Source organism: Heterodontus francisci, chromosome 2 (genome assembly GCF_036365525.1).
Source record: "Heterodontus francisci isolate sHetFra1 chromosome 2, sHetFra1.hap1, whole genome shotgun sequence".
Lineage (NCBI taxonomy): Eukaryota > Metazoa > Chordata > Chondrichthyes > Heterodontiformes > Heterodontidae > Heterodontus > Heterodontus francisci.
In genome coordinates, this window is record NC_090372.1 from 185,505,331 (window position 1) to 185,577,419 (window position 72,089).

Sequence of the window (72,089 nt, forward strand, 5' to 3'; positions counted from 1 at the left end):
CTATTTAAAGAGTGTCTCTATGCACTATGCTAAGCCTGCTATACTCTCAGCACTCTACGAACTGCTTTGCCTGTGCTGGGATGAGGGAGCAGTACCACAGGACATGCGCGATGCCAATATCATCACCCTCTATAAAAACAAAGGTGACCGCGGTGACTGCAACAACTAGCGTGGAATCTCCCTGCTCAGCATAGTGGGGAAAGTCTTCGCTCGAGTCGCTTTGAACAGGCTCCAGAAGCTGGCTGAGCATGTCTACCCTGAGGCACAGTGTGTCTTTCGAGCAGAGAGATCGACCATTGACATGCTGTTCTCCCTTCGTCAGCTACAGGAGAAATGCCGCGAACATCAGATGCCCCTCTACGTTGCTTTCGTTGATCTCACCAAAGCGTTTGACCTCGTCAGCTGACGTGGTCTCTTCAGACTACTAGAAAAGATCGGATGTCCACCAAATTTACTAAGTATCATCACCTCATTCCATGACAATATGAAAGGCACAATTCAGCATAGAAGCGCGTCACCAGACCCCTTTCCTATCCTGAGTGGCGTGAAACAGGGCTGTGTTCTTGCACCTATACTGTTTGGGATCTTCTTCTCCCTGCTGCTCTCACATGCGTTCAAGTCTTCAGAAGAAGGAATTTTCCTCCACACAAGATCAGGTGGCAGGTTGTTCAACCTTGCCCGTCTAAGAGTGAAGACCAAAGTACGGAAAGTCCTCATCAGGGAACTTCTCTTTGCTGACGATGCTGCATTAACATCTCACACTGAAGAGTGTCTGCAGAATCTCATCGACAGGTTTGCGGCTGCCTGCAACGAATTTGGCCTAACCATCACCCTCAAGAAAACGAACATCATGGGACAGGACGTCAGAAATGCTCCATCCATCAATATCGGTGACCACGCTCTGGAAGTGGTTCAAGAGTTCACCTACCTAGGCTCAACTATCACCAGTAACCTGTCTCTCGATGCAGAAATCAACAAGCGCATGGGAAAGGCTTCCACTGCTATGTCCAGACTGGCCAAGAGAGTGTGGGAAAATGGCGCACTGACACGGAACACAAAAGTCTGCGTGTATCAAGCCTGTGTCCTCAGTACCTTGCGCTATGGCAGCGAGGCCTGGACAACGTATGTCAGCCAAGAGCGACGCCTCAATTCATTCCATCTTCGCTGCCTCCGGGGAATCCTTGGCATCAGGTGGCAGGACCGTATCTCCAACACAGAAGTCCTCGAGGCGGCCAACATCCCCAGTTTATACACATTATTGAGTCAGCGGCGCTTGAGATGGCTTGGCCATGTGAGCTGCATGGAAGATGGCAGGATCCCCAAGGACACAATGTACAGCGAGCTCGCCACCAGTATCAGACCCACCGGCCGTCCATGTCTCCGCTTTAAAGACGTCTGCAAAAGCGACATGAAGTCCTGTGACATCGATCACAAGTCGTGGGAGTCAGTTGCCAGCGAGCGCCAGAGCTGGCCGGCAGCCATAAAGGCGGGGCTAAAGTGTGGCGAGTCGAAGAGACTTAGCAGTTGGCAGGAAAAAGGACAGAAGCACAAGGGGAGAGCCAACTGCGAAACAGCCCTGACAACCAATTTTACCTGCAGCACCTGTGGAAGAGCCTGTCACTCTAGAATTGGCCTTTATAGCCACTCCAGGCGCTGCTCCACAAACCACTGACCACCTCCTGGCGCTTACCCATTGTCTCCCAAGACAAGGAGGTCAAAGAAGAAGAAGAATGCACTATAGCAAACTGGTCTATTTAAACAAACTATAGCAAACAGAACTCATGGCTGAAACTGTAGTAAAATCTTCTGATAAAAGCGGGTTTATTTTTCCAGCAGAAGGCAGTGAGTGGAGGATAGTTACATAATACAAATGATGTGCATAAAATCAATCTCAATCACTCCAGGCATGAATGGCAGAGGAATTATCCAATCATCTCCATTCTGGCCTGGACTTTCGGTATCACTATATGCAGCCTTAAATAAAACATAAGCTGAGGCACTAGAATTGAATAGTGTGGTTACATCATTCTGAATGAATATTTACTAATCTGGGAACTTCTTACAAGGTACAGAAGACAAAGGCATTGCACTATGCAGACCTTCTTCACACTTCAGATTTAATGAAGATATATTTTAAACAGGTTTTATCAGTTTACACTGACCAGTGTCTTGTCTTTATGATGTCTCCCCTTAAGTAGGAGGGCAACTGTTTGAATTTGCTGCTAGGACTAAGATTTTTCCATTCCTGTTATATAAATTAGATCAGATGCTAGAAAAGCATGAAGACAGTAAAGCCCCTTTAAAGCATGGGCAGAGTCAGGAGCAAACACAATCTGCCATATCTTGCCAAATATCATGCTTCCTCCCACCCAGTGTCCTAGACGAGATCCTTTATTTGATACTGGCTTACTAACCCTGCTGATGTGAGCCTTTGACTTGCCCCATTCAGAAATCTTGGCTCAGCCATTTGTTCAGAGTCAAACCACAGAAACTTGGCCCCTAAAACAATAGCCGCATTTACAGAGAGCTGTTAATTTAGATTCAGTCAGATATAAACAATGCGGAACATCATCATCTGGAATCAACACCACTTTACCCTCGTCTGAAATCCAAGTTGAAAAGCTCAGAGATCCAAACTCTTTGTTTTCTTGACTATCAAAAGAGGTACATTTGAAGATGCTGTCATAAGTTTAAATTCCAATGGCTTTTCACTTCTGTCTTTACAATGCAATACAAAATACTGTCAAATGCATTAACCACAGAAATTGGCAAAGCGGCTATATAGAATAACACATATCCAGGATTTGTGTTATTCTATGAAGCCACAAATAAGAACAAAATGCATTCTGGAAAGATTACAATGCGATAACATAGAAACAGGAGTAGTCTATTCAGCCACTCGAGCCTGACCCATCATTTTATTACACCATGGCCGTTCTGTATACCTCATCTTTATTTACATGCCTTTGGTCCATATCCCTTAATACGTTTACCAAATAAAAAAAATGTCTTATTGATTTCTGTTTGGAAAATTTCAATTGATCTAGTATTCCTGACTTTTTGGAGTGAGAGTTCTGGATTTCCATTACCACTTGTTTAATTTCACTAGCTCTAATTTTAATTTCGTCACTCTTTTTCTGGATTGCCTCACCAGAGGAATTAATTTCTCTGTATCTACCCTGTCAAATGTCTTTCTTATTTTAAACACCATGAATAGATCACGCCTCAACCTTCTAACCTCAAGAGAATGCAAGCAAAGTTTAGGCAATATACCCTCATAATTTAACCCTTTTAGCTCTGGTATCATTTTGGTGAATCTGCAATGTAGCCACTCCAAGACGAACTTATCTTTCCAGCAATAGTACTGAAGACTTGTTCTTCAGAACTAGCTGCGCCCCTAGCCAAGCTGTTCCAATACAACTACAACACTGGCATCTACCTGGAAAGGTGGAAAATTGCCCAGGTCTGTCCTATGCACAAAAAGCAGGATAAATCCAACCCAGCCAATTATCACCCTATTAATCTACTCCCGAACATCAGCAAAGTGTTGGCAGTGGTCGTTAACAGTGCTATCGAGTGGCACTTGCTCAGAAATAACCTGTTCACTGACAGTCAGTTTAGGTTCTGCCAGGACCACTCAGCTCCTGACCTCATTACAGCCTTGGTCCAAACATAGACAAAAGAGCTGAACTCCAGAGGTGAAGTGAGGTGAGAGTGACTGCTCTGGACATCAAGGCAGCTTTGACCAAATATGGCATCAAGGAACCCTAGCAAAACTCGAGTCAATGGGATAAAAACAAGAAATGCTGGAACCACTCAGCAGGTCTGGCAGCATCTGTGGAAAGAGAAGCAGAGTTAACGTTTCGGGTCAGTGACCCTTCTTCGGAACTGACAAATATTAGAAATGTCACAGGTTATAAGCAAGTGAGGTGGGGCGAGCGATAACAAAGGAGAAGGTGTAGATTGGACAAGGCCACATAGCTGACCAAAAGGTCATGGAGCAAAGGCAAACAATGTGCTAATGGTGTGTTGAAAGACAAAGCATTAGTACAGATACGGTGTTAACGGACTGAAGATTGAACAGCAGCAGGTACAAACATGAAAAAAACAGTTACATCAACGCAAGCTCGAGGAACAGCATCTCATTTACCGATTAGGCACACTACAGCCTGCCGGACTGAACACTGAGTTCAATAATTTCAGAGCATGACGGGCCCCCCATTTTACTTTTATTTTTAGTTATTTTTTCTTTTTTTCTTTTTTACATTTTTTACAAATTTTTAAAAAAAGTTTATTTCATTTCATCTTAGTTTGTTCAGTTTGCTTACCCACTGTTTTGTTTCATGTTTGTACTTGCTGCAGTTCAATCCTCAGTCCGTTAACACCTGATCTGTACTAATGCTTTGTCTTTCAACACACCATTAACACATTGTTTGCCTTTGCTCCATGACCTTTTGGTCAGCTATGTGGCCTTGTCCAATCTACGCCATCTCCTTTGTTATCTCTCGCCCTACCCCCGCCTCACTTGTTTATAACCTGTGACATTTCTAATATTTGTCAGTTCCGAAGAAGGGTCACTGACCCGAAACGTTAACTCTGCTTCTCTTTCCACAGATGCTGCCAGACCTGCTGAGTGGTTCCAGCATTTCTTGTTTTTATTTCAGATTTCCAGCATCCGCAGTATTTTGCTTTTATTTGAGTCAATGGGAATCGGGGGAAAACTCTCCATTGGTTGCAGTCATACCTAGCACAAAGGAAGATGATTGTGGTTGTTGGATGTCAATCATCTCAGTCCCTGGACATCACTGCAGGAGTTCCTCAGGGTAGTGTCTGAGGCCAACCATCTTCAGCTGCTTCATCAATGACCTTCCCTCCATCATAAGGTCAGAAGTGGGGATGTTCGCTGATGATTGCAGAATGTTCAGTACCATTCGCAATTCCTCAAATACTGAAGCAGCTCGTGTCCATATGCAGTAAGACCTAGACAACATCCAGGCTTGACCTGATAAGTGGCAAGTAACATTCATGCCACACAAGTGCCAGTCAATGACCATCTCAAACAAGCAATGCACCAAGGCTTCTTAGACAGCACCTGCCAAACCCACAACCTCTAACACCTAGAAGGGCAAGGGCAGCAGATGCATGGGAATACCACCACCTGCAAGTCCCCCTCCAAGCCACACACCATCCTGACTTGGAACTATATCGCAGTTGCTTCACTGTCACTGTGTCAAAATCCTGGAACTCGCTTCCTAACAGCACCTACCCCACATGGACTGCAGCGATTCAAGAAGGCAGCTCACAACTGCCTTCTCAAAGGCAATTAGGGATTGGCAATAAATGCTGGCCCAGCCAGCGATGCCTACATCCTGGGAACAAAAAAAAAAAGAGACACTCTAACCATCTCCCCTTCACTGGTTGGAGCCATACGTAGCACAAAGGAAGATGGTTGTTGGAGGCCAATCCATACAGCCCCAGCACATTGTTGTAGTTCCTGAGAGTAGAGACCAAGGCCCAACCATCTTCAGCTGCTTCATCAATGACCTTCCCTCCATCATAGGGTCAGAAGAGGGGATTTTCGCTGATTACTGTACAATGTTCAGCACCATTCATGACGTCTCAGATACTGAAGTGGTCCATGTCCAGATGCAGCAAAACCTGGACAACATTCAGGCTTGGGCTGGTAAGTGGCAAGTAACATTTACGCCACACAAGTGGTAGGTGATGACAATCTCTTACAAGAGAGAATCTAACCATTTCCCCTTGATGTTCAACGACATTACCATCGCTGAATCCCCCACTATCAACATCCTGGGGGTTTCCTTGACCAGAAACTGAACTGGACCAGCCATATAATACTGTGACTACAAGAGCAGGCCAGAGCCTGGGAATTCTGTGGTGAGTAACCCACCTGCTGACTCCCCAATGCCTGTTGACCATCTACAAGGCACAAGTCAGGAGTGTGATGGAATACTTTCCACTTGCCTGGATGGGTGCAGCTCCAACAACACTCAAGAAGCTTGACTCCATCCAGGACAAAGCAGTCCGCTTTTACAGGCACCCCATCCACCACCTTCAACATTCACTCCCTTCACCACCGACGCACAGTGGCAGTAGTGTGTACCATCTACAAGATGCATTGCAGCAACTCACCAAGGCTGCTTCATCAGCACTTCCAAACCCGCGACCTGTACCACCTGGAAGGACAAGGGCAGCAGATGCATAGGAACACTACCACCTGCAAGTTCCCCTCCAAGCCATACACCATCCTGACTTGGAACTATATCGCCGTTCCTTCACTGTCACTGGGTCAAAATCCTGGAACTCCCTTCCTAACAGCACTGTGGGTGAACTTGAAGCCCAAAGATCACAGCAGTTCAAGAACGCAGTTCGCCTCCCCCTTCTCAAGGGCAATTAGTGATGGGCAATAAATGCTAGCCTAGGCAGCAACGCCAGAACGAATTTTAAAAAACAGGAAATGCTGGAAATACTCAGCATGTCTGTCAGCATCTGTGGAGAGAGAAACAGCCTTAATGGCTGGAATTTCTCAACTCCAGGATGATCTTGCCACAGGAAGCAGCTTACGAGCCCATGCGAATGGGCAGTGGGTCATTGGGCGGCATTTTATCAACAATGGCCAATTCAGACACCACCGCTGGGATTGTCATTCTATTGAGACAGCCTTGGCAGCTCCCCCAATGGAGATGACCACTGCTGAGGCTGCAGGAAAATGGAGAGGTACCTCCATGTTAAGGTGCCCTCGAAGGCCAGGTAAGTTTTTTTTATTTAAGGTGCTGGGACCAAGCAGGCAGGGTCCAGTGACTGGAAGTGTGAACCTTCCAGTGGCAACATCATAGCCCATGGGTTTTTTTATTCTTTCATAGGATGTGGGTATCACTGGCAAGGCCAGCATTTGTTGTCTATCCCTAACTGCCCTAGAGAAGGTGGTGGTGAGCTGCCTTCTTGAACTGCTGCAGTCCATCAAGTGTAGGTGCACTCACAGTGCTGTTAGGAAGGGAGTTCCACGTTTTTGATCCTGCAACAGTGAAGAAAAGGTGATGTAGTTCCAAGTCAGGATGGTGTGTGGCTTGAAGGGGAACTTGTTGGTCATGGTGTTCCCATGTGTCTGCAGCCCTCGTCATTTTAGGTGGTTGAGGTCATCAGTTTGGAAGGTGTTGTCGAAGGAATATTGTGTGCAGTAAAAACAAGAAATGCTGGAAATATTCAGCAGGTCTGGCAGCATTTGAGGAGAGAGAAGCAGAGTTAACGTTTCAGGTCAGTGACCCTTCATCAGAGTATTTCCAGCATTTCTTGTTTTTATTTCAGATTTCCAGCATCTGCAGTATTTTGCTTTTATTTTAGAGTATTGTGTGCAGTATTGGTCTCCTTACCTAAGAAAAGATATACTTGCCATAGAGGGAGTGCAATGAAGGTTCACCAGACTAATTCCTGGGATGGAGGGATTGTTCTATGAGGAAAGATTAAATAGACTGGTACTTTATTTTCTGGAGTTTAGAATAATGAGAAGTGATCTCATTCAAGCATACAAAATTCTTACAGGGCTCGACAGGGTTGATGCAGGAAGGATGTTTCCCCTGGCTGGAGAGTCCAGAACCAGGGGACACAGTCTCAGAATAAGGAGCAGGCCATTTAGGACTGAGATGAGGAGGAATTTCTTCACTCAGAGGGTGGTGAATCTTTGGAATTCTCTGCCCCTGTGGGCTGTGGAGGCTCAGTTGTTGAATATGTTCAAGACTGATATCAATAGATTTCAACATATTAAAAACCTCAAGGGATACAGGGATAGTGCAGGAAAATCGTGTTGAAGTAGAAGATCAGTCACTGAAGGGCAGAGCAGGCTCAAAGATCTGAATGGCCTACTCCTGCTCTTATTTCTTATGTTGTTATGTTAAGGAGGCTTGGTGAGTTGGTACACACTGCTGCCACTGTGTATCGGTGGTGGAGGAAGTGAATGTTTAAGGTGGTGGATAGGGTGCCAATCAAGTGGGCTGCTTTGTCCTGGATGGTGCCGAGCTTCTTGAGTGTTGTTGGAGCTGCACCCATCCAGGCAAGTGGAGAGTATTCCATACACCCCTGACTTGTGCCTTGTAGGTTGTAGACAGACTTTGAGTACTCAGGAGGTGAGTTACTCACTGCAGAATTTCCAACCTCTGACCTGCTCTTTTAGCCACAGTATTTCTATGGCTGGTCCAAATAAGTTTCTGGTCAATGTTAACCCCCAGGATGTTGATGGTGGGGGATTCAGCGATGGTAATGCCATTGAATGTCAAGTGAGGACAATTACATTCTCTCTTGTTGGTCATTGCCTGGCACTTATGTGGCAGGAATGTTCCCTGCCGCCTGTCAGCCCAAGCCTGAATGTCATCTAGGACTTGCTGCATGTGGGCACAGACTGCTTTAGTATCTGAGGAGTCACTAATGGTACTGAACACTGTACAATCATCAATGAACATCCCCACTTCTGACCTAATGTTGGAGGGAAGGTTATTGATGAAGCAGCTGAAGATGGTTGGACCTAGGACACTACCCTGAGGAACTCCTGCAGTAAGGTGCTGGGACTTACTTGTTTGGTGTCCAACAACCTCAACCATCTTCCTTTGAGCTAGGTACGACTCAAACCAGTGGAGAGCTTTCCCTCGATTCCCATTGATTTCAATTTTGCTAGGGCTCCTTGATGCCACACTCAGTCAAATGCTGCCTTGATATCAAGTGCAGTGACTCTCACCTGACCTCTTGAATTCAGCTCTTTTGTCTATGTTCGGACCAAGGCTGTAATGAGGTCTGGAGTCAAGGGGCCCTGGCGGAACCCAAAGATTTATGAGGGTCAGGAAGTGGTTTCCCTTGTGTTTTGGTTCAGATGGGTTGTGGACACTGTTGAAAAGCAATTGGTTTTGTAGCCTGTGAAAAAGAAACCCCAGTTCATCATTCCTGCACATCTCTAAGGGACCCTGAGAAATCTAGTGTGTCAGCTCCTCTTTCTCTACCTCTTTGAAAAATCCCTGTGAATCCAGAATGTGATAACTGAAACTCCTGATGCCACATTTCTCCTGGAGAGCCGGACAGATGATTTCTCAACATCTCCAGAATGAACTGCTTCTGAAAAGCTCCCAGTGACCTGTCTCCGTATACCCAGATGCCAGACCAAAATGGACAACTGACATCCTTCCATAGCCTCTCTTTTTTTCTTCAAGAATTAGCAAGTATTTGGCCAAAGTATTCCTTTTTTTGTCTTTTTTTTTGCAAAAGACCTCTGCTGAAAGAATTTCTTTTTTTTTTCCAGTGTGTGTGTGAGTCTGTGTGTGGGGTATTTCAAAAGGCAACATTCAAATTCAATCTGTGTGTTAATGCTTTGCTTCATTACTGGATGAGTCTTGTTTTATAATAAACTGATAATTTTGTTATTTATTAAAGCAACCTGATTGGTGTATTTTATTCTGGGATTAAGAGCAGAATATTTGATTGACTGTATCAGTAAACGGGTAAATATTTAAAGTATTTGTTGTGACCTGTGGAACTAGAAAATAAAGTGCACTCCTCCCCCCTCTTTCGTCACACTACCCCTAGTGCAATTTCATTCATGAGGGGGAAGGTAGCACAGTGGTAATGTTACTGGTACTCTTAATCCAGAGGCCCAGACTAATAGTCTGGAGACATGTGTTTAAATCCCATCATGGCAACTGGGGGAACTTAAATTTAATTCATTAATAAATCTGGAATAAAATGCTTGTCTCATTGATAGCGATCATGAAACTACCAGATTCTCATAAAAACCCCTCTAGTTCACTAACATCCTTCAGAGGAGGATATCCGCCATCCTTCCTCAGTCTGGCCTACATGTGACTCCAGATCCACAGCAATGTGGTTGAATCTTAACTGCCCTTTGAAATCTTCTACAGAAAAAAGCATTGTGGGTGTATCTACGCCATGTAGATTGCAGTAGTTCAAGAAGTGGGCTCACCACCACCTTCTCATGGGTAATTAGGATTTGCAATTAATGTTGGCCTTGACTGTGATGCTCACATCCCAGGAATGAATGAAAAAAAGAATAGAAAAGGATACCATTCGATGAATGTGTGTTAATGATCTACGGTGCAAGAGTGACGACACTGAGATCATGAACGGTGCTACATAAATACAATTTTTTAATAGGAACATGATTATACCTGTCAATGTTTGTTACCCTGGCAGTACCCATGAAATCGTGCCAACGTTATTTCAAGAGCCACGAAGACTAGGGATGACTATGGGGTGGAGGTGGTGTAGGGGAAACTAAGGATATACCCTGCAGTTTTCTTTTAGAGATACAGCACTGAAACAGGCCCTTCGGCCCACCGAGTCTGTGCTGACCATCAATCACCCATTTATACTAATCCTACACTAATTCCATATTCCTACCACATCCCCACCTGTCCCTATATTTCCCTACCACCTACCTATACTAGGGGCAATTTATAAAGGCCAATTTACCTATCAACCTGCAAGTCTTTGGCATGTGGGAGGAAACCGGAGCACCCGGAGGAAACCCACGCAGACACAGGGAGAACTTGCAAACTCTACACAGACAGGACCCAGAATTGAACCCGGGTCGCTGGAGCTGTGAGGCTGCGGTGCTAACCACTGCGCCACTGTGCCCCCCGATTTGTGGCTTGTAACATCATAGCATTAGACAGGTGAAGATCCCACAGCATTATCTAAAGAACAGCAGGGGAGATCTCCTGATGTTCTGGTCAACAGTTTTCCCCAACCAACACCTAAACCTGTCATTTATGTCATTGCTGTTTGTGGGGAGCTTGCTGTGAGCAAATTAATTGCTATGTTTCCTACATTATAACAGTTACTACACCTCAAAAGTAATTCATTGGCCATAAAGCGTTTTGGGACATGCTCAACTCATGAAAGGCACCAAATCAATGCAAGTCATTTTTTTATTAGCCATGGACAAGAACTGAGAAGAATTATTGTGTGGCAATGCATCCACCGAGGTGATAGTGGAACACACTGCCATCATTCTGAAACGTTGATCTAGATTTTGTTTCCAGCCTGATGTTGGGTTTCATAATGGGGGGTCTCGAGAATCAGAGTGGTAGCAGCCGGCATGGAACCCGATGCCGGGATGGCCAGTTCTGATTTTCCCGGCGGTACCGAGACTTCGTGGCAGCTCCTCCACCCCTCTGCGACGGGACCCTGCTTTCCATATGGTAGTTACCTCTTTGCATTCATTTAAATGTAATCCGCAGCAATCTTACCTTCAGTTCACAATCTTGAGCTCATCGTGCGGCACTCATGGGTCTTCGCTTTCCCGTCCAGGTGAAGCTGGCGCCATCGAGGTGAGGAAGGAATCAACTTTGCAAGATTTAGTGTATAACTAAACTCTGCATTATGTTGTACTTTGTGCAGGGCTGGCAGCCTTTTAAAAATGGCGCCAGCATCTGCCCCTTCATCAGGCGACACCATTAACGGCATCACCAATTCCACCCCTGCCACGTGATTGGGGCGGCTCGCTGCCGTCAATACGTTAAGTGATTACGGCACGGGTCCTGTGGGGGACGACCGCCATGTTCCGCTCCAATAACCACTCATGGCAGTGGGACTACAAAATCCAGCCTAATTACTCCATTGCTTGGGCCTATTAAGAAATGTACTGCAATATAACTGAGCCATGTCCTCCAACCTTTGCTGCCTTCTGTATCCCTCACAACTTCCAATACTTCCAAAGTATAAGAGTAATGTATCATGTGCCCAATCCTTTTTACCAGATAAAGCTTTCTCTCCAATGCATCCAGAAGTAGATTAAATACCCATGCATGGGTCTTCATGTCTTCCCAATAACTTGCTACTTTTATATATTTAATGGCTAATATAATTAAAACTTTGATATGGCAACAGTACACAATTGCATGGAAGATAAGAAGCATGTCTGCACATTTAAAGAAGAACATTTGCCACAGTTCACTGTATCTTCTCCCTCCAACAATTTATTCAGTTTATTTTAAAGAGTGATAAGTTTCACAACATAACCTATTAAGACATTGTCACATGCAATTACCTTGGCAACCTTGCCGAGGCCAAGAAATGTATTTTTGCCTTGCTCCCCAGTTTGGGTCATATTTCTGTATTCTGTATTGTTCACCTGGATTTTTTCTATGAGACAGCTCTCTCCTCCAAATAGGGCCACTCTGCACTTCAGGACTTCCACAGCAGGACATAGAAAGATTGTTCACTGAAGTGCTTATTCTGCAACCCCACCCACCCCCCCGCGCACTTTTCAGTAAAAGAAAGCACTGTTTTAGAGTCAACAGGGGTCATTTTGGCTTTTTGTGCAAAAACAAATGATACTGCATTGACAGCCCATTTTACATCTCTCCTGATTTTTATTTTTATTGAATGTCCTAAGTGCAGCTGTGCATTCCTTTAATAATGTACCAGCTGATGTTGTAGAGATCTTGGGCTCAAAGGGCTGGTGTTTGTCCTGTCTCGGTTCCTCAAATGGGGAATTGCCTGGACAGTACCCTGACACTTGGCTTCAGTTACCTTATTGCAACACTGTGCTGTGCTCCCACTGGTCATACTGAGAGAGTGTTCAGCAGTAGGGGCATGACAGGAGTAGGCATGGATGAAGGAACTGTCCCTCAATGCAACTTCATGCCAACAGGTTGCTTTATTCAAATGACCCTTGCAGGGCCAGAAATTTAGTAGAACCAGGCAGCCACTACAGTATCAGATGTGGTGCCAACAACTCAGCAAATGGTAGTAGAGGGACAATCTGAGGAAACACTTTGGGACATCCTTACTTCCTTCACCCATGAGGCTAGGACCTAGCTTATGTAGAACAAGAACAAGAACAAAAACTTACATTTCAACAGTGCCTTTAACATAGTAAAATGTTCCAAGGTGTTTCACAAGAGCATTATCGGACAAAAAAAATTATACTGAGCCAAAGGAGACAAAAAGACAGGTGACCAAAAGCTTGGTGAAAGTGGGCTTTAAGTTGGGTCTTAAAGGAACAGAGAAAAGTGGAGAGGCAGAGAAGTTTAGGGAGGGAATTCCAGAGCTTCGGGCTTAGACAGCTGAAGGCAAGAAACCAGATTTGGAAGAATGCAGAGTTATTGAACAGTCGTAGAGTTGGAGCAGGTTGCAGAGATAGAGAGAGGCTATGGAAGGATCAAATACAATGATGAGAATTTTAAAATCAAAAGCCGGAATTTAATGGTGAGGCAGCGGCCCCACCCACCGACTGGAAAGTCTCTGCTGGGCCAGAAAGCACGCTGCTATTTTGTGTGGCTCAGACTCTTAATTGGCTTCAGTTGGGACTTCCACCCCTCCGAGGCAGGAAGTGCTTGTTGTATGTTTGGCTAGTCTAACTAGGAGAGATTACTGAATCTTTGGTAGGTTTTAACAATAACTAGGTTATTACATATTAGAGAACGGTATACATCTTTATACAAGTATGTCTAACTTCACTGATGCCATTTTATTTCTCCTTCAAGACTCTCTCTCATGTGATCTCTTACATCATCATAGTGGGAGGTATTATTACATCTCCCCCCAAGTCTTTGTCCATATATATTTTTGTACATTCATTTTTATTTTTACGTACTACCCCATCTCCCCCCAAGTCTCTGACATCACAGATTCAATCTGTCAGGAGGCTTCACAACTCTCTGATTGTGTTGTTGTCAGACTCGGTGGATCAGTAGTCTTTCTCTGAACTCTTGTTTCTTGACTTGGATGGCCTTCATTGAGGTTTGTAGTATCCGGTGTTTTCTGAATTTCAGGTTCAACGTCTGTTTCATCCAAATGTATGACTGATTGATGTCTTGATGAATAGAAATAAGATTTCTCCTGTTTCTTGTTATAGTACCTTCTGAAGTATGTACTAAATAAGATCTCTGTTGATTATCATCTCTCTGGACAATTACTCCTTCTCTGCCTTGTTCTTGTACCCATACCTTTTCTCCTTCCATCAACTTGGGTAGGTTCCTGGTACGATATCTCCTGTTATAGTTATAAGCTTGTTGCTTTCGGTAAGACTTTCCTCTGTCTTGAACTCTCTGATAAACCTGGACTTCTAGCCCTAGAAGTATTTTTTTTGGGTAGGGTGGGAAGTTGTGTTCAGAGCTTCCTTCCAATCAACAGTTCTGATGGTGCTAATCCACATTGGATTTTCTTCATTAGTGGGTGTGATATCTTCCTAGGCATGGAAAGACGTACAGGTTTAGCATCATTTTGCAAAGTAATACTATATTTGGTCTTAAGTCTTCCTAGAGCAGTAAATAATTTTGGAAGGTTTTTTGGAAGTAACTTCTGGATTCTTGCTGCTTAACTTCTTCACTTTCCTGATAAGATTAAGGTCTATACAAGTTCTTCTACATAAGAGAGAAAATTCTTGATTCTGTAGAACATACAGTGTTTCCAATATCTGCTTTCCCTTGTACTGGAGTGTTATTGGAGCTTTCCCTTGACTTTCAGCTCAATCCCTCCTGGGCCATGTAACTGAGTTTCTCTTTGTTGCAGGCAATGCGTTGATAAGCATGGTTCATTGTCTGATAAAACTGTCACACTTGCTCCAGTATCTAGTTTAAAGTTGGTGCTATGTCCAAAGATGTATATATCTGCAGTTCAGAACACATGATTAGGGTCATTGATCTCACCAAGGAAGTTTTCTGTTTTCTATTCTGATGGAGATTGTTTTACTTCCTGAATAGGTCTATGCATGAAGAGTTTTCCTTTAGAATCTGTGAAAGTAGAGGTTTTACTTTGGCACATCGTTCCAAAGTGGCCAACTTTCTTGCAGTGAAAGCATCCTGCTTTGTTTGCAGGATACTGTTCATGCCTGTGGGTCTTTTTGGTGCCGCAGCGCTGGCAGGGTTTCATGGCGTTTTGCACTTTCCCTCCAAAGTGTCTCTTCTTTTCTGGCTTCTTTTACAGTCCTCTGCTTAAGGGACTGTATGGTCACTGGAGGTTTTTTGAACCAAGGTTTTTCTTCACCTGTCAGGATTACTCTGTTCGGTTTACAGACCTCTGCTTGTCTCACCAGCTGTATTGCTTTGTCTAGGATGAGATCTTCATTGGACTGCAATAAATCTGATAGAGATTTTTTAGCAATACCTACTACAATGTGGTCTCATATTAATTCTGCTTTTAGGTCTCCATATTCACATCCTTCAACTAGCCTGTAAAGGTCATTAATAAAAGCAATAACAAAAGCACCAGGTTCACCTGGTTTCTGGACCCTTCTGTTAAATTTGGCCCTTTCTTGAATCTTGTTGCTCTTCAGGTTGAAATAATTATCAGAAGTTTTTAAGTCTTCTTCACATTTATCTGATGTTCCATTAATGCCTTGTCTTGCAATAACATTATCTGACATTTCTTCAATGGAATAAAGGAATGTGTTGACTTGTTCTGCTTCAGACTTGCTGTCTAATTTTGAGGCAATTCTGTACGTCAAAAATCTTTTTCTCCAAAGTAACCAGATTTGAGTTTGATTGGGTCCTTCCATGTGTCCAAACATCTCTGGTAGTGTAAATTTAAGATCTATGGCTTTTCTAAACCTTTAAACTTAATCTCTAATTTGGTTAACGCCTACGGCTACACAAAACACCCACGCTAGCATGCACACGTGACGCACACATGCAAATAGGGACAGAAAAGAGCAGAAGAAAAATAAAGTGAAAAAGTTTGAGACAATCTCTGAAGGGGATTTGTTACTGTTCTTTGAGCTCGCTATAGAGTCCTTGGCTGTAGGTAGTCTTGCTTTTCATTGGGGCCCAGTATTCTTCTTAAACCTTGCTCACTGTAGGAGACTTTTTTCTCTTGGGGTTCATGTGTCTTCAATGGGTCTTCAGTTCCGTGAGAAAGAGATGGAAGCAGACAGGAGAGGCTGCACCGAGCCAGTCATGAGAGGTCTTTTTAGTTCAGGAGCAAACATCTTTCTGCGTTTTTAAAACTCTGTGGCAAGTTCAAATTCAAAAAATCTCCAACATCCAGTTAGTCATGTGACTAAACTGGTCTGTCCACATCTGTTTATGTATTTGGCCCTCTTAGCAGTCAACCTGGAATGCAGTCTCCTCCACCCTCAACGTCTGATAATCAAAAGTCCATTGTGGATTAAATTGGAGCAGGGAGTGGCCCCTTAGTCCTTTCCAAGTACTGTCTGTTACTATGCAAATATCTTTCCAGTCAGGGGCTTGGTAATCCCTTGTGATACGCATTCTTTTCTTCCCAGCAACAATTTTAAAATTTAATGTCCTTGTGACAAAATATATGTGCCTCATTCTTGGCAGGTGGGGTCCTGCCAAGTTTGACACCAGTTTATTACATATTAGAGAACTATATACAGCTTTATACAAGTATGTCTAATTCCACGGAAGCCATGCTTCTTCTCCTTCAAGTCTCTCTGTCTTGTGCTCTCTTACATCATCATAGTGGGAGGTATTACTCACACTGTCCCAAACATTAACCCTTTCAAACCCTTATACTAGAGGCTTGCCTCCAAATGCTGCCAGCCGATTAGAGGGCTGGCAGCTCTTCAGTCCCAGAATCACCAATGGGAGTGGTGGCCACTGCTGGGACTGCACCCAGCAAGAAGAGGATGTTGGACATTGACCTCGAAATAGGTAAGTGGGGACCGAGCCTTGCCGGGAACAGTTGGTGGGTCCCAGTGAGGGGAGTGGTTTGGAGTCTAGGGCAGGGGGTTTGTTCTGGCGGGGACTGCTTGTGCTGCTGAGAGGGCCCTCCGTGTGGCACATGGTGCCCGATCAGGAGGAGCCCCTCCAGCCTGCGAGGATGGGCACAGTATCACCCGTCTCCCACACACTTTTATGCTCTTCCTGTCTCCTGGCCCGCTTTGGTGTGGGGGGGGGGGGGTGGGGTGCGGGGGGGGTGGGGGGTGGTGGGTCGTGTTAAATTCTGGCTAAAGAATTTGGGGACTGGGAGCCAATATAGATCAGCAAGCAAGGGGCTTATGGGTGAACAGAATTTGATGCAAGTTAGGATGCGGGCACCAGAATTATAGATGAGTTTAAGCTTATGAAGGGTGGAAGTTAGGATGCCAGCTAGGAAAGCATTGGAATAGTCAAATCTGCAAGAGACACTCACCATCACAAAGAGGAAACACTGGATTTAAAATAAAAACACTGAATGCACTATTGGAGTAATAAATAATTGGAACTGGATTTCAACGTTGGACAGAAAATTATTTTGTATAACAGCACATTTCAGTCGCAGAAGATGAATGGATATGCTTGCATGATGGCTGAGGTCAAGCAAAGGGTAACAGTGTGTGTGGAGTTCAGTGCTCCAGTGAATTGGGAATATATATCCAGCAAGGCTTCTGCTGGGGTAACTTTAAAATTGTTGTCTAATAGATATAAAGGAGCTTGTGCCTCCACCTTGGGCTGATTAGCAGCATCTTCTTGACTCTAGTATTCATGCAGTATGGTGACTCCCCTTCTGAGAGGCTGATTATGTGGAATATTATGCACTACTATAATTTTGGATAACTTCTCAGGGCTGTAAAATAAAACACCATTAGAATCTTTGCTTCAGTATGCGTAGGTATAGAATGTAGCAGTGGCAGCTTTTGCTTAGTAGCAGCATTCCCGCCTCTGAGTCAGAAGTTTGGAAGTTCAAGCCCCACACCAAAGACTTGAGCACATGATCTAGGCTCACACATCAGTGCAACACTGAGGCAGTACTGCACTGTCAGAGGTGTTGCCTTTTGGATGAGACATGAAATTGAAGCCCCGCCTACATTCTCATGTGGTTGTATGTTATGATCCCCGTGGAGACCACCAATAAACCAAAAGAATTGAATCCATCGACTGACCCAAAATCTAGGAAACCAAACCAAATGAACAAGATTTCACTTTTATAAGTTTTTCTTTAACACTCAAACCAAAATCAACATAAATTAAATACGAAGCAACAGACAAGATCACGGTCAATATATATATATAAATTACGCCTTAACTATCAGATACAACAGAGATGGGTCTCATGGTTTCACTGGGCAGTCCACCTGGCATGTATGGCACCAAATTATAGTCACAGAGTTTTTCACAATTCTGAAGCTCCTCAGGTAGATTTTCAGCTCCTTTCTTCAAGGATTTAGCTGCTGTTCTTCTTCCGACAGCAGTTTCCTCTCAATTCAAACTCCACAGGGGTGCACTTCTCCAGAACCTCCCCATCTCTGCTCACAACAGTCTTGGTGGCATGAGTTTACCAGTTTTCCCTTTATCCCAGTCCTTTAGTGACAACATGTGCACTGGATGGCCAGGTCTAGTTAGTAACAGTAACTGCTACTTTAAGTAACAGAAACATCTCCTGGATTCAGTCTTCACTTTCTTCTGCTTGCCAGTGTTCCACCCCTGCCTGATCTGCATGATCTGCCTAGTCTGCCTGAGCTGGGGAAGACTTTGCCTCCTTTTATCTGGTTCTAACCAGTGTCAGTTTCCCCAGAAGCCTGAAGTTATTTATCCAGTTTCTGTTTCAGTTTTGGTTTCTGTTTCTGTTTCAGTTTTTAGGTTCCGGTTCAGTTTCAATTCTAGTTTCCCTCTCAGTTGTGGTTAAAAAAAAACCAAGCTTTGTAACCATGGATTCTATCACAGTAAAAGATCCAATGGTAAAATCAGAACAGAGTAGGGCAGCTCCCCCAGTGTCTTGACCAATATTTATCCCTCAACCAACATCACTAAAAAACAGGTTTATCTACTCATGCATCTCATTGCTGTTTATGTGAACTAGCTGTCTGCAAATTAGCTACTGCATATCTTACATATAACAGTGACTGCACTTCAAAAGTACATCATTAGCTGTAAATTCTGACATTCTGAGGTCGTGAAAAGTTCTATGTAAATGCAAGTTCTTCCCCTTTTAGGTAAGCTCTATTTGTATCCTTACGGAGGCATGTAATTCATCATGTTTTCTTTCATCCTTGGTTAGTGGATTTCAGGCGAGTGTCATGAACTATGGCTTGTGGGGGTATCTTTGCACTTCCTGGATATGTATGCCTAGTCTTTAAACTTAATTATACAACACAGCATAGTTAAATGCCATTGAACAAATGCATAGTGTAAACATCCAAGGTACCCAGCATCTGTCTGCATGATGTTGTGGTGACAGTCACACATAAACCTTGGTCTGAAATTACTTTCTTCCTGATTTTAACATCTACACTAAGGTATTTTAAATGTCTTAACCCTGCTCAATGCTGTTTCCTGGACCTTGCTGTGCACAAATTGGCTGCCGTGTTTCCCTCCATTACAACAGTGTCTGTGCTTCAAAAGTATTTCAGTGGCTGCAACAGCACTTTGTGATGTCTTGAGGTCATGAAACTTGTGATATAATTGCAAGGCTTTCTTTCTTTTCACTAAGTATTTATTTGCTAGCACCCCATGACTTCTATTCATGGCCTATGTAACTGCAGTGAGGAACTCAAATAGGCTGGTTTACAAATATTATCTGAGCCCTCTGATGGGATCAGTCTCAAGAATCTCTGTTCGCTATTTAACGCACATGATGCTGAATGCTGAACAATGTCTAACCAGTTTGTCAAGAAATGTTATGCTTGGATCACAGTGTCTACCAAAGATTAAAAATAATCAGTTTGCAGAACTTTTTACCACAACCCAATCAATCATTCATTAAACCCTTCAATGTGGAGAAAAACACAAAAAACACACTAAAGGGCCATTGTTTTCAGAGGTGGAAGAAGTTTTGAGACGACCTTTCTGTTTGTTTACGTGCTGATAATACACAGCAAAAAAGCATTGTTGTATTACTTTTGTGTGACGTAATCCCAATAAATAGAACACATGGCTCTCCTCACTCCCTGAACGGAAAGGCCCTCAATTCCCGTCCCACCCATCCCCCGAGTACTAAGGAGGTGGAATGTAGTAGGTGTGTGCACCACAGGACGCAATCTGAATTCACATGTGTTTCCAGGTTCAGGGCATGAACATTGCTCCTACCTGCCCTCCCCCCCCCAGTTCTGGCCTAACACTTGGTAGAGCCTGTGCCTGGAATCTAGGGCAGAAATACTTTTCAGACTGCCGAGACCTCCTATAGGCTGCTTCCTTTGGGGTTTTTTAGCTGCTCCCCTAAAACAACAGTCAGAAGGCCTCCAGGGCAAATATCTTAGGAAAAGGTGCGGAAAAATTATGCCTCCAAACGAACATATAGTTAGGAGCAGGAGTAGGCCACTTGGCTCCTCAAGCTTGCTCCAGCATTCAACAAAATTATGGCTGATCTGATTGTAACCTCAACTACACATTCCTGCCTAACCCTTTCACCCCCTTGCTCATCAAGAATCTATCTACCTCTCCCTTAAAAATATTCAAAGACTCTGCTTCCACCGCCTTTTAGGGAAGAGAGTTCCAAAGGCTCGTGACCATCAGAGAAAAAATTTCTCCTCATCTCTGCCTTAAATGGGTGACCCCTTATTTTTAAGGCTGCAGTTGCTGATAACACAACCACTAGGTGGCACAGTAGTAGCACATGTGCTGATGCAGCCTGTTCCACTGGAACGTCACTGTCTGCAACGTTCAGGCAGCTGCCAGGATTAAAAATGGCGCTGCACAATTTATCACAGAAAATGTAGCTGCTCATTTATCACAGATTTATCACCCCGCTCTCTCGCTCCCCCTGCTCTCCGGCCTCTCGCTCCCTGCCCGCTCTCTGGCTGCTCGGTCCTTGCTCCCCTATAGTTGCTAGTTCCAGGCTGTGCCACTTATCTCCTCTTGGCCACTTGTTTTCATGTTCGATCGTTCTTCACATGCTGCCCGAAGAAGCAAAGCGGGCCGGGACAGATGACGGGTCGACGTAGGAGCGAGCGGCTGATAGGAGGGAAGAGGGCCTAGAGCTAGCGGCTGGAGGAAAGCAGGGAGCGAGCAGCCGGAGAGCGGGGTTGGGGGGTTAGTGTGTGGGAAGCAAGGAAAAGGCGACAATCAGACGCTTTACCGCACATGCGTGAACACCAAGTGCATGTGCGGAGACCGAACTGGTGTGTTACGCGATGACGTTGGCACTGTGCGATGAGGTTTTCCTGCGCATGCGCCAATCAGTCCTGGCAAGATGGCAGGCCGTGCATGCGCAGAGAGCAAGAGCCCATTTGCGCATGTGCGCAGCTTGCAGCGCTCTGATGACAGTGGGCCACTGCGTTGTCATGAGTCACTTCGTATTTTTAAATAGTAACCCCTAGTTCTAGATTCTCCCACAAGAGGAAACATCCTTTCGACAACCACCCTGTCAAGACCCCTCAGGAACTTAGATGTTTCAATCAAGTCATCTTTTACTCTTCTAAACTGCAGTGGATACAAATCTAGCCTGTCTAACCATTCCTCATCACATAAACTGCCCATTCCAGGTATTAGTCTAGTAAACCTTCTCTGAACTGCTTCCAACCTTCCTTAAATAACGAGACCAGTATTGTAAACAGTACTCCAGATGTGGCCTCACCAATGACCTGTATAACTTTTTTATTTATTTAGAGATACAGCACTGAAACAGGCCCTTCAGCCCACTGAGTCTGTGCTGACCATCAACCACCCATTTATACTAATCCTACACTAATCCCATCTTCCTACCACAGCCCCACCTATTCCTATATTCTCCTACCTATACTAGGGGCAATTTACAATGGCCAATTTACCTATCACCTGCAAGTCTTTGGCTGTGGGAGGAAACCAGAGCACCCGACGAAAACCCACGTGGTCACAGGGAGAACTTGCAAACTCCGCACAGGCAGTACCCAGAATTGAACCCGGGTCGCTGGAGCTGTGAGGCTGCGGTGCTAACCACTGCACCACTGTGCCACCCCAAATACATAACTTCACTACTTTTGTATTCAAATCCCCTTGCAATAAACGATAACATTCTATTAGCCTTCCTAATTATTTGCTGTACCTGCATACTAACCTTTTGCAATTCATGCGCTAGGCCACCCAGATCCCTCTGCATCTCATAGCTCTGCAATCTCTCACCATTTAGATAAGATGCTTTTTTATTCTTCCTGCCAAAATGGACAAATTCACATTTTCCCACATTATACTCCATTTGCCAGATCTTTGCCCACTCACTTAACCTATCTATATCCCTTTGTAGCCTCCTTATGTCCTCTACACAACTTACTTTCCTACCTATCTTTGTGTCATCAGCAAACTTAGCAACCATACCTTTGGTCCCTTCATTCAAGTCATGTATATAAATTGCAAAAAGTTGAGGCCCAACACTGATCCCTGTGGTACACCACTCATTACATTTTGCCAACCAGAAAATAACACATTTATGCCTACTCTCTGTTTCCTGTTAGTTAGCCAATCTTCTATCCATGCCAATATGTTACCCCCTATGAGCTTTTATTTTCTGCAATAACCGTTGATGTGGCACCTTATCAAATGCCTCCTGGAAATCTAAGTACAGTAGATCCACTGGTACCACTTTATCCACAGCACATGTTACTTCTTCAAAGAACTCCAATAAGTTTGAACTCAGAGCATGGATCGGTAGATGGGATTGTGATATTATAGCTATTACGGAAATGTGGTTGAGGGATGGGCAGGACTGGCAGCTCAATGTCCAGGGTACTGATCTTTCCGGCGTGACAGAGGTGGAGGTAAGAGAGGAGGAGGAGTTGCACTATTGATTAGGGAGGACATCATGGCAGTACTTAGAGAGGATATCCCGGGGGAATGTCCAGCGAGGCCATATGGGTAGAACTTAGAAATAAGAAAGGGGTGATCACTTTGATGGGATTATACTGTAGGCCCCCCAATAGTCAGAGGGAGGTGGAGGAGCATATATGTAGGGAAATCACAGATAGGTCTAGGAATTATAGGGTTGTAATAGTAGGTGATTAAACTTCCCTAACATTGACTGGGACTGCCTTAGTGCTAAGGGATCTGATGGGGAAGAATTTGTTAAGAGTCTCCAGGATAGTTTTCTGAAGCATGGCCCGACTGGAGAAGGGGCTACACTCGACCTCCTCTTAGGAAATGAGGATGGGCAGGTGGTTGATGTGTCAGTGGGGGAGCACTTTGGGACCAGTTACCATAACTCTATTAGCTTCAAGATAGTTATGGAAAAGGATAGGACTGGTCCTCAGGTTGAAGTCTTAAATTGGGGGAAGGCTAATTTCGATGGCATCAGACAGGAACTCTCAAAAGTTGAATGGGGGAGGCTGTTTACAGGTAAAGGGACGTCTGGCAAGTGGGAGGCTCTTAAAAGTGAGATGGGCAGAGTTCAGGGCCGGCATGTTCCTGTTAGATGGAAGGGCAAGACTGGCAAGTTTAGGGAACCTTGGTTGACAAGGGATATTGAGAATCTGGTCAGGACAAAGAAGGAGGCATATGTCAGGTATAGGCAGCTGGGATCAAGTGAGTCCCTTGAGGAGTATAGGGGATGTAGGACTACACTTAAGAAGGAAATTAGGAGGGTGAAAAGGGGCCATGAGATTTCCCTGGCAGATAAGATAAAGGAGAATCCTGAAAGATTCTATAAGTATATTAAGAGTAAAAGGGTAGCTAGGGAGAGAGTAGGTCCCCTTAAGGATCAGTGTGGCAATCTATGTGTGGAACCACGGGAAATGAGCGAGGTCTTAAATGAATATTTCTCATCAGTATTTACCGTGGAGAAGGTCATGGAAGGTCGTGAGTTCAAGAAACGGAACAGCGACATCCTGGAGCATATCAACATTACAAAGGAGGAGGTGTTGGAGGTTTTGAAGCGCATTATGGTGGATAAATCTCCAGGGCCTGACCAGGTGTATCCTAGGATGCTATGGGAAGCAAGGGAGGAGATTGCTGGGGCCCTGGCAGAGATTTTTGTATCATCATTAGCCACAGGTGAGGTACCAGAATACTGGAGGATAGCTAATGTTGTGCCTTTATTTAAGAAGGGCAGCAGGGATAAACTAGGGAAATACAGGCCGGTGAGCCTTACATCAGTGGTGGGAAAGTTATTGGAAGGGATTCTGAGAGACAGGATTTATATGCATTTGGAAAGACATGGTCTGATTAGGGATAGTCAGCATGGCTTTGTGCATGGGACATCATGTCTCACGAATTTGATTGAGTTTTTCGAGGAGGTGACCAAGAGGATTGACGAGGGCAGGGCAATGGACGTTGTCTACATGGACTTTAGCAAGGCCTTTGACAAGATCCCACATGGTAGGCTGGTCCAGAAGGTCCGAAAGCATGGGATCCAGGCTGAGCTAGCCAATTGGATACAAAATTGGCTTGGTGATAGGAGGCAGGGGGTGGTAGTGGAGGGTTATTTTTCAGATTGGAGGCCGGTGACCAGTGGTGTGCTGCAGGGATCGGTGCTGGGCCCTCTGTTGTTTGTCATATATATTAATGATCTGGATGTGAATGTAGGGGGCATGATTAGTAAGTTTGCAGATGACACCAAAATTGGTGGGATAGTGAACAGTGAAGAAGGTTGTCTAAGGTTACAACAAGATATAGATCAACTGGGAAAGTGGGCAAGGGATTGGCAAATGGAATTTAACGCAGACAAGTGATGCATTTTGGGAAGTTAAACCAGGGCAGGACATATACAGTGAATGGCAGGGCCCTGGGGAGTGTTCTTGAGCAGAGAGACCTTGGGGTGCAAGTAGATAGTTCCCTGAAAGTGGCAACACAGGTACACAGGGTGGTGAAGAAGGCATATGGCATGCTTGCCTTCATCGGCCGAGGCATTGAGTACAAGAGTTGGGACGTCATGTTACAGTTGTACATAACTTTGGTTAGGCCGCATTTGGAGTACTGTGTGCAGTTCTGGTCGCCACACTACAGGAAAGATGTGATTAAGCTACAGAGGGTGCAGAAAAGATTCACAAGGATGTTGCCTGGTTTGGAGGGCTTGAGTTATAAAGAGAGGTTGGATAGGCTGGGTCTGTTTTCCCTGGAGCGAAGGAGGCTGAGAGGGGACATGATAGAGGTATATAAAATTATAAGATGCATAGATAGGGTAGATAGCCAGAGTCTGTTTCCCATGGTAGGGGTGACTAAAACTAAAGGGCATAGATTTAAGGTGGGAGGAGGAAGTTTCAAGGGGATCAAAGGGGTAAATTTTTCACACAAAGAATAGTGGGTATCTGGAATGAGCTGCCTGAGGAGGTGGTGGAGGAAGGAACAGTAGCAACATTTAAGAGGCATCTGGACAGGTACTTGAATGAGCAAGGCATAGAGGGATATGGAATTAATGCAGGCAGGTGGGATTAGTATAGATGGGCATTATTGTCGGCATGGATGCGGTGGGCCGAAGGGCTTGTTTCTATGCTGTATGACTCTTTGACTCTGAATTGGTTAAACATGATTTCCCTTTCATAAAACCATGTTGACTCTGCCTGATTACCTTGAATTTTTCAAGGTGCCCTGCTATAATGTCTTTAATAATAGCTTCTAACATTTTCCCTATGACTGATATTAAGCTAACTGGCCTGTAGTTTCCTGCTTTCTGTCTCCCTCCATTTTTTGAATAAAGGAGTTACATTGGCTATTTTCAATCTCAGGAATTTTGGAAAATTAAAACCAACACATCAACTATCTCACTAGCCACTTCGTTTAAGACCCTAGGATGAGGTCCACCAGGAGCTGGGGACTTGTCAACCCACAGCTCCAACAATATGTTCAGTACCACTTTTCTGGTGATTGTAATTTTCTTGAGTTCCTCCCTCCCTTCCATTTCCTGATTTAGAGATATTTCTGGGATGTTACTTGTATCCTCTATAGTGACGACCAATGCAAAACGGCACGGTGGCGCATTGGTTAGCAACGCAGCCTCACAGCTCCAGCGACCCGGCTTTAATTCTGGGTACTGTCTGTGTGGAGTTTGCAAGTTCTCCCTGTGTCTGCGTGGGTTTCCTCTGGGTGCTCTGGTTTCCTCCCACATGCCAAAGACTTGCAGGTTGATAGGTAAGTTGGCCATTATAAATTGTCCCTAGTATAGGTAGGTGGTAGGGAAATATAATTTAATATAATATAATTGTGCAATTATATACTTTTTCTTTAAGTTTGATACTATCTTTGACTTTTTTAGTTAACTACCCGATAACCTTTCACCCAAAAAGCTGTGGAAGCAGAGTCTTTGAATATTTTTAAGGCAGAGATAGATAGATTCTTGATGAGCAAGTCCTCCCCTTTGAATTTTTCTTTCTCGTTGGAATGTATCCACTCTGTGTATTCTGAAATATTCCCTTAAATGTCTGCCACTGCCTCGCTATTGACCTATCCCTTAACCTAATTTGCCAGTTCACTTTAGCTAGCTCTGCTTTCATGCCCTCATAATTGCCCTTATTTAAGTTTAAAATATTAGTCTTGGACCCATTCTTCTCTCAAACTGAATGTAAAATTCAATCATAATATGATCGCAGTATTCTGCTTTTATATTATGATCGCAGTATTTTGCTTTTATAGTATGATTGTTGCTGAAAAGGGGTGCTTTCACTATGAGGTCATTAATTAATCTTACCTTGTTGCCCAATATCAGGTCTAGCAGAGAGTGTTCTCTGGTTGGCTCCAGAACGTGCTGTTCTAAGAAACTATCCTGAAACATTTTAGGAACTCTTTCGGCTGGATTTTACGACGGGTGGACAGGAGCTGGCCACCGACATAAAAGTTGGTGACAAACCCACTTCCACCCGCCCCGTGCTTTAACTGTTTCGAGACAGGACTTCCACCCACTCGAGGGAGGAAGTCCCGCCTCATTAAGCAGCCTACCAATCATCGGCCAGCAGCTCTTAGTCCCAGCAACGCCACCAGAGCGGTGGCCACTGCTGGGACTGCAGCCCAGCCGAGGACATGGAGCCAGGAATCCAGGTAAGTAGGGGTTTGCCTCGCCGGGCTAATCGGTCATGAGCCGGCGAGGCAAGGGTGGTCGTGTGGGGGGAAGGGGGGGCATTTTGGGTCCCTGGGGTGGTTTTTTACTTTGTGGCCTTTCACATCTCCCATTCGCCTGCTTGCCACGGGTAAAATCCCCGTGGAAGCGGGCAAAGGCCCTTAAGTGGCCGTTAAGTGGCCACTTAAGGGTCTTGATTGGCCTGGGGCGGGCGGCCTGTTTCTCGCACCCCCCCCCTCCTCCTGGCCCACGTAAAGTGGGGCGGAGGCAGGAGTGGGCTGGGAAGGCAATCCCGGAGCCTCCCGCTCAATATTACACCACCCCCCCACCGCCACCACCCGCACCCCCCACCCCCCGCACCCGTCCCCCCCCGTCACCATCTGGCTCACTGAGGTGGCATAAAATTCCGGCCTTCATCTAGGCTACCTTTGCCCATCTGATTTTTCCAGTCTATATGTAGATTAAAATCCCCCATGATTATCGCCATACCTTTCTGACAAGCTCCCATTATTTCTTCCTTTATATCCCATCCTACCATGTGCTTACTGTTAGGGGCCTGTACCCTACTTCCACAAGTGACTTCTTGTCTTTATCATTTCCCATATCTACCCAAACATTTTCTACATCCGAGTTTCCTGAACTGAGGTCATCCCTCTCTATTGTGCTAATACCATCATTATTTAACAGAGCCACCCCTTCACCTTTTCCTCACTTCCTGTCATTCCTAAATGTCATGCACCCTTCAATATTCAGGTCCCAATCTATGCCATTCTGCAGCCATGTCTCTGTAATGGCTATTAGATCGTACTTATTTATTTCTATTTGTGCTATCTGTTCACCTATTTTGTTTCGAATACTATGTGCATTCAGTCTTTAGTTTTGTCCTTTTATTATTTTTGTAACCTCTAGCCTTATCTGCTGATTTTGTGCTGTCTGTCCCTTCCTGTCACCGTTTGTTTATCATTTCTTGTATTAATACCTTTCTGTCTTGCCTTGCCTCTACTCTTTGATTTATCACATCTTCCCAAATTTGATCCCTTGTCCCCACTATTTAGTTTAAAACCCTCCCTACTTCCCTCGTCATGCGGCTCGCTAGAGCACTGGTCCCAGCCCAGTTCAGGTGTAGACCGTTCCAATAATACAGACCCCACTTTCCCCAGTACTGGTGCCAGTACCCCACAAACTGGAACCGACTCCTACCACACCAATCTTTGAGCTATGCATTCATTTCTCTAATCTTATTTTCCCTATGCCAATGTGCATGTGGTTCAGGTAATAATCCAGAAATTATTACCTTTGAGCTTCTGCTTCTTAATTTGGTGCCTAGCTCCTCATACTGACTATGCAGAACCTATTTCCTTGTCCTGTCTGTGTCGTTGGTACCTACATGGACCACGACAACTGGATCCTCCCCCTCCCACTGTAAGTTTCTCTCCAGCCCTGAGCAGATGTCCCGAACCCTGGCAATGCAGCATTCTGGACTCTCGCTCTTTTCTGCAGAGAATATTGTCAATCCCCCTCATTATACTATCCCCTATTCCCACTACATTTCGTTTTGCTCCCCCCACTTGAATGGCTTCCTGTACCATGGTGCCATGGCCAGTCTGCTCATCCACCCTGCAGACCTCGTTTTCATTCCACACAGGTTGCAAGCACATCAAACCTGTTTGACAATTGCAAAGGCTGAGGCTCCTTCACTACTGTCTTTTTGGTCCCTTTACCTGCCTCATTTATGGTCACACCTTCCTGTCCCTCACCGCTGACCAAAACCGATGACCTTATTCTAAGGGGTGTGACCGTCTTCTGGTACGAAGTATCCATGTATCTCTCCCTGATGTTGCGCAGTGTCTGCAGTTCAGCTTCTAGATCAATTATCCTGATCCGGAATTCCTCTAGCTGCATACACTTTCTGCAGACGTGTTTGTCCTGGATCACGTTGGTGTCCAGGAGATCCCACATTCCACAGCTGTCCTGCCATTGTTACTTGTGTAATTTAGTTAATTTAATTTAATTGCTTTCTTAATTAACTTAGAATAATTCCTATGTAAACAACAATTTACTGTGCTTATTAAAAGCTAGTACCATCTGCAACTAAGAGTTATACATTTCTTAATTGTACAGCTATGTGTTTTAGGTATTTAATTTAAAGTCTCAGTTTTTTTTATTTATAGATCTTCCCAACCAACCAGCTCCTTCTGCTGCACCGAATTAAGAACCAAATACTGGAGGGTGGAAAAGTAGAAAAAAGAAGCACCTCCTCCCCCCTTCACTGAACACCCACTCACCAAACTCAAATCTTCACATTCTGCTTACAATCTGCACTCCATGGCTTTGCTGTCTACCCCTTTCTAATCTGATGAGGGCCAATACAAGATTTAATGTCTGCTTCTTTTTGATGCCTTTCCCAATGAATTTCAAAATGATCTACTTGCGATTAAGTGAGGCTTGTGCTCTGCTGCCTCAGTTACATAGCTGCCCTATGCTTGGTCCTGCTCCAGACACAAGGTCCTCAGGAAATCCCTAGGTAATGTAAAGGTGCGGAGACCTGGGTTTATGGATATCCACCCATCTTTTTGGTCTCCCTTGCACCTGGAAACAGAGTGCTCTTTAGGCACGATGGCAAGCAAAATTTTTGCCAAACAATTTTATAAAGAAATTATTTAGAGGTCAATTTTAACTTAACTCACCCTTTGAGAAACTAATGAGATCGATTGCAACATTGCTCTTACGTACCATCCGATTTTAATCTTCATTGAAGTCACCCAATCCCATGTATTTCGTGCCTGATGAGTTAGGTTAAAATTACTCCCATAGTTTTTTTGGTTTCTAAAATGTACGGTTGAATCTGGGTGAAACTTGCTATTGATTGAAAGCACACAGTCTGCTGAGCTTTAAAACTGGATAAGCATGGGACTTTTCAAACTTAGGTTAGGATTTAGTATTCAATTATTTCATATTTGGATTGTGAATTCTATACCTGCATCAAAGCATGACTGATTCAGGAATAAAATATTCTGGAGCTGGCTGTGTTGTATGCCTTGAATGAGGAATAAGCGCTGTGTTACCATCAGTTGCTCTGCTGCAAGCTGTCAGGTCTCTGCAATGTGCACAGTGCCTTATTACCGGGTTCATGTGATGTACAGGGAAGGTATTCCAACAGCTCTGCTGTCACCATCAAAGCATTACATTAGCTGTTGTTTATTGTAGGCTGCAATGATTGCAGTCCACCAATCATACATCGATTAAATTAGCAGGAATAAATGCAACAGTGGGAAGTAAGAATGTAATTTTCTATGTACTAGATTGGATATCTTGATAAATGCATTACCTGTTGAAGTACAGTTCTGATCTAACCATAGAATTGATGTGAACTTCCCTTGTATCGAATTTCTCATCCAAGCATAACACTTCTTGGCAAATTAAATATGCATTACTCATGATTAAACTGTATAAAGGATTCATTTAAATGGAACTAACTTTATTTATCAAAGGCCAGGGTTTCCTAATTAAGTTTTAAATGCAAATGCAAGATGTCTTGAGTATATCCAGGGGAGATGGCTGATTATTAATATGCTGCTCAGTTCAGCTTAACTGGTCCTCAGTGCTTGCTACACGAAGGAAGTTGATACCAGAAAGATAATTCCCACAGGGCAGAATTATTGTTTTACCATTCAATTAATATTGGAGTGCAGTCAGAGCCAGTGTAGATTTTTTTGGGTTATTATAACGCTTATATCAAACCTAATATTACTATATATTTTTTCTCATTCTACTATTCATCTAAACAAACCACTCCTGGGCTCGAATAAGACTACTATTAAAATAATGCATATAACCCATCTGGCATCAAATGTAAGCACCACTGTTTTTCCTCTTCTCTGCTTGACTTGCAATGGGAAGCTCAGTAAGGATGGGAACAGTCTCCAATAAATTCAACTACAGCAGCTGCAAACCCAACATATTGTAAGGAGCAAGGTTTTATAAGAAGTCCTTTGAAATAACGGTCCTGATATTTACTGGGAGGCAGGGAGGGTGTGGAGGAGAGTGGTACATTTCCATATGCCTACCTCAGCTCTTGAGGGCCTGCCATGATCTTCGGCGCGGCAGCTGGCACTCCTGCTCATTCAGATCCCCATCCAGAGAAACGAGGCAAAACACTTGTGGGGGAGGGGGGAGGGGGGAGGGGGGGGTGGAGGTAAGTTTGTCAGTGTGGGAGGTGGGGGTCAAATAAACGTGATGGGTGTCGGGGATGGTGGGAAGGGTTGTACTTTTAACTTTGTGCAGTTTGTGGGGGTGGGGGAAGGTCAGATGTTAAAGGTAAGTGGTTTGGGGAAAAGGGCAGATAGGTAATGTAATTGTTATTGGGAGTGGGGAAGGGGCAGTGGAACTTTATTTATTTAATTTTAGAGGGATATTTCTTTAAAAATTTAAATATCCCGACAGGGCTGGCAGGCTGCTTTGAGATCGCGGCAGCTCTTTTACGCACGGGCTCGCCACCATTTTTTTAGCTCCCCACCAAGATCAGCGGCAGGCTCATAAAATCCAGCCCTATGCCTTTGAGCAAATCTTCAGTCACCTGTTCTAAGATCTCCCTTTGTGGTTCGGTGCCAAATCTTATCTGATAATGCTGCTGAGAAGTGCCTTAGGATGTTTTACTATGTTACAGGCACTATATAAATGCAAGTTGTTGTAGTGTTCTTCACAATGGAAAGAATGCTTTTTGTCTCCCATCACACAAACCTCCCACATTCTTCTCCCTGTCCAAATTTACAGAGGCACCTTTCTCTTCTTTCCTCTGATCCAATTCACAGTGTTATGGCTGAAGTGGGAGGAGTGCACTGTCTTTTCTAGTTCTACTTCTCCACAGGTCACAACATATATTTAAATGTTCACCCAGTTACCGATGCGGTTAATCATATACTCTACTCTTTATCCCAACTACACCAACCAGGTTTCTTTAATAAACAACAAAAATATCAGTTTATTATAAAACAAGTCTTATCCAGTAACAAAGCAAAGCATTAACACACAGATTGAGATATGAAAGTTCCCTTTTAAAATCCCCCATACACAAACTCACACACACACTGGAAAAAAATACAGCAATTCTCTCTGCAGAGGTCTGTTACAAGAAAAAGACAAAATAATACTTTGGCCAAATACTTGCTAATTCTTGACGAAAAAAGAGAAGATATGGAAGGATGTCAGTTGCCCTTTTGGTCTGGTGTCCAGGTATACGGTGACTGATCTCTGGGATCTTTTCAGAAGTAGTTTGTTCTGGAGATATCGTGAAATCTTCTGGTAGGCTTTCCAAGAGAAATGTGGCATCAGAGGTTTCAGCCAGCACACATTTGAATTGCAGGGTTTTTCCAAAGACAGAGGAGCTGACACACTGGACTTCTCAGCGTTTCTTAGAGAGATGCAGGCAAAGTGAGCTGCGGGTTTCCTCTTTCTTGGCAGGCCAAACCAACAACTGTCTTCAAAACAGTTCTGGCTGAAGATGGATGAAAACGCTTCAGTCTTGTCTCTTGAACTGAGAACACTCCAAACGCCAAAACAGAAAATCAACCTCCTGACCTCCATAAACCTTGACATGTGGCTTGAGTGTTGTTGGAGCTGCACCCATCCAGGCAAGTGGAGATTATTCCATCACATGCCTGATTTGTGCCTTGTAGATGGTGGACAGGCATTGGGAGTAAGAAGATGAGTTACTCATCACAGAATTCCCAGCCCCTGACCTGCTATTGTAGTCACAGTATTTATGTGGCTGGTCCAGTTCAGTTTCTGATCAATGGTGACCCCCCAGGATGTTGATAGTGGGGGATTCAGCGATGGTAATGCCATTGAATGTCAAGGGGAGATGGTTAGATTCTTTCTTGTTTTAAGATGGTCATTGCCTGGCACCTGTGTGGTGCGAATGTTACTTGCCACTTATCAGCCCAAGCCTGGATGTTGTCCAGGTCTTGCTGCATGTGGACATGGGCTGTTTCAGTATCTGAGGAGTCGTGAATGGTGCTAAACATTGTGCAATCATCAGCGAACATCCCCACTTCTGACCTTATGATGGAGGGAAGGTCATTGATGAAGCAGCTGAAGATGGTTGGGCCTAGGACACTACCCTGAGGAACTCCTGCAGTGATGTCTTGGGACTGAGATGATTGGCCTCCAAGAACCACAACTATCTTCCTTTGTGCCAGGTATGACACCAACCAGCAGAGAGATTTCCCCCTGATACCCATTGACTCCAGTTTTGCTCCTTGATACCATACTTAGTCAAATGCTGCCTTGATGTCAAGGGCAGTCATTCTCACCTCACCTCTGGAGTTCAGCTCTTTTGTCCATGTTTGAACCAAGTCAGTAATGTGGTCAGGAGGTGAGTGACCTTGCTGAGCAAGTGCCGTTTGATAGCACTGTTGATGACCCCTTCCATCACTTTGCTGATGATCAGGAGCAGACTGATGGGGCAGTAATTGGCCGGGTTGGATTTCTCCTGCTTTTTGTGAACAGGACATACTTGGGCAATTTTCCACCTTGCCGGGTAGATGCCAGTGTTGTAGCTGTTCTGGAGCAGCTTGACTAGGGACGTGACTATTTCTGGAGCATAGGTCTTCAGTACAATTACCAGAATGTTGTCAGGAGCCATAGCTTTTGCAGTATCCAGTGCCTTTAGCCGTTTCTTGTTATCACGTGGAGTGAATTGGATTGGCTGAAGATTGGCATCTCTGATGCTGGGGACCTCGAGAGGTGGCCAAGATGGATCATCCATTTGGCATTTCTGGCTGAAGATGGATGAAAATGTTTCAGTCTTGACTTTTGCACTGATGTGCTGCGCTCCCCCATCGTTGAGGATGGGGATATTTGTGGAGCTTCCTCCTCCAGTTAGTTGATTAATTGTCCACCACCATTCAAGACTGGATGTGGCAGGACTGCAGAGCTTAGATCTGATCCGCTGGGTATGGGATCGCTTAGCCCTGTCTATCACGTGCTACTTCCGCTGTTTGGCATGCAAGTAGTCCTGTGTTGTAGCTTCACCAGGCTGACACCTCATTCTTAGGTATGCCTGATGCTGCTCCTGGCATGCCCTCCTGCACTCTTCATTGAACCAGGTTTGGTCCCCGGCTTGATGGTAATAGTTTAGTGGGGGATATGCTGGGCTATGAGGTTACAGATTGTGGTTGAGTACAATTCTGTTGCGCTGATGGCCTACATTGCCTCATGGATGCCCAGTTTTGGGTTACTAGATCTGTTTGAATTCTATCCTATTTAACACGGTGGTAATGCCACACAACATTATGGTGGGTATCCTCAATGTGAAGACTGGACTTTGTCTCCACAAGGACTGTGCGGTGGTCACTACTACCAATACTGTCATGGACAGATGCATCTGCATCACGTAGATTGGTGAGGACGAGGTCAAGTAGGTTTTTTCCCCTTGTTGGTTCCCTCCCACCTGCCACAGACCCAATCTAGCAGCTATGTCCTTTAGGACCCAGTCAGTAGTGGTGCTACTGAACCATTCTTGGTAATGGACATTGAAGTCCCCCACCCAGAGTACATTCTGTGCCCTTGCTACTCTCAGTGCTTCTTCCAATTGGTGTTCAACATGAAGAAGCACTGATTCATCAACCGAAGGGGGATGGTAGGTGGTAATCAGCAGGAGGTTTCCTTGCCCACATTTGACCTCATGCTGGAGCACACTGCCTGAAGGGGTGGTACAGGAAGGAACCATTAGAACAATTAAAAAGTATTTAGATGAGCACTTGAAACGCCATAACATACGAGGCTATGGACCAAGTGCTGGAAAATGGGATTAGTTTAGATAGGTGATTGATGGCTGTACGGACACAATGGGCCTGTTTCTGTGCTGTATAACTATGACTATATGGGATCTGGAGTCAATGTTGAGGACTCCCAGGGCAACTTCCTCCCAACTGTATACCACTGTGCCACCACCTCTGGTGGGTCTGTCCTGCCGGTGGGACAGGACATACCACAGGATGGTGATGTCAGGTATGATTCAGTGAGTATGACTGTTGTTGAGGGGGTCCATCTGGTTTCATTCCTTTTCTTAAACTTTGTCGCAGTTTAATACAACTGAGTGGCTTGCTAGGCCATTTCAGAGGGCATGTAAGAGCAGCCACATTGCTGTGGGTCTGGAGTCACATCTAGGCCAGACCAGTTAAGGATGGCAGATTTCTTTCTCTAAAGGTAATTAGTGAACCAGATAGGTTTTCAAGAACAATTGACAATGGTTTCATGGTCATCATTAGATTGGTTTTTAAATTCCAGACTTATCAATTGAATTCAAATTTCACCATTTGTCGTGGTGGGATTTGAACCCATATTCCTAGGCATCAAGATTACTAATGTAGTAACATTACCACTGCACCACCACCTCCCAATAAATTAGCTCAAATGTATGGCAGTAAATAAACAGTGGAAAACAATTAAAGAAACAATTCAAAATGTTCAACAAAAATACATTCCATTGAAAAACAAAAAACTCATCAAGAAAGATCCATCCGTAGTTTTGTAAGGAAGTTAAGGGTAGTATTAGATTAAAAGAAGAGGCTTCTGATGTAGCAAAGAATAATAGCCTGAGGATTAGGAGCATTTTATAAACCAGCAAAGAGCCACCAAAAAGATTGGGAAAAAAAGGGGAAAAAATAGAATGTGAGAGTAAACTAACCAGGAATATAAAAACACATGTAAGAGCTTTTGCAAGTATATAAAAGGGAGGCGAGTAGCTAAAGTAAATGTTGGCCGTTTAGAGGCAGGGACAGGAGAAATTATCATGGGCACTGAGGAAATGGCAGAGGCATTGAACAAATTACATACCTGAAATAGAAGGTAAGCTAGAGGCTTATAAAACTGATGAACTTAAGCTAATTAACATCAGCAGAGAAAAGGTTTTGAGAAACTTCAAGGACTAAAATCTGACAAATCCCCAGGACCTGATGTCCTACATCCTCAGGTTCTAAAAGAGGTAGCTGCAGAGATAGTGGATGCATTGGTTATTATTTTTTTAAAATCTCTAGATTCTTGAAAGGTCCCAGTGGATTGGAAGTTAGCAAATGTAGCACGACTATGCAAGAAATGAGGAAGAGAAAAAACAGGGAAATGCAGGCCAGTTAGCCTGACATCAGTCATTGGGAAAATGCTGGAATCTATTATTAAGGAAGTCTTAACAATGCACGTAGAAAATCATAGTATGATCAGACAAAGTTAACATGGTTTTTCAAATTTATTAGAATTTTTTGAGGAGGGTAGATAAAGGGGAACAAAGAGATATAGTATACTTGGCTTTCCAAAAGGCATTTGATAAGGTGCCACACAAGAGTTTAATACGGAAGATAAAGGCACATGGAGTTGGGGGTAATATATTAATATGGGTAGATGTTTGGTTAACAGACAGGAAGAATAGAGTAGGGATAAACAGAGCATTTTGAAGTTGGCAGGCTGTGACTAGTGGAGTGCAGCAAGGATCAATGCTAGGGCCTCAGCTATTTACAATCTATATTATTGACTTAGACTAAGAGGCAGAGTGTAATGTGTCTAAGTTGACTGACAATACAAAGCTATGTGGGAATATAAGCTGTGAGGAGGACACAAAAAGACTGCAAAGTGATATAGACAGGCTGACTGAGTGGGCAACAAGATGGCAGATGGAGTATAATGTGAGGAATTGTGAGGTTATTCACTTTGCTTGTAAGAATAGAAAATCAGAATACTTTTAAAAAGCATGAAACTTGTAAATGTTGACGTTCAGAGAGAATTGTACGCACTCATTCAAGGAATACAGAAAGTTAGCATGCACGTACTGGAAGGTGGGATTAGGTTGGGCAGCTAGTTTTTCCAGCTGGAGCAGACACAAGGGCTGAATGGCCTCTTTCTGTGCCATAATTTTTCTATGGTTCTATGGTTCTATTTTTCTATGGTTCTAGGAAGCAATTAGGAAGGCAAATGACACGTTGGCCTTTATTGCAAGGGGATTGGGCGACAAGAATAAGGAAGTGTTGCTACAATTGTACAGGGCTTTGGTGAGACCACAGCTAGAGCACTGTGTGCAGTTTTAGTCTCCATATTTAAGGAAGGATATATTCACATTCCTCAGGAAATGGAATCGAGGTGCTCCATGAAAAACTTTTCAAGGACCAGCGGAAGAAACAACTCTCCTTGGCTGACATAGAACAACGGACATGGGAGCAGGAAGCTGCTGACAGGAACAACTGGCGCTCAAAAATCAGGAATGCTACGCGCAGGTTTGAGTCCCTAAGTCACAAAGCTGTAGGAGAGAAATGTCAAAAATGGAAGGAAGCTGCTTCTGCCTGGTCTCCCCCAGGTCAAGAATTCCAGTGCCCCAAATGCTCCAGAGACTGTAGATCAAGAACTGGACTGTTTAGCCACCATCAAGCGTGCCAGCACCCGTAGAGACTAATTTTCGCTTGATTTTCATCTGTGAAGAACTAGCCATCAGCTTTTGCATTGGAGATGGTACAGCAAAGGTTCACTAGATTCCCCTGGGATGAAAGGGCTGTCCTCTGATGAGAGGCTGTGTAAATTGGGTCTATATTCTCTGGAGTTTAGAAGAATGAGAGATGAACACATTGAAACATGCAAGATTCTGAGGGGGCTTGACAGGGTAGACACTGAGAGATTATTTCTCCCCTGGCTGGGGAATCTGCAACACAGGGGCACAGACTCAGGATAAGGGGCTGATCATTTAGGACTGTGATGAGGAGAAATTTTTTCACTCAAAGGGTTGTGAATTTTTGGAATTCTCTACCACAGAGGGTTGTGGATACTCCAACGCTGAGTATAATTAAGGCTGAGATAGAGAAATATTTGGTCTGTCAGGTGTCATGCAGGCCCCCACCTGACAAGAATGAGGCACATTGGTTTTGCCATATGAACATTGATTTTTAACTGTTGCTGGAGCGAGGAATGACTTGTTGAACAGATCAGCCGTGGCTGAAAAAAACATTTACATACTAACAGACAGTGCTTGTGTAGACAAAGGACCATTCCCTGACACATTCAACTCACAATGGATGTTGATCACCGGACAATGAGGGGATGGGGAAGTGCATTCCAGGGCCTGCTGGGGTGATGCAATCCACAGGGGCCAGGACTGGTTGGACCAGCTGGTCACATGACTAACTGGCTGTTCCAGGCTTTTTTGAACTAGCCACAGAGATTGAACTGGAAAGACTGTTTGCTCCTGGACTGAGAAGATCTCGCCTGTCTGCTCCCATCTCTTTCTCACAAGCCTCTGAATCCACTGAAGACACATGAACCCCAAGAGAGAAAAGTCTCCTGCAGTGAACAAAGTTTATGATGAATACTAGGCCCTTACAAAAAGCAAGATAGACCTACAATCAAGGACTCTACAGTGAGCTCGAAGAACCATAACAAAAACTTTTCAGATACTGCCTCAAACTTTTCCATTTTATTTTTCTTCTGCTCTTTTCTGTCTTTATTTGCATGTGTGTATCGCATATGCACGCTAGCGTGGGTGTGTTGTGTATCTGTAGGCGTCAACCGAATTAGAGTTTAAGTTCATGTTTAATAAACTTCAACTTTTCTTACTTAAACCTAAGAAAGCCTGTTTGTGCTGGTTTCTTTGCCTTATAATTGGAAAGCGGTGAACAAGGATTCACCAATGGGGAGCTAAAAGCATGGTGTGTTTAAAATTAAACCCTGTTATGGTAAGACCAGGTGAAGGCTGAGAGGGTCCCATAGACACCTTTCTCACCTGGTCGTAACACAGGGAATCAAGAGATATGGGGAGTGGGCGGGAAAGTGGAATTGAGGCCAGCAATCAGCCATGACCAGATTGAATTATGGAGCAGGCTTGAGGGGTCTTATGGTCTACTCCTGCTTCTATTTCTTATGTTCTTATTAATAACAGCAAGGCTGAAAGCAGTATCATGGGCCACTTATTTTTATTGCAAGTCAGTCACTTTGAGGTTCAGAGCTGCTAATACATTCGTGGAGTACTCTTTTGATAAATCATTGCACAAATATATATAGTTTTCTCTCTGGGAAACATAACATTTTAAAATTTTTCAATTAGCAACTATATATTGCTAGTGTGTTATAAACGATAGTGATTAACAAAGGTCAGGTGAATCATTTCTGTTGTTTGGGTGATGGAGCAGCATAGGTTCATCTGGTTTATCATTAGACATCCTAACTTAGCACTGGCAAAATATTATCAAGTAGGAATGCAGGCGACACCTTTCCTATGATGAAATCCATGTGTATACTTATCTCTAAAAGTACCTTTCTACCTAATGGAAAGTGATTCTCCTCCACTGTTTTTCGGTGTTGCCTTATTATTTTCTAGCTGCAGTGCCACATGTAGACTTCATGTAAATACTCGTTTCTGTACTGCTGAAGTCTAAGGTGCCCTGGGTGAAAATAAAAATGATTGCTAACATTGCATGACTGAAGTGCCTCAGGTGAAGAATCAGACGCAAGGAAAACATGAAGAAGACAGCTATGCAAAGTATGCCTCCTGACAGTCATTAATAATCCAAAGATTAGAGGTTTACAGTGAGCCAGGCCACAGCAATTATTCAAAAATTTGACTAACAATCCAGAACATCAGCCCAGAAATGGCAGCTTGCGTCTCAGTTACAATTCACGTGCCCAAGCCAGCATTGTGCACTCCGAATAATAAAGTGGCACAGTACTCAGCATGTACTGCTGTGGGAGCTACTGTCAAGAAAGCTTAGGTGAAGGGTTCATAATTAAATATTTCTGTTAACCCCTTTTACACGACATGATTAGCATTTGAAATAGGAATCTCTTTTCTTTATGGCCAAAATTTATTTTCTTCCTATTTTATTGCCAAAAAAAAGAATGTTCGGCCAATTTTTGAACTCACTGAGATAAGGGACATCAGTGCTAAAGGCTGGAAGCCCATTTACAGGGTCAGCATTGAGCAGTCCTTGCTGAGATGCAATGCCGGCCAGACAGAGAATAAAAGCTGTCCCTCTATCCTTCCGCAGTAAAGCAATATGCAACTACAGGGACGACAACCTCTCAGACCAATGGCTGGACCTTTGTGACACAACCATTGAAGGATTGTATCTGCTTAAACAGCTTTTGAGCAAGGCAGAGGATGACCTTATCCACATCCAATGCCCAATTTATTTTGTATTTCTTGCAATTCTTGCATGCCTTTTACACATGCTTCATTTCTGTTCTGCCCTCACTTTCACCCATCCCACGTGGGCACTGTTGCTTTATCCTGAAGCGCGTTGGGTCTCTGAGGTAGAACTTCACTGGATGGGGAGAGCAGCACTGCTGGGGGTGTGAGTCATGTGTCATGTGCTGTGCTTCTGTTGAACCAGCCAGCATTATTATTTGAAGCTTTGTTTTCAAAAATGCCTGCAACCCTACTGGCAGATTAACTCTTTCTGTTGGTAAGGTTTCAATGATAAAAACCTTTGCAGTCCAGAAATTTGAGCACCAAATCTCTCTGACACTCCAGTGTGGTAGTGAGGGAGTGCTACACTCAGAATGGATGTTCTGTGTGTCCACTCTAGTCAATAGAAAAGATCCCATGAAAACTAATTTGAAGAAGAGCAACAAAGTTATACCCAATGTCCTGGCCAATACTACCAGCACAGACTAGTTGAGCCAAATGGCCTGTTTCTGCACTGCATATTCTATGTAATTATCTCTTGACCAACATGAATAAAACAGATTATCTGATCATTATCACATTGCCATTTGTAGGACCTTGCTGTGAGCAAATTGGCTGCTGCCTTTCCTACATTACAATAGTGACTACAATTCAAAAGTACTTAATTGGCTGTAAAGTGCTTTTCGGGCATCCCCAGGTCATGAAGGGTGCTGTATAAATGCAAGTGTCATTATTTATTATATTTTAGTAGTGTTCATCTCATTGATTTGTGAGACTGTTTGGGGGGGATCAGTTAGAACATTGCAGGCCAAATAAAATTGGGGAGTGGGATGGATTTGGCCTGTGGGCTTTGGACTGGACATGCTCACTAAACTAAGTTTGCTTAAAAACTTCCAGAGTTAGGAAACACTTCAGCTAAGGATTGCATTTCAGAATAAGTGCTGGGTGTTTGCATCCAATCTCTGAGCCACACTTTGTTTGTCCTCATGAGTCAATCTTATGGAGACGGACAATGTAATGCTGAATTAGTAATGAATTATAAGTGATCTAGTGCCATGGATTTCGGACCAGTAAGAATTTCACTGATACAGCAGATATATTACACATTTAGTATTGGTGCAGTTTTGAGCTTTTTTGATGCAAAAGTGCCAGTGCTGGCATGAACTGATACCGATATAAATGAAGATAAGGTTTTGCATCAAATTTGTTTTGCCTTGGCTGCAAGGGGAAACCACCATCCTGAACTCCCCTTCCTCTGCATTTAACACCCACCCTCCCTCCCCCATTGCCAGGGCCTGCCGGACTGGCCCTGGTGACCCTACCTCACTTACCTGAGGTCCAGGTATCTAGTGCTGGGCCTGGTTCCAAGGCTTTCTATAGTACTGGTAGTGGCAACTGCTGCTGGTGGCACTGCCAATATTACTGAGCTGCTGGGTCTCTGATTGGCCGGCAACTCTTGGAGGTGGGATCCCCATCTTTAAAGGGATGGGGATCTTTGAGTCGTCTGTTAATTGGCCTTCCACCGTTAGATAGAGCCGGGGGACTCCAGATATTCGAGGCAGGGTTCCCACTACCTTTTTTGCCGTGCCGTGAACCTCACCAACTCCACTAAATCCTTCCCAGTATTCCAGATGTGGTCTCACCAAAGCCCTGTACAACTGTAGCAAGGCTTCTTTATTCCTGTACTCCAATACCCTTACAATAAAGGCGAACATGCCATTTGCCTTCCTAATTGCTTGCTGTACCTGTATGCTAACTTTCTGCATTCCTTGTACGAGCACACCCAGGTCTCTCTGAACATCAACATATTCAAGTTTCACACCTTTCAAAAAATATTCTGCTTTTCTATTCTTACGACCAAAGTGAATAACTTCACACTCCCCACATTATACTCCATCTGCCATTTTGTTGCCCATTCACTTAACTTATCTATATCTGTTTGCAGCCTCTCCATGTCCTCCCCACCTAGCTTTGTATCATCAGGAAACTTAGATACATTACGCTCGGTCTCTTTGTCTAAGTCATTAATATAGATTGTAAATAGCTGAGACCCCAGAACTGATTGTTGAGGCACTGCACTATTCACTACCTGCCAACTTGAAAATTCCCCATTTATTCCCACTCTTTGCTTCCTGTCCATTAACCAATCCTCTATCCATGCTAATATATTACCCCCAACTCCATGAACCTTTACTTTGCCTATTAATCTTTTGTGTGGCACCTTATCAAATGCTTTTTGGAAATCAACGTATAACAAATCTACTGGTTCACCTTTATCTACCCTACTCATTACATCCTCAAAAAAATCAAATAAATTTATCAAAATGGTTTTCCCTTTTATAAAACCATTTTGATTTGTTCTAACCATATAAGGTGCGCCTAAATAGCTTAGTATTTTTGCCATGTAATGGTGACTAGCAGGTAAAAGTATTTCCACCCTACATTTTGAACACTGGTGTTCATTGTTACTACTGGAAAGAGACAAGTAGAATAATTAAAATACTTGTTAGAATTACGGACTTGTCATATTGCACTCCATAAGATGTCAATGTGGATAATCCACTTGGTAGTTTTATTTTCCTAATGGTCCCTCCCTTCTGCCTAATTTAGCTAATGTCCATCCCTTGGCAGTCCTTTCAATAAAGATCTGGACAATTCCGATAAATATGCCAACTAATGAAACCCTGCCTCTACTTAGCTCCCTAGTCAGACTTTTCACTCAGCAGTTGCTGCATTTATGGGTAAGCAGGACACCAACAGATAGACATTTGAATATGATAAGCACTGCAATATGTAATCAGCAGCTGAATTTATTACCAGCAATAATCTATTGTTTGCCAGTCACTTTTGTATAAGGTGTTGCTTGACGTCTTATTTCTGTAACATAGCAGAGCAACAATCTGAAATTATTCACTTTCTTCAAAATCATCGTGTACATTGGAAATATGCACAATAGAACTTTCAGAATGTTTCATTTACGAATTCCAAATATTATCAAGGAGCCAATTATTTGTTCATTGGTTAAGAAGAACCAGCAACACTAAACCAGAACAACATAGCCAGCAAAAATTGGTGAATGATCCCAGTGAAGTGCATGTGCTTAATGAGGTCTGTGGCAGGATGACGGAAAATTGTTCCGCTAGCCTCATTTATTTATTATTGGTGGTCACTAGTCACAGCTCCAAAGGTCCCTGGAGGTGCCATAATCAGTTAGGAGCTGGGGGAGCGGTGGCTGACAGTAGCCCACAAATTTAATGTGGATCTGGGAGAAGTATGAGTGCTTCTCCTGGCTCCACAATAATGGGAGTTAAAAAAACCTTAGCCTTCCAGAGGCAGCCTACCCTTTAAAGACTTTTGGTTGGACTACCAAATGCCTGAGAATGCTGAACATAGATTTCATGCCACACAATGCATTCAATCGCTGGATGAATTTTGCAAAGTGGGCCTCAAATGGGCATTAAGCTCTCTATTTGCATATGTAGAGGGGCTAACACCTGTTTCAGGCATGAGCCCTAGAGGTCTATGCAGGAGCCTTAACTAATATGGCAGGCATTGCACTGCTAGCGTGGGATGAATGTGTGCACGCTGCTTGCTGTATCTGATGCATCTGTTTTATACCTGGAAAATGGGCACCCCGTCAATGAATTTCTAGGCCACTTCTGATTGCAGTACCTAATGGCATCACCTGAAAACAAAAGGCCCCTAGAAATGGATGATCAAACATTTTTCTTATTTATTTTGCACCAGACCTTTGCGACAAGTTTAACTACAGTGTATTAATGATTAAAGGATATGTTTGAGAGACAATGATCTAACCACCCACCTCCAAGAGGAAATTGTTGCTTTGGGACGTAGAGATATGGGAAATGATTTAGGATAAAGTAATAGCCCACATGATCACTGTTAATGATGGTGATGATAGAATGAAGCAGATACATGCCAAAGTGCAGCGACAGGATGTTCCATCTGCTGTCATTTTGAGGATCTTTATAACATTTCTCGATCAAACTACTTTGAATTGAAGCTGCACCAGCTTTCTGAAAAAGAATTGTCTGGCTGCTCATTCTTAACTTTCTTACAAAAGATCTAACATAAATCATATCAAAACACAACTTGACGCTCAGGCTGAGGACTTGATTCTGGACTCATTTAAGGCAGCTGGAGGCTGTGATGTGAAGAGGGTGATGTTGGTGTGGATGTGATCAAATGTGAGGCACCTTCTACTTCCAAACATACCTCATGATATTATCATAAGGAATGGTTGTTTTGGCTTTACCCTCTTCCCAAACATAAGGTTTTCCAGACAGAATTTCCTGGAGGCAAGCATCCTTTTAGAAATGTTCATCAGTTCTGTTTTTTTTAAATTACTGTTTTGCCAACTGTCTCCCCTTTTCTCCCCTCTCTATTCTGAAGGTGCTGACTGTTACTGTGGAATGGTTCCAAGGTGCCTCCAGCCATCTGGTACCTCACCCAAGTACCCAAGAGGGCCTAGACATTAAATAATTGCAGGCTGCTCAACTGCAGAAAGGATTACTGTTGAGCCCGATCTTGCTGTCTTGCTCAAACATTCACACACATTCACTTTCCAGCTGGAGCTACTGAATATTGAGGAGTCCATCTAATATTTCCTCTCTCTTGTCCAGGGTATTGAGGTCAATTGTAGTGCTTCAACTGCTGCTCTGGGTGGGATCAGATCACTCAGCACATATCAGAATTCAAATTTGAGTGTGGTGTGTACTATTAGCTGGTGATAACTTTACTCAATGGAGCATCAGAGGAAGAGTTACTGTTCAGTAGTCCACCAGCACTGCACATGGGTAGGAAACTCTTTGTGAACATCTTATGGATTAACTACATGCTAAGCCTGATATTAAAAGAAAATGATTCTTTTGGGCTTTCTTTGAGCTCTGTATCAGCAGATTGAATAATGTTTGTGACCAGTGGTGCATCCTATGTGCAAATGTTGGGGACAATAGATTGTAAAAATGAATTCAAAAAGATCTGGCAGCAGAAAAAAATGGCCATGAAACCAAATGGTTCACTCATGTCTTTGCGGGAAGGGTATCTGCTTTCCCTGCTTGGACTGCTCGACATGTAACTTCAGTCCTAGACTATGTGATTGATTCACTATGTGCTCTGAAAGTTGCCTGGAAAGTTATTCAGTTGTAAAAACAATTGCTTTAGGGTAACACAGGATGGGTGATAAATGTGGCCTTGCCAGTGGTGTGCACATTCAGAGAACAAATAGAACATCAGTGACAATAAGGATTCTTTTTGCAAGAACATGAAAATTCAGTGCAATTATTTGATTTTTGCAGATGTACCTTGCAATGAGAATGACCACTGCATGGCTTCAATTCATATAGGTGTACTACAAATGCTGGTTTGAGACGAGGAGCCTTTTAAAGCAATGTGGTACTGACTTACACTAATGGCCCTGTGTTTCTAGTCAGGAAAAACAGACAGATCCCCTTGCACAAATGCATCAGTGCTAGAAGTGCAGTATAATCATCCTGTTAGCTAATATATTTTTAAAACTGTTTTCCCTTCAGTACTCATTATTTTTTAAATGTTAGGAAGTCTTTTTTATTATTCACTTATGGAATGTGGGCATCGCAGGAAAGTCCAGCATTTGTTGTTCATCCCTAATTGCCCTTCAGAAGGTGGTGGTGAGCTGCCTTTTTGAGCAATTGCAGATCGTGTGGTGTAATTACACCCATAGTGCTGTTAGAGATTGAGTCCCACGATTTTGACCCAGCCACAATGAAGGAACAGCAATATAATTTCATGTCAGGGTGTTGTGTGATTCAGAGGGGAATTTGATGATGTTCCCATATGCCTACTGTCCTTGTCCTTCTAGCTGGTAGAGGTCATGGGTTTGGGTGGTGCTGTTGAAGAATCCTTGGCAAGTTGCTACCGTGCATCTTGTAGATGGTACATACTGCAGCCATAGTGCACTGGTGGTGGAGGGAGTGAATGCATAAGATAGTGGATAGGGTGCCAATCATATGGGCCGCCCGGTGGTGTTGAGATTCTTGAGTGTTGTTGGAGTTGCACTCATGCAGAAAAGTATTCCATCGCACTTAGAATTTGTGCCTTGTAGATGCTGGGCAGGCTTTGGGGAGTCAGGAGGTGGGTTACTCGCCACAGAGTTCCCAGCCTCTGACTTGTTCTTGTAATCAAAGTATGCATGTGGCTGTTCCAGTTATGTTTCTGGTCAATGGTGATGCCAGGATGTTGATGGGGGATTCAGTGCTGGTAATGCCGTTGAATGTCAAGAGGAAATAGTTAGACTCTCTCCTGGTGGAGATGCTCATTGCCTGGCACTTGTGTGGCATGAATGTTACTTGCCATTTATCAGCCCAAGTCTGAATTTTGCCCAGGACTTGCTGCATGTGGGCATGGACTGCGTCAGTATCCGAGGGTTGCAAATGGAACGGAACACTGTGCAATCATCAGCGAGTATCCCCGCTTCTGACCTGATGATGGAGGGAAGGTCACATTGAAGCAGTTGAAGATTTTTGGGCCTAGGACACTACCCTGAGGAACTCCTGCAGTGATGTCCTGGGACTGAGGTAATTGAACTCCAACAGCCACAACCATTTTCCTTTGTGCTAAGTATGTCTCCAACCAGTGGAGAGTTTCCCCCCTAATTCCCATTGACTTCAATTTGGCTAGGGCTCCTTGAAGCTTGATGTCAAGCTCAGCCACTTTCACTTCAATCCTGGAATTCAGCTCTTTTATCTATGCTTGGACTAAGGCTGTAATGAGTTCAGGAGCCAAGTGGTCCTGCTGGAATTGAACATCAATGAGCAGGTTATTACTGAATAAGTACTGCTTGATAGTACTGTCAATGACACCTTCCATCACTTTCTGATGATTCAGAGTAGACTGATGGGGCAGTAATTGGCTGGATTGAATTTGTCCTGCTTTCTTTGACAGGCCATACCTGGGTAGATGCCCATGTTGTACCTGTACTGGAACAGCTTGGCTAAAGGTACAGCTTAGTTATGGAGCACAAGTCTTGAGCACCACAGCTGGGATGTTAGCCAGAACTATAGCCTTTGCTGTATCCAATGCGCTCAGTCATTTTTTTGGTATCACATGGAGTCAATCAAATTGGCTGAAGACAGGCATCAGTAATGGTGAGGATCTGGCTAAAAATAGTTGCAAGCGCTTCAGCTTTGTTTTTTGCACTGTCGTGTTGGGCTCCACCATCATTGAGGATGGGGATGATTTTGGAGCCTTCTGCTTCTCCAGTTAGTTGTTTAATTGCCCACCACCATTCATGCTTGGATGTGGCGGGATGCAAAGCATTGATTTAATCTGTTGGTTGTGGGATTGCTTAGCTCTGTCTGTAGCATGCTACTTCCATTGTTTAGCAAGTTTGTAGTCCTGTGTTGTAGCTTCACCAGGTTGGCACATCATTTTTAGGTCCATCTGGTGCTGCTCTTGGCATGCTCCTCTGCACTCCTCATTGAATCAGAGCTGACCACCTAGCTTGATGGTAACAGTAGATTAAGGAATATGCTGGCCATGAGGTTGCAGATTGTGGTGGTATGCAATTCTGTCATTGCTGATGGCACACAGTGACTCATAGATGTCCAGTTTTGAACTGCTAGATCTGTTCTGATTCAATCCCATTTTGCATGGCGGTAGAACACAAAACACGATGGAGGGTATCCTCAGTATGAAGACAGGACTTTGTCTCCACAAGAAGTACAATACAAATCTATCAAACCAAGAGCTTCAACTTCAATGGGTTCACTACGGTTTGCTTAATTGAGCCAGGGAACTATAGACCAGCGAGTCTCACGTCAGTGGTAGGGAAACTATTGGAGAAATTCTGAAGGAGAGAATCTATCTCCACTTGGAGAGGCAAAATTTGATTAGGAATAGTCAGCATGGCTTTGTCAGAGGGAGGTCAGGCCTACCAAATTTGATTGAATTTTTTGAGCATGTGACCAGGTGTGTCGATGAGGGTAGTGCAGTTGATGTAGTTTACATGAATTTCAGCAAAGCCTTTGACAAGGTCCCACATGGGAGGCTTATCAAGAAAGCAATTGCACATGGGATACAGGGTAACTTGATAAGGTGGATTCAAAATTGGCTTAGCTGTAGGAGACAGAGAGTGATGACAGATGGCTGTTTTAGTGACTGGAAGCCAGTGTACAGTGGCGTACCACAGGGATCTGTGCTGGGTCCCCTATTGTTTGTCATTTATATAAACGACATAGATGACTATGTGGGGGTAGGATCAGTAAGTTGGTGGATGACACAAAGATTGGCTGAGTGGTTAACAGTGAGGTGGAGTGTCTTGGGTTACAGGAAGATCTAGACGGGATGGTCAAAAGGGCAGAAAAATGGCAGATGGAATTTAACCCTGAAAAGTGTGAGGTGATACACTTTGGAAGGAGTAATGTGACATGGAAGTATTCATGAATGGCCTGACACTGGGAAGTTCTGAGGAACAAAGGGACCTTGGCATGTTTGTCCATAGATCTCTGAAGGCAGAAGGGCAGGTTAATAGGGTGGTGAAAAAGGCAAATGGGACACTTGCCTTTATCAATCGAGGCATAGATTACAAAAGCAGGGAAGTCATGTTGGAATTGTATAGAACTTTGTTAAGGCCACAGCTGGAGTACTGTGTGCAATTCTGGTCGCCACATTATAGGAAGGATGTGATTGCATTGGAGGGGGTGCAGAGGCGATTCACCAGGATGTTGCCTGGGATGGAACATTTAAGCTATGAAGAGAGGTTGGATAGGCTTGGGTTGTTTTCGCTGGAGCAGAGAAGACTGAGGGGTGACCTGATCGAGGTGTCCAAGATTATGAGGGGCATGGACAGGGTGGATAGGGAGCAGCTGTTCCCCTTAGTTGAAGGGTCAGTTACGAGGGGACACAAGTTTAAGGTGAGGGGCAGGAGGTTTAAGGGGGATTTGAGGAAGAACTTTTTTACCCAGAGGGTGGTGACGGTCTGGAATGCACTGCCTGGGAGGCTGGTAGAGGTGGGTTGCCTCACATCCTTTAAAAGGTACCTGGATGAGCACTTGGCACGTCATAACATTCAAGGCTAGGGCCAAGTGCTGGCAAATGGGATTAGGTAGACAAGTCAGGTGTCTTTAATGCATCGGTGCAGACTCAATGGGCCGAAGGGCCTCTTCTGCACTGTATTATTCTGTGATTCTGTGAATTGTGTTTTTTTAAAGCCAATGATGTCATGGCAGTGTAATGGAGCAGTTTCAGACGAATAACATTTTCACAACTCAGTACTAGGGAAAGCTCAAAGGATCACGGGAAACTTCTTTACTTTTGAGACTTGTCAATGGGTAGCCAGAGAAGGAGGCATCCATTAGACTGAGTTTGAGACCGGCTCTCTGCATTATGAGCAGGTACATTGGGAGCTTTGTGATGAACACTTCATTATTCCCTGGAAAATTGAGAATGCTGATAGAAGTGTCTGTCAGCAAAAAGCTGAACATTTCTAATGAAGAACCTGCACATGTATGGTTGTTTCAGTCTACAGACCAGGCTGTGTGAAGAAGCACACAGTCTGTGTTAATGAAGCTCTGCTCTAACCCTGCAGCAAGGGAGCTATTTCACAGGTAGAGGAAGAGGCTCCTTCAGACACACTCACCTATTTCAGGAAAAGAAGTGTTTCAGGCCCAGGCAAGTCAATAATTTCTTCTTTAATTAAATGTTAACTACACTGGAATGGTTTATCTTAAGTATCTGTTTCTATTTCCTGAATTTCTACTGTGGATCCAACTAATCTCTATCCAAAAACGAAAACACAACTATCTCCTATTTCTAATCCTAAAATCTACAACCATTTTCCTCCAAAAGGCTTGAAGAATTTTTATTTGTTTTAATAAGAATTGCCCATCTGACATTGGCTCATTATTTACTTTAAGGATTAACTGTCTCCAAATATCAGTTATCCATTTTGAAAACAAACCCAATGATTATTACAGTCACAGTATATCAAATTAAAGAAAAAGAACATAAAGGATCTCATAACTCTGTTGGGTACTTTCAGCCGCATATCCAATGCTCTTCCAATTTAGGTAATCCTGAAGATCATCTTCTCTGGAGATGGTATAAGCCTCTCTTTGACTTAATGCCACTAACCTGCTTTTTTGATGTGCATATGCCTGTGAAAATTCTAGCACTAAAGTGCACATATAACAAGTAGGACAAGTGGCAGAGTGGTGTGATGCTTTTGCTGCAGGTGTATTATGGCTACTGTTACACTCAGTTAGACTTAGGTCACATGCAGACACAGCCATCAAAAGAGAAAACAAGGAAGAACAGCAGGTCTATTCGCACCTGAATGTGAAAGAAAACTTTTAACAATAAGGGTGACATTTTGGCTCCGCCTCTTTATTAGGATTCTTTCATTTTCTGATTAAGAGGGTCCCATCCAAAAGGACAACCTATCCTTCCCTTTCAGTAGCTGACGGGCCTACTCTGCATTTCCAGCTGTTTTTCTTTTTGATTTCTAGCATTGATTCTAGTCACTCCTCCAATTGATGAAACTGCATGTCTGTCTAAATGTGCAGGTTTCTTTTAAACAGGATACAAAACAAATTAATTTACCATTAAGCTTTTAATGAAGCCTGAAAGGTCTCATTACTATGCTGTTTCTGTACATCTATTTGTGCATCACCATATGGCCATGTGAGCCGCATGGAAGATGGCAGGATCCCCAAAGACACATTGTACAGCGAGCTCGCCACTGGTATCAGACCCACCGGCCGTCCATGTCTCCGTTATAAAGACGTCTGCAAACGCGACATGAAATCGTGTGACATTGATCACAAGTCGTGGGAGTCAGTTGCCAGCATTCGCCAGAGCTGGCGGGCAGCCATAAAGACAGGGCTAAATTGTGGCGAGTCGAAGAGACTTAGTAGTTGGCAAGAAAAAAGACAGAGGCGCAAGGGGAGAGCCAACTGTGCAACAGCCCCAACAAACAAATTTCTCTGCAGCACCTGTGGAAGAGCCTGTCACTCCAGAATTGGCCTTTATAGCCACTCCAGGCGCTGCTTCACAAACCACTGACCACCTCCAGGCGCGTATCCATTGTCTCTCGAGATAAGGAGGCCCAAAAGAATATATACAAATAATTTTTATCTTGAACAAGTAACTGGTTTGAGGATTTAGATTGTGGGAAATGAAAAATAGATTTTGTGTGGATCTTCTTGGTTCCTAGAGGGTTGGGCAGGTGCACAGATTGGGCAGAGTCTCATTTGCCGTCTATTATGTGCCCCACCTGATATTCAGTTTAATTGAAGTCAATGGAGTGGGGTGTATAACAGGCACCAGGCACCATAACGCTCATTTTTCATTTCTGCCCAAGGTACATTTCACCCCTTAGGTCTTGTGAATTTATTAAAATATGGAAGCAAGGCTGAAAATATGGTCCAGTACAAGAACAGCTCATGGTTGTGACATCTTACTCTGGTCACACATGTAGGTAAGCATATCCAAGAGCTATAGATCCCAGGAATAAAATTCAGGAGATGCAGGGCACAGTCAAGGGAAGGACCAGGAGACTGAGAAGAAGAAGAAAAATACAGGAAGTACAAATGTCCTGTTACATTAAAGGTAGACTTCAGTTATTTCTGAAAAGAAGTGTTGAAAAGAGACTTAATGGATCCCATAGATAAGTATAGACTTATGGGGGTGAAATTGGTCCTGGGCAGTCGCGCAAAATAGGCAATCATGAATTGGCAAACCATTTTACACCCTGTCTAATTTTCTTGTGCATTGATGTCCATTTTGGTCTATTGCCCAAGACCAATTTCACTCCAATAACATGTTTACTTTGTCACATAGGTTCTGGGGGAATATCATTCAGCAAGATTTACAGTATGTCACTCTTCCCTATTTACTTCCTGCTAACTCGCCAAGCAAGGCCCGTTGGAAACTGGAGACTCAGGATCCCCATCACTAAAAGGGTGAAAATCTGGCTCTACAGGCTGAATTTTATCAGCGCGCCGCACTCTGTGGGGGCTGATTTAAATGGAGGTGGTGGAGCGGCTGCCCCCGATAACGTAAAGGGGGCGGCTGCCACGTCCCCGGCAATGGCGTCCAATGCTACCTCGCAGGTGCCGGCGCCATTTTTAAAAGGCTTCAAGCCCTGAGCAAAAATTTTACATTTTTAAAGGCATATTACATTTCATTTGTTTTTAATAAACGAGTAGAAGATGGAGGCCCTCTCCCAACACCCGCAATGGTCTTTTCATTGCCCTTTATTCTGAAAACTTATTTTATTCCTGACCCGAACTTTCCCCCTAACCATTTGCCCTTTAACCCCTTCCCACCATCCCCACAGCCAATAAAGAGTGTTTCCCCTGCTCCCCCCACTTCCCGCCATGATAATTTTATTCCTCCCCCCCTCCCACCAGTGTCTCGCCTCGGTACTCCAATGGAGTTCTGAAGGTGGGTGATTCGGGGCAGGTTGGATGTAAAATCGGCGTTGGATGGCTGCTGTCGGCAGGTAAGTTAATTTGCATGTCATTAATGCTAATTTAAATATTTAGACGAAGGCCCCGCTGCCAAGCGGTTGGGGGGGGGCGGTGGTGCAGAGGGGTGCTGCACCGAGGCCTCGCCGCTGCTGCTAATATTCGGCCGGGCCTTCTCGATGTCAGGGGTCGAGGCAGGCCTATCCCTGAAGAATTTTATGGGCACCCCCCACCCTCCACTCGCCATGACCCCCGACATCGAGGGGCTCGTAAAATTCAGCCCTACATGTTTAGTTATAAGTGGAAACCCAACAGGAGCCCATGAAACCCAATAAAATCTGTCTCCCCAAAGGTCGTGTTACTTATATTAAATACTGCTGTCATCTGCAGTTATCCTTCAGTCTAAGGCACCCTTTATACTAACTTAGCTTACTAACTTAACAAACTGATACTGTTGAGAGCATGTATAACATGCTTTTGTATTGCCTTGGCAAGCTGATTGTCCACGTGAAGCAAGAGCTTCTCAATCTTGGGCCTACTGAACACACCCAATCCTTTGTTCATTTGACGCTGAGGGCTGGATTCTCCTTTGAATTCTTTCCCATTTTGGGGTGAATTTAGGGCACAAATTAGTGTAAAAAGGGTTCTTAAAGGTTACGGACTGAACACTGTCACGAAAACAATGCACCTGAATTATCTTCCCAAAGAATTATTGGTTCTTTTTAAGGCTTCTTGGGAATCTGATTTACACATGGACAAGGGGGTGTGGCTATCTTCTCTGATCCATTTCCACCAACTTTTCTATCAAATAATAATCACCACAAAGTGAATGGCATCATGAGGTGCAGAAAGATATCTCTGAGGTGGATACCACATTGGGGAGGCCATTTTGTTTGCTGCTGCTATTGGTGATATTTTTCTCATATTGTTTTCTTTTGTATTCTGGAGATTCAGTCAGGACTTTTAATGCCACTTTTACTAAGCATGGATTTCCCAATGAGAATCCCTCTATTCATAAACCATGTAAAGGAGAAGAAGTCTGGGGACATGGAAGAGGCTAGTTTGGAGGTTCTTAAAGTGAGGCATTGCAGGAGGCATTTCTTCTCTACGTGCACCCAATCACCAGTCTCTATAGACTAAGAAGGTTATTTGTTAGATTTTTTTCGTCATCAGTACCATAGAAATTTGCACCCCCCCAGCCTCCCCCACCCCTGGAGGTTAGTGGAGAAATAGGCTGTGCAGCCAGCCTCCAGCAGGAGAAAAGCATAAAATAAAAACAAGAAATGCTGGAACCACTCAGCAGGTCTGGCAGCATCTGTGAAAAGAGAAGCAGAGTTAACGTTTTGGGTCAGTGACCCTTCTTCGGAACTGACAAATATTAGAAAAGTCACAGGTTATAAGCAAGTGAGGTGGGGGTGGGGCAAGAGATAACAAAGGAGGTCTAGATTGGACCAGGCCACATAGCTGACCAAAAGGTCACGGAGCAAAGGCAATCAGATGTTAATGGTGTGCTGAAAGACAAAGCATTAGTACAGATTAGGTGTTAATACACTGAATATTGAACAGCAGCAAGTGCAAACCTGAAAAAAAACAGTGGGTAAGCAAACTGAACAAACTAAGATGAAATTAAATAAATGCAAAAAAAAGATGGTAAAAAATGTAAAAAAGAATGTAAAACAAAAGGAAGAAAAAATAACTAAAAATGAAAGTAAAATGGGGGGCTGTCATGCTCTGAAATTATTGAACTCAATGTTCAGTCCGGCAGGCTGTAGTGTGCCTAATTGGTAAATGAGATGCTGTTCCTCGAGCTTGCGTTGATGTTCACTGGAACACTGCAGCAATCCCAGGACAGAGATGTGAGCATGAGAGCAGGGGGGAGTGTTGAAATGGCAAGCAACCGGAAGCTCAGGGTCCTGCTTGCGGACTGAGCGGAGATGTTCCGCAAAGCGGTCACCCAGTCTGCGCTTGGTCTCCCCAATGTAGAGGAGACCACACTGTGAGCAGCGAATACAGTATACTACATTGAAAGAAGTACAAGTAAATCGCTGCTTCACCTGAAAGGAGTGTTTGGGGCCTGGGATAGTGAGGAGTGAGGTGGTAAATGGGCAGGTATTACACCTCCTGCGATTGCAGGGGAAGGTGCCATGGGACGGGGACGAGGTGGTGGGGGTAATGGAGGAGTGGACCAGGGTGTCACGGAGGGAACGATTCCTTCGGAATGCTGACAGGGGAAGGGAGGGGAAGATGCGACTGGTAGTGGCATCATGCTGGAGGTGGCGGAAATGGCGGAGGATGATCCTTTGGATAAGGAGGCTGATGGGGTGAAAAGTGAGGACAAGGGGAACCCTGTCACGGTTCTGGGAGGGAGGGGAAGGGGTGAGGGTAGAGGCGCGGGGAATGGGCCGGACACGGTTGAGGGCCCTGTCAACCACAGTGGGGGGAAATCCTCGGTTGAGGAAAAAGGTCATATCAGAAGCACCGTCATGGAAGGTAGCATCATCAGAGCAGATGTGTCGGAGACGGAGAAACTGGGAGAATGGAATGGAGTCCTTACAGGAGGTAGGGTGTGAAGAAGTGTAGTCGAGGTAGCTGTGGGAGTCGGTGGGCTTATAACGGATATTAGTAGACAATCTATCCCCAGAGATGGAGACAGAGAAGTCGAGGAAGGGAAGGTAGGTGTCAGAGATGGACCATGTAAAGGTGAGAGAAGGGTGGAAATTGGAAGCAAAGTTGATAAAGCTTTCCAGTTCGGGGCGGGAGCAGGAAACGGCACCGATACAGTCATCAATGTACCGGAAAAAGAGTTGGGGGAGGGGGCCTGAGTAGGACTGGAACAAAGAATGCTCGACATATCCCACAAAAAGACAGGCATAACTAGGACCCATGCGGGTACCCATTGCGACACCTTTTACTTGAAGGAAGTGCGTGGAGTTGAAGGAGAAGTTGTTCAATGTGAGAACAAGTTCAGCCAGGTGGAGGAGGGTGGTGGTGGATGGGGACTGGTTGGGCCTCTGTTCCAGGAAGAAGCGGAGAGCCCGCAAACCATCCTGGTGGGGGATGGAGGTGTAGAGCGATTGGACGTCCATAGTGAAGAGGAGGCGGTTGGGACCAGGAAACTGGAAATTGTCAAAATGACGTAGGGCGTCAGAAGAGTCACGGATGTAGGTGAAATTTTATTTCAGATTTCTAGCATCCACAGTATTTTGCTTTTATTTTAGGAGAAAAGCATAGTCTGTCTCAGATAAGATCCTAACTGCCTCAAATTTCTTTGCAACTAGATCCTTCCAGACAACAGCAGCTGAATTTTACAACACCAGTAAGGCAATTGATCAGCATTATATTAAGAAGGTCACTAATGCTTTATTGAGGAGGGCTGCACATTTGATATTCTTACGAGTGGAAGCAAAGAGTCAGAGTTAACCAGTTCTACAGACAGTCAGGATCTCCATAGAAGCAAGGAGCAAATGACAGAATGCATGTGGCATTCAAAGCATATGGATTCAATAGGAAAAGCTTTTATTCTATTAACAAACAGCCGGTGTGTAATCAATGTCGGATAGCTAGAAAGCTGCCATGACAATTTCATCATGTTTCCGATATTATAAGCACTTCAAAAGTACTTCATAAAATGCTTTGGGATGTCCTGAGACTGTGCATGGTACGATATAAATCAAATCTTTCTTTCTTTACCTGTGAAAAACTATGAGACCAGTCGTCATAACTTGGGGCCATGCATTTGTGTGATTGATTGCTAATCATGATTATTCCCTACAGGCATAACATACCATTCTATTATGGTTTCTGCAGACAAGGTGGAAAACAAAAGATATCCACTACAAGAAATATGATAGAGTTGGCCATAAGTATTCTCAAGTCTCATTGTAGGTGGAAATGAAACCCGGGGATTCTTATAGTCTTCTCAGTGAATCTCTCAGGAATCATTGTGACATGCTGTGTACTACATAACATTGCAATATCGAAATGCTTTGCTACTTTCAGAATCTGAAGATCTTGCTGATGAAAAGGGGTTGGAGGATCTCTCTCACTTCAGCATGGAAGGGACAGGTGTAAAATAGAACAGTCAGCAGCCAGATAAAGGCCACAATTGGTAGCCTGGTACTTTCTATAAATAAAATCACTTCACACCTTCCTGTTCTTCCCGCAGCACCCTCACAAAGTCCCTGTCTGTCAAAGATCTCTGGAAAGTTCTTTCAGAAGAAAAACGTCTACATATTCCATAACCTCTTTCTGTGTGTTTGCTTGTAGTGTCCTGTTACTGCAGACTGAGGGTTCTGAGTGACCGTGAAACTCTTCCCAAGGCGCATGTCTCATGCAATGGTCATGGGTAAGTTTTTCAGTAAGACCGCATGGATCATTTGGAGCGGCAACTGGATGCACTTAGGAGCATGCAGGTGGCAGAAAGTGTCATAGACAGGAGTTTTAGAGAAGTGGTTACACCCAAGGTGCAGGCAGATAGATGGGTGACCACTAGAAGAGGCAGGCAGCCAGTGCAGGAATCCCCTGTGGCTATCCCCCTCTCTCACAAGTATACCATTTTGGATACTGTTGGGGGGGATGGCCTATCAGGGGAAAACAGCAGCAGCCAGAGCAGTGGCACCATGGCTGGCACTGTTGTTCAGCAGGGAGGGACAAAGCGCAGAAGAGCAATAGTTATAGGGGATTCTATAGTCAGGGGCACAGATAGGCGCTTCTGTGGACGTGAAAGAAACTCCAGGATGGTATGTTGCCTCCCTGGTGCCAGGGTCAAGGATGTCTCTGAATAGACAGGGGGCATTCTGAAGGGAGGGTGAACAGCCAGAGGTTGTGGTACACATCGGTACCAATGACATAGGCAGGAAGAGTGACGAGGTCCTGCAGGGGGAGTTTAGGGAGTTAGGTAGAAAGTTAAAAGACAGGACCTCGAGGTTTGTAATCTCGGGATTACTCCCTGTGCCACGTGCCAGTGAGGCTAGAAATAGGAAGATAGTGCAGCTAAACACGTGGCTGAACAGCTGGTGTAGAAGAGAGGGTTTCAGATATCTGGACCATTGGGATCTCTTTGGGGACAGATGGGACCTGTACAAGAAGGACGGGTTGCATTTAAACTGGAGGGGCACAAATATCCTGGCTGCGAGTTTTGCTAGCGTCACTCGGGAGGTTTTAAACTAGTGTGGCAGGGGGGTGGGAACCAGAGCAGTAGGACAGCAAGTGAAATAAATGAGGGGGAACTAGTAAATAAGGCCAGTAAGACTAAGAGGAAGAGCAGGCAGGGAGACGTTGCGGAGCACAGCGGGACTGGTGGTCAATGCGAGAAGTATAACAGGTAAGGCAGATGAATTTAGAGCTTGGATTAGTGCTTGGAACTATGATGTTGTTGCCATTACAGAGACTTGGTTGAGGGAAAGACAAGATTGGCAGCTAAATGTTCCAGGATTTCGAAGCTTCAGGCGGGATAGAGGGGGATGTAAAAGGGGTGGGGGAGTTGCATTACTTGTTAAGGAGAATATCACAGCTGTACTGCAGGAGGACACCTCGGAGGGGCCGTGCAGCGAGGTTATATGGGTGGAGCTCAGGAATAGGAAGGGTGCAGTGACGATGTTAGGGGTTTTCTACAGGCATCCCAACAGCCAGCGGGAGGTAGAGGAGCAGATATGTAGACAAATTTTGGAAAGATGTAAAGGTAACAGGGTTGTAGTGGTGGGTGATTTTAACTTCCCCGATATTGACTGGGACTCACTGAGTGCTAGGGGCTTGGATGGGGCAGAATTTGTAAGGAGCATCCAGGAGGGCTTCTTGAAACAGTATGTAGATAGTCCAACTAGGGATGGGGCCGTACTGGACCTGGTATTGGGGAATGAGCCCGGCCAGGTGGTCTAAGTTTCAGTGGGGGAGCATTTCGGGAACAGTGACCATAATTCCATAAGTTTTAAGGTACTTGTGGATAAGGATAACAGCAGTCCTCCGGTGAAGGTGCTAAATTGGGGGAAGACTAATTATAACAACGTTAGGCAGGAACTGAAGAATTTAGATTGGGGGCGGCTGTTTGAGGGTAAATCAACATCTGACATGTGGGAGTCTTTCAAATGTCAGTTGATTAGAATCCAGGACCAGCATGGTCCGGTGAGGAAGAAGGATAAGTTTGGCAAGTTTCGGGAACCTTGGATAACGTGGGATATTGTGAGCCTAGTCAAAAAGAAAAAGGAAGCATTTGTAAGGGCTGGAAGGCTAGGAACAGACGAATCCGTTGAGGAATATAAAGACAGTAGGAAGGAACTTAAGCAAGGAGTCAGGAGGGCTAAAAGGGGTCATGAAAAGTCATTGGCAAACAGGATTAAGGAAAATCCCAAGGCTTTTTATCCGTATATAAAGAGCAAGAGGGTAACTAGGGAAAGGGTTGGCCCACTCAAGGACAGAGAAGGGAATCTATGTGTGGAGCCAGAGGAAATGGGCGAGGTACTAAATGAGTACTTTGCATCAATATTCACCAAAGAGAAGGACTTGGTGGATGATGAGCCTCGGGAAGGGGGTGTAGATAGTCTCAGTTATCTCATTATCGAAAAGGAGGAGGTGTTGGGTGTCTTGCAAAGCATTAAGGTAGATAAGTCCCCAGGGCCTGATGGGATCTTCCCCAGAATACTGAGGGAGGCAAGGGAAGAAATTGCTGGGGCCTTGACAGAAATCTTTGCATCCTCATTGACTACAGGTGAGGTCCCAGAGGACTAGAGAATAGCCAATGTGTTGTTCCTTTGTTTAAGGAGGGTAGCAAGGATAATCCAGGAAATTATAGGCCGGTGAGCCTTACGTCAGTGGTAGGGGAATTATTGGAGAGGATTCTTCGGGACTGGATTTACTCCCATTTGGAAATAAACGAACATATTCGTGAGAGGCAGCATGGTTTTGTGAAGGGGAGGTCGTGTCTCACTAATTTGATTGAGTATTTTGAGGAAGTGACAAAGATGATTGATGAAGGAAGGGCAGTGGATGTTGTCTATATGGACTTCAGTAAAGCCTTTGACAAGGTCCCTCATGGCAGACTGGTACAAAAGGTGAAGTCACACGGGATCAGATGTGAGCTGGCAAGATGGATACAGAACTGGTTCAGTCATAGAAGACAGAGGGTAGCAGTGGAAGGGTGCTTTTCTGAATGGAGGGATGTGACTAGTGGTGTTCCACAAGGATCAGTGCTGGGACCTTTGCTGCTTGTAGTATATATAAATGATTTGGAGGAAAATGTAGCTGGTCTGATTAGTAAGTTTGCAGACGACACGAAGGTTGGTGGAGTTGCGGATAGTGATGAGGATTGTCAGAGGATACAGCAGGATATAGATCGGTTGGAGACTTGGGCAGAGAAATGGCAGATGGAGTTTAATCCGGACAAATGTGAGGTAATGCATTTTGGAAGGTCTAATGCAGGTGGGAAGTATACAGTAAATGGCAGAACCCTTAGGAGTATTGACAGGCAGAGAGATATGGGCGTACAGGTCCACAGGTCACTGAAAGTGGCAACGCAGGTGGATAAGGTAGTCAAGAAGGCATACGGCATGCTTGCCTTCATCGGTCGGGACACAGAGTATAAAAATTGGCAAGCCATGCTGCAGCTGTACAGAACTTTAGTTAGGCCACACTTAGAATATTGCGTGCAATTCTGGTCGCCACAGTACCAGAAGGACGTGGAGGCTTTGGAGGGGGTACAGAAAAGGTTTACCAGGATGTTGCCTGGTCTGGAGGGCATTAGCTATGAGGAGAGGTTGCATAAACTCGGATTGTTTTCACTGGAACGACGGAGGTGGAGGGGCGACATGATAGAGGTTTACAAAGTTATGAGTGGCATGGACAGAGTGGATAGTCAGAAGCTTTTTCCCAGGGTGGAAGAGTCAGTTACTAGGGGACATAGGTTTAAGGTGAGAGGGGCAAAGTTTAGAGGGGATGTGTGAGGCAAGTTCTTTACACAGAGGGTGGTGAGTGCCTGGAACTTGCTGCCGGGGGAGGTGGTGGAAGCAGGTACGATAGCGACATTTAAGAGGCATCTTGACAAATACATGAATAGGATGGGAATAGAGGGATATGGTCCCCGGAAGGTTTTAGTTTAGGCAGGCATCAAGATCGGCGCAGGCTCGGAGGGCCAAATGGCCTGTTCCTGTGCTGTACTGTTCTTTGTTCTTTGTTCTTTGAAATCAATGGAAGTTTGGAACTGTCTTTCGCAAAATGCTGTTGCGGCTGTGGTCAACTGAAAATTTCGGAACTGAGATTGACAGATTTTTGGTAGTTACAGGTATTAATGGTTACAGAACCAAGGTGGATAGTTGGAATTAGGATACAGATCAGCCATGATCTAGTTGAATGACGAATAGGCACGAGGAGCTGAATGGACTACTCCTGTTCCTATATTCCTATGCCAAGTGAACTGGCACCAATGCTTAGACTTACATCAGGTCATTGAGTCTTTTCCAGCACTGTATAGCAATACTTGGGGTGTTGGAGGCAAAACCGATGGACTTTGACACTTGTAGCCTTGGGTTTCCTGTGCTCAGTGTCCAACAATCTTGTTTCCTGTCCCTCAATTCATCCAGAAACACCTTCACAGAAGCATCAGAAAACCTAGGAGCCTTTTGTTCCTCCTGATGCCAACCCCCACTGAGGCTGCTACTCTTTGAGATATCTTGCACTGCCCAGCTACCGAGTAGGCCCTTTCAAATGGCTGCAAACTTTTAAAAGCTGCAGCAGAACTGGATTTCCCTCCTTCACAGCAGCAGCCACCTCATCCAGTGTGGTATTACAGCTTCAAACCCACCTCACATGATTGATTAAGTCCTTGGAGGGTGGTTAGTGCTGAACTTACATTGGCAGGTAATATTCTTTCTCCAATCCTAATTCGTTAGCATGTGGTGAATTCAGCCTAGATTGACAGAATTATCCAACATTATTGATTTTAGGAAATGGGGCCTCAATGGCATCACTGCCTTTTACTTCATTTATCAGCAAAACAATTCATTCTATGACATTGTGCGATTTGGTCATTCTCGTAAAGTAACCACAGTCCCTAGTTCTGTTATGGGGGTTGGGGGTGTATGATGGGGTATCTTTTGGATTCAAATTGCTGTAAGAGAAGAGACTGCATGGAAGAATGGAAGAATAGTAACATGGATTCCCAGTGACAGAAAGGGAACAGCAAGACTGGTTACTAATCACATTGATTTCAAACAAACAACTTTTTACATTGATTTCCTGTCGACAGCATCATCATATTTGCATAATGGTCCAAGACTGATAGCGTTGGAATGATGCACAGTCGGCAAACGGGTGCAATAGTACCTGGCTGATAACTGCACTCTGCTTACCATAAAAGACCCCTGCTCTTGCTAATAATTTTGCCTGTTAATAAATTTGCACTGTGAGCAGAAGAATCCGGTTTCTCAAAACACTCTGAAGTAACCGCAAAAAGTGCAGGAGATCTCTGCAAATTGGCATTAAGTTGGCAGCACAATCTAAAAAGTATCCACAGATTTAGAGTTTGAAAGGCTCCACTCCTGGACTACAGCTTCTCTGGATGGGATTACAAATTGGAAACAGGACAAGAAGACTCCAGGGCCAATTCTGTGACCTGTGCTCTCAACACGTGAAACTCCAAGTTACCCATTACATTGTGACTCGAAACATTAGATGAGTAACATCTTAACCAGTTAATGGAAAACTTCCCATTTAGACTCAAAGATTCAATCGGACCAGTGAATTTTTGATTTAAATTGTTGAGGCAGATTAAAAACATAAGAACATAAGAAATAGGAGCAGGAGTAGACCATATGGCCCATCGAGCCTGCTCCACTATTCAATATGATCGTGGCTGATCCTTGGCCTCAACTCCACTTTTCCTTCGCCCGCTTCCCAAATCCTTTGATTCCCTAAGAGACCAAAAATCTGTCTACCTCAGCCTTAAATATATTCAATGATGGAGCATCCACAACTCTCTGGGGTAGAGAATACCAAAGATTCCCAACCCTTTGAGTGAAGTAATTTCTCCTCATCTCAGTCCTAAATGATCGGCCCCTTATCCTGAGAGTGTGCTCCCGTGTTCTAGATTCCCAGTCTGTGGAAACAAATTCTCAGCATCTGCCCTGTCAAGCCCCTTCAGAATCTTTTATGTTTCAATGCGATCACCTCAATCTTCTAAACTCCAGAGAATATAGACCCAATTTACTCAGCCTCTCATCACACAGCTCCGCCAGGTAAGATGCTATAGAGCACACAATGATCTATTGCCAATCTCTTTTTTTATTTATTCGTTCGTGGGATGTGGGCATTGCTGGCTAGGCCAGCATTTATTGCCCATCCCTAATTGCCCTTGGGAAGATGATGGTGAGCTGCCTTCTTGAGTTGCTGCAGTCCTTGGGGTGTACCAACAGTGCTGTTAGGAAGGGAGTTCCAGGATTTTGACCCAGGAACAGTGAAGGAACGGCGATATAGTTCCAAGTCAGGATGGTGTGTGGCTTGGAGGGGAACTTGCAGGTGGTGGTGTTCCCATGCATCTGCTGCCCTTGACCTTCTAGGTGGTAGAGGTCGCAGGTTTGGAAGGTGCTGTTGAAAGAGCCTTGGTCAGTTGTTCCAGTACATCTCGTATATGGTGCACACTGCTGCCACTGTGTGTCGGTGGTGGAGTGAGGGAATGTTGAAGGTGGTGGATGGGGTGCCAATCAAGTGGGCTGCTTTGTCCTGGATGGTGTCGAGCTTCTTGAGTGTTGTTGGAGCTGTACCCATCCAGGCAAGTGGCGATTGTTCTATCACACTCCTGACTTGTGCCTTATAGATCGTGGATGTTGAACATAATCAAACTCAGTGACAAAGGAGGTACAATTGTTGCTTGGCAGAGAGACATCTACCTGTTTGAGGCCGAACACTAACTTCCTGAAATCCACTTATTTTTTCCTGATAAAAGATTTTCTATGGAAGCCAGCAAATCTCCCAGCTCCACCAGTCTTTTGGTAGGATAGGTGGTACACTCTGTTCCATTCCTACTCAGGAGCCCCGTTGTGAAACCAGTTGGTGGTGGATGGGGTAGACGTTGGGCCAGCCCCAGTCAGGATTCTTCATTGGTGCCAACTTTAGGCTTGTTGAAAACAAATGATGTTATAAAACCCATTCTGTGGAGCCAGGAGGAGCAGGAGTGATTCTCTAACTCCACAGGTGTTTTGATTGACAAATTTTGTAACCCACCTAAGGGTCTCTGATGGAGAGGCAGCTAGTCTGACATTGTAGTCTTTGCTCAAACGTGTTGCCTGTGGGGATGCAACCTGTGCTGGCAGCTCTCTCTGAGTGTGTTGGTGAAGTCTAAGACGGATTTCCGTCGATCCTCAGGCTTCTCGCTTTTGGTGTGCCCCAGACAAGTCTGGGCCCAAAAACAAGACTCAGCTAATTAGACTTGTTGAAAAGAAAATGATGCTATAAAGCCCATCCTGTGGAACTAGGAGGAACAAGCGTCATCAGCTACCCTTGTAATCCACTTCAGTCCTACTCAGGTCCCCTCCTTCACATCTATTTCTGGTACATTGATGACGTTATTGGTGCTGTTTCCTACTCTTGCCCCGAGCTGGAAAATTTCATCAACGTTGCTTCTAATTTCCAACCTTCCCTCACCTTCACATGGTCCATCTTTGACTCTGCCCTTGAATTCACGACTTCTCTATCTCCATTTCTGGGGATAGGCTACTATCCCACTATAAGCCCACTGACTTCCATAGCTACGTTTCCTACACTTCCTCCTATTCCATTCTATTCTCCCTGTTTTGCTATCTCCGTCGCAGTTGTTTTCATGATGCCACCTTCCAGCCCAGTGCTTCCGATATGTCTTCCTTTTTCCTCAACTGATGATTGCCTCCACCATGGTTGACAGGGTCCTCAAATGTGTCCATCCCATTTTCTGCACTTCTGCTCTCACCCCTTCCCCTCCCTCCCAGAACCATGATAGGGTTCCCCTTGTCCTTGCCTTCCATCCAACCAGCTTCCATATTCAACTGATCATCCTATGCCATATGAATACCTCCAACGTGATGCCATCATCAAACATATCTTTCCTTCCCCTCCCCTTTCAACATTCTGAAGGGACCGTTCCCTCCGTGACACCCAGGTCCACTCTTCAATCACCCCTAACACCATCTTCCTTTCCCACAGCACCGTCCCATGCAAGCGCAGGAGATGCAACATTTGCCCTTTTACCTCTTCCGTTCCCAATGTCCAAGGTCCCAAATGCCCCTTTCATGCTGTAGCCCAAGACGAACTGCAACTATAAGCCCCATTACTGAAGCAGACTTTCTCCTGACAGGCCTCGCAACTCCTCTGACGTCCTTGAAAAGTTCCAGCATTTCTCCCTTGAAAATCCAAAACGTTCGCAAATCTCATCCAATGAACAATCAACACAGTACTTCCATTAACTGCACCAGCAAAAGTAAGGAAAAAGCAACTCACCTGGAAGTTGGAAGGTTGGCCCTTTGAATAATGCTAGTTGAGGGGGTCCCACATGCAGCATGTGGTGAAACAGCGATTCTTTTAATTTAGTATATTGTATCCTCTGCTCTCGCAATGCTGTCTCCTCTACACTGGGGAGATCAAATGCAGATAGGGTGTCTGCTTTGTGGAACAGCTTCATTCAGTCCACAAATGTGACCTGGATCTTCCAGTCACCTGTCATTTTAACACTCTGCCTCACTCTCACACTGACTTCTCAGTCCTTGGCCAATGAAGTTCAACATAAGCTGGAGGAACTGCAGCTCACCTTTCAGTTATGAACTTTACAGTCTTCTAGACTCAACATTGAGTTCAACAATTTCTGATCATAACCACTGTTCCCATTTTTCCAGACAGCAGCTTTTGGTAATGATTCTGCATTTTCCCATTTCTACCACCTATAGACACATTTTTTGTTTTTTTTTCCTTGCTCCATTACCATCTCCTTTTAATCAGTCCTGCCTTCCACTGTCTCACAGACCTGCCCTTTTTTTCTTTTCCCCCCTTTCCCCCTACCTCTATCCCTGTACTCGCTTAAAACCTGTTACATCTCTAACTTCTTCCAATTCTGATGAAAGGTCATCAACCTGAAACATTGACTGTCAAACTTGGGTAGTAGCACCACTGGTGCCTGCGCTACAGAACTCCAATCTCTAAAAATGTTCGCCCTAACTGACAGGGAGCTGGTATGGGCGTGTCGTCCATGCACCAGAAGCATGCAGAGTGGGAAGATTGTAATGTCAAACAGTCTCTAATGCTGAATTGACACATGACCTGCCATTTTGGACTGTGCAGGTCCAGTTAATGCCCTCACCTAAGCATCCCAGCTGAACATGCTTTCAGCTGCATGTGGGATCCCCTCAACTATAGTTGCAGTTCGTCTTGGGCTGCAGCATGATTTGGAAATGCAGCACAGACAGCAGCGAAAGGAGGAGGAGGAAGAGGAGGAGGGAGTAGAAAAGGAGGAGGAAGAGGAAGGGAGGGAGCATCTCAGACCCCTTTGCTCAGATGACGTTAGTGAGGGAATACTCAGACTCCGGTTCCCTTGAAATGTTGTGTCCACATCACAGTTGCTACCCAATTCCCCACCATTCAATCCATCTGCTACAGACCATCACAGTTCCTCCTGACCCAAATTCTGAAGTACAAGCCACCAACACAAAACAACTTTATCTAACACCACTTCCAATAATACATGCACAATTGAAATATTCACCCTAGTGTATGTTGTATATTGTTGCTCGCATTTCAGATGCTAGGTTGAGCTTCGTTTACAGAGATCATGATGCTTCTTACTTCTCCCAAGATATGACACATGTGATCTCGTACATCATCATTACAGTGGAAGGTGTTACTCTTACTATCCTAAACATTAACCCTTTCAGACCCTTAGACTACATCTCCCCCAAGTCTTTGTCCATTTTTTAAATATATATACATTTCATTTTTACTTTACGTACTACCCCATCTCCTCACAAGTCTCTGAAATCACAGATTCAATCTGTCAGGAGGCTTCACGATTCTCCCTGATTGTGTTCTTGTCAGACTCGGGAGATCAGTAGTCTTTTTGTGAACTCTTGGTCGTTGACCTGGATGGCCTTCATTGAGGTTTGTAGTAATCGGTTTTCTCTGAACTTCAGGATCAACATCTGGTTCATCCAAATATATGACTGATTGACGTCGTTGAGGAATAGGAATAAGATTTCTCCTATTTCGTCTTATAGTACCTTCTGGAGTGTGCACTAAAGAAGATTTCTGATGATTTTCATCTCTCTGGATAATTACTCCTTCTCTGCCTTGGCCTCATCTTATATCTTTCATCCTTCCATCAACTTGGGTAGGTTACAATATCTCCTATTGTAATTTTGAGCTTATTGTTTCCTATAAGACTTCTCTCTGTCTTGAACTCTCTGATAATCCTGGACTTCTAGCTCTGGAAGCAGTTTTTTGCTGAGATAGAAAGTTGAGTTTTGAGCTGCTTTTCCATTAACAGCTCATATGGTACTAATCCACAGAGCAATGCAGTAGATCTGTAGTTTAAGAGCGCAATTTGAAAATCTTTGTTTTTCTTCAACAATGCTTTAATAGTTCAGGCTCCTCTTTCAGCTTCAACATTAGATTGAGGATATCTCGGGGAAATTGTGAGATGTATGAATCCACATTTTCCTGTAAATTGCCTGAAGTATTCATTTGCAAATTGTTGTCCATTATCTGACGCAACCTTGTCATAAGTGCCATGCATTGCAAAGATCGCCTGTAAAGCACGAATGACAGATTTGGTAGTCGTTGTATACACCCTTTTAACTTCAATCCAGCTTGAAAAATAGTCAATCACTATCATGTAGGATTTCCCAAGAAACAAAAATAGATCCATCCCTAGACATTCCCATGGTCTCGTTAGAAATCGTGTTGATAGTGCACTGCATATACCTGGCAATTAGAGATAATTTGTTCTATACCTCTGATTAACCCTAGCCACCAAACGGATGACTGAGCCCCTGCTCTGCATTTCATGATACCCACGTGGCCCTGATGTATTCTTTCCAAAATATCTGTCAGGAATGAGACCGGAATCACCAGCCTGTCATTATATACCAGCAAATCATCCACAATAATGAGGTGCCTTCTGTGTTCGAAGAAAATTTTCATCACTGTACCACTGGGACGTTGCTGCGGCCAACCTTGCGTGCAATATTGGCGTATTCGGATGCATTCCTCATCTTGCTTCTGAGCATGACAAACTTCTTTGAGATTTTGTGAACTTGCCGGCCATTGCAATGCAGTGTACTGTGACTATGACTCAATCTCGTCAACTAAGTTAACATCCTGTTGTGTAGGATGGTCAACAGTAGCTCTGGATAAGGTATCTTCAGAAATTTGTATCTTGCCTTGTACGTACACCGTGTCGTAAGTGAATCTCATTAGCCTCAACCGGAATCTCTAAATTCTTGGAGGCATTCTAGTGAGTTCCTTTTTATCGAGTAAGGAAACTAAGGTTTTATGGTCTGTCTCTATGACAACTTTTAAGCCAATAACATAGTCTGAGAATTTTTCACAAGCTCACGTGACTGCAAGAGCTTCTTTCTCTATGACAGCATACATTGTCTCAGTCTCAGACAATGCTCGAGATGCATAATAGATCGGTCTTCTACATCCATCTGGCTGTTCTTGAGAAAGGAGTAGCCGTAGTCCTGTAGATGAGGTATCTGCTGCAATTGTGGTCGGTGGTGAAGGGTTGTAATGTACTGAGATGTCTGGCGAAATGAGCATTTCCTTGATCCTTCGAAATACCTGCTCTTGATGTGCATTCCAATTCTGTGCTTCATCTTTCTTTAAGAGTTGTCTTAAGGGTTCAGTAATTTGCGCTAGATTGGGCAATACTTTTGCCAACTGATTAACCATTCCAAGGAATCATTGAAGATCTTGGACAGAAGCAGGAATTGCGAATTTACTAATGGCTCATGTCTTTTGTGGGTCTGTCATTATGCCATTGCTACTAACAATGTGTCCTAAGAAACGAATAGATGTTTTCGAGAATTCACAATTTTTATTAAGTGACAGACCTTCTTCTTGTAGACGATTCAAAACCGCTCTAACCCTCAGGTCATGTTCTTCAATGGATTAACCATAGACTAATTTATCGCTTATATGGCAAATTACCCCTTTAAGGCCTTGTAGAATGTTTGACATAGTTCTTTAGAATATTTCAGGTGCTGATGTTATACTGAATGGTAAACGATTAAAACAAAATCTTATGAATGGAGTAATGAAGGTTGTCAATAACCTTGACTTCTTATCCAACGAAACTTGCCAAAAGCTGCTATTTGTGTTGAGTTTTGTGAATATGGTATCCTTGGATAACTTTGTCAAGCTTTCGTCTACTGACAACATCAGATGAATTTCCCTTGTGACTGCCTTAGTTCGGTCGACACAGATGCGAAGAGTACCATTTGATTTAGGAACTGGAACCATTCCTGAGCAGCACTCTGTTGGTTTTGTGACAGGAGAAATGACTCCCATCCTGGTCATCTCTTCTAGCTGAATTTGGACTTGCTTCATCAATGGGTGTGGTATCTTCCTAGGCACAAAGATCCATACCAGTTTAGCATCTTTTCTCAACGTAATGCTGTATTCGATCTTAAGTCTTCTTAGACCCAAAAATAGTTTTGGAAAGTCTGCTTGAAAGTGGCTCTTGGATTCTTGTTGCTTGATTTCATCCACTTTTTTTTGATAAGATGAAGATCTAAACATGCTCTTCTCCTCAAAAGAGAAAATTCTTGATTCTGTAGAAGATACAGTGTTTCCCATATCTGCTTTCCCTTGTACTGGAGTGTTGACTGTAGCTTTCCTCGACTTTCAGTTCAATCCGTCCTGGACCGAGTAACTGAGCTGGTTGGTTGCAAGCAATGCGTTGATAACCATGGTTCGTTCTCTGACAAATCTGTGATGTTTGCTCCAGTGTCTAATTTTAAATTGGTAACACGTCCATTGACATAAATATCTGCAGTCCAAAATGCATGATTAGGATCATTGATCTCCCCAAGGAAATTTCCTGATTTATCTAACAATGGAGCTTGTTCCACCTCATTGACAGTTTTTTGCATGAAGACTTTATGTTTAGAATTTTTGAAAGTAGGGATCTTTCTTTGGCATATTTTTCCAAAATGGCCTACTTTCTTACAGTTAAAGCATTCTGCTTTATTTGCAGGACACTGTTTGCGCCTGTGGGTCTTTTTTGCACCACTGTGCTGGCAGGGCTTCATGACATCTTGCACCTTCCCTCCCGTGTGTACCTTCTTGTCTGGAAAGTGTTTTTCTGTCCTGGGCTTCAGGAACGGTATGGTCATTAGAGTTTTCCTGACCCAAGGTTTCTGTTCCCCTCTCAGGATTGCTTTGTTCTGCTTATAGACCTCTGCTTGTCTGGCCATCTGTATTGCCTTCTCCAGGGTGAGGTCTTCTTTTGACTGTAATAAATCTGATAAAGATTCATCCACACTACCCACAACAATGCGGTTTCTTACCAATTCTGTCTTCAGGTCTCCATACTCACATCTTTCAACCAGTCTGTACAAGTTGTTAATGAAAGCATCCAACGATTCACCCGGTTTCTGGACCCTTCTATTAAACTTGGCCCTTTCTAAGATCTTATTGCTTCTTCAGTTAAAATACTTTTCGAAGGCTTGTAAAAGGTTGTCAAACTGATTGGAAGCCTCATTGATGCCCTGCCTTGCAATCACATCATCAGCTACCACACCTATTGAGTACAGCAAAGTGTTTACTTGCTCAGCTTCAGACTTGCTGTGCAGCTGGAAAGCTATTCTGTATCTTAAAAATCTTCTCCTCCACAGAGACCAATTCTGAATCTGGTTAGGTCCTTTCAAATTCTCAAATCTTTCTGGTATTGTATATTTTGGATCCATATCCTTCCTAAACTCTGTAGGTTGTTTTCTTCCTTTTATAAATTTTTGTTCTCGCAATGGAAATGTTCCCGCATTTTTCGGAAGTTTCTTGCTCTTTTCAGAGGTTTCCTGTGGTTCCCTCATGGTGTCCTCGAGTAATGGCCATCGACTTTGGATCCACCCCTTGTGAGAATTCGGCTTTTCCTCGTTTTGCCTGCCCAGTGCGCCATTGGACAATGTTTCTACCCTTTACTAAAGGTTGCTTACCTGATCCCCAACCATTTCTTGGTTCTGTGACGACGTCTGCAATCGCTGGAACTGGATTTTCCTCACAGTCCACCACATTTCTGTGGTGCAGCCTGAATGCCTGTGCGGCCAAATCACCGACTCTCTGTGTCTTTTTGTCAACCCTCCACGAGATCTGCAGTCTTTTGGTGCTACTGTACCATGTTAGGCTTCTCAAAATCTTTTGGGTGTGTTCATCATTGCCACCATATTGTATATTGTTGCTAGCATTTCAGATGCAAGGTTGAGCTTTGTTTACAGAGATCGTCGTAAATCTAAATGGTAACTCATTTATTATATTTACATGGACTATATATACTTTCAATGAGCCTGTCTAACTTCTGCTACTCATGATGTTTCTTAAGCCTATTACACATGTGATCTCTTATGTCATCATCACAGTGGGAGGTGTTACTCTCACTGTCCCAATCATTAACCCTATCAGACCTTCGACTACAGTTCATTCCCTTAGTGTCTGTCTTACGGGTGCCTTTGCCTGTCCTTGTGCTAGTGCTCTTACACAGTTATACCCTAATGGCTATAGCATGGCTGATGGAAGGCTGCTGACTTTCAATGGGGGAGAATGCAAGGATGACCTTGAACAGCTCTGGGCCTGGTTTTGGACTGCACCACCTCAGCATGGGCGGCAGCAGTCTGGGCTGGATTATTGAGAGTTATCAGTAAGGGTACTGGTGGAGTGGCAGAGGTGGAAGCACAGATGTTGTCATCCTGAGCGAGGATAGCAGGCTCATGTTCCACAGAGCCATTCACTCCCTTTGGGGCAGTCCTAGTAATCTGTTGGAGCACAGATTGCTGTGAGAGGCTGCATACCTCTTTGAGCACTGATATCTGCAGCAGTCTGAGCCTGCGTGGCACCAAGCTGGGCTTGCAGGACCTCAGCCTGAGCTTCCACTGCAGCACTCAGATGTTGGTTGGCTTTTGCCTATACTGCAATGGAAGCTGAGACCTCAGCCATCAGATGCTGCATCACAGCTGGGCCCATCAGTCCTCTCATGGAGTCAGCCATCACTTCCAAGTTGGAAAGGATGAGTTCCAAGCTCTGTGTGAAAACCACTCCATACTCCTTGACAATGACAACAGGTTCTGGGGAAGTCCTGCCAATGCACTAAGCATTTCATTGTGCATGTCCCTAAGAGTTCACCTGAATGCTGCCTCATTGAAGTTCTCGTCCTCTGGGGAGCTGGCATAGATGCATCCTTTTCCCCTGGCCTGGCTGCAGCCCATTCCAGCCTGGTGACGAACCATGTGCTGATCCCAACTCTACTCACAGTGCCTGTATCTGAGTTGGTGGCTGCAAGTGTCAGATCAAGGACAATGCTTCTTCTTGAGAGGTCTTGTGTATCTCTCGCCCTTCATGTTGAGGCTGCTGTGCATGGCCAAGTGGCAAATCCTGGGTATCTGAAAACAGAA